This window comes from Arvicanthis niloticus, chromosome X (assembly GCF_011762505.2).
Source record: "Arvicanthis niloticus isolate mArvNil1 chromosome X, mArvNil1.pat.X, whole genome shotgun sequence".
NCBI classification, from domain to species: Eukaryota; Metazoa; Chordata; class Mammalia; order Rodentia; family Muridae; genus Arvicanthis; species Arvicanthis niloticus.
Window position 1 is genome coordinate 93,061,496 of NC_047679.1, and position 72,089 is coordinate 93,133,584.

General features: G+C 39.1%; 2 pseudogenes; both read left to right on the plus strand.

Annotated features, from left to right (window-relative positions):
- The first annotated feature begins 7,616 nt into the window (after positions 1–7,616).
- Positions 7,617–10,043, plus strand: LOC117694542 (28S rRNA (cytosine-C(5))-methyltransferase pseudogene; annotated as a pseudogene).
- Positions 10,044–33,582: 23,539 nt separating this feature from the next.
- Positions 33,583–33,708, plus strand: LOC117695681 (U4 spliceosomal RNA; annotated as a pseudogene).
- The last annotated feature ends 38,381 nt before the right edge of the window (positions 33,709–72,089 follow it).

A 72,089-nucleotide genomic window follows, 5' to 3' on the forward strand; every position in this document is an offset into this window, starting at 1 on the left:
ATTTAAATATCAAAACCATAACCAAAATTCTCTTTCCAAATTACAGATGTGATCACATTTCCTGTCTGCACAGAAACTGTTATTTACCTTCCATCACTTATCGGGTTTAAAAAAAGAATCTTGACTTCTTGACAGTGCTCAAAGCACTTGGCAATCGGATACTGAAAATGCACTTTTTTATTGTTGTAGAGTGAAAAATTATAAAGGCCATTTTATGAAATATGTGTAGATTTTTTGCCTTAGACCTGAGCAGGAAAAGTGCAGGTTCCAGAACGAGGAACTGAAAATAAGATTTCAGGCCTTCACTTCCCCGGAGCACATTCCGGATGGGAGGACATTATTCCCTGAATCAAGCCTCAAACAATAGGCCCACCTATGGGTGAGAGAGGCCCAAGGCAGGAAGACACATTCCTGACTACAGATAAAGATGCTGCCACCTAGGTGGGGCTATAGCTGGAAAAAGTAAAGATAGTTAATCTGAAATGGCAGGATAGGACACAATGACATAGTAAAAACCACATTTTTGAGAAGAATGAGTATGCAGAGTGATTTTCACATGACTATAGATCATTTGGGCTGGATTTCTCTGAAATGTTCCACTGTTCTTGGTTACCCCTCCCTCCCTTCGTATTCCCAGTGCTATGTTAAAATTTGTAGAACAACCAATCATGTGTAGCTGAGCGAAAGTGCAACCAATCATATGTAACTGGGCCAAATTTTCCCGCTCTCCCCAACCCCTACCCATAAATATCCCAAGTTTCCTGGGTTCTGGGTCGGAACCTCTATCTCCTGCGTGAGATATGTTCCGGCCCAAGGGCCCTCGTCATTAAACCTCCTCTGCAATTGCATCGAGAAGGTCTCTAGTGTGTTCTTGGGTTTGTGCAGGTCTAGACTTGGGTGAGGGTCCCCTTTTGGGGGTCTTTCATTTGTGTCCCCATATTTTATGATGCATAACACTCTGGGTATACAGACTCTTCATCCTGTAATTTAACACATTCACTTGAAATTCACTTTTCCTTCCTCCCCAGCTACTAAATATTGATTGTCATTTAAAATCAGTTCAAATTTTACTCTTCTCATAAAGCTTTCTCTAAATCACTGTATGAACTATATCCCCATCGGTTTACTTTTTATCCCCTGCAGAACTTATCAGAGGCCACTGAGTGTTTCTTCCCCCTTCCCCCATCATACTCTAATTCCATGAATATGCATTAGGCTACAGACGAAATATGTTCTGAGTTTGGAGTAAAATCATATTTGAGTCACAGTTCCATCTCTACAAGTGTGACTTTGCGTTTTGCTTCTCTGAGTCTGTTCATTCATTTACAATTCTGCAACTCAAACAGCCACTAGCACCATGCCTGGCAAAACTGCTCAATAACTATTTGCTGCTCTTTTAAAGGTTTGTGGCTCTGCAGCTTTCTATGTCTTCAATGTGTCCCCCAGCTTTCTGATGCTACATTGACACGCCCCTGCTTCTGCATGCCTATTCCAAGGCTTAGCCTTATACAGAGTACAAAGTCACCAAATTCTCCTTGAATGAATGCTCAAACATCACATGTTTTTTTATATGAAACGATTAATTCAGTTGGGGTAAAAACAGCTCTTGTTTTGTATGAAACACCAACAGACGGATGCTTCTGGGCTGGCCCAAGGATGTATCAATGGAACATCCTGTCTGAGCACCAAAGAGCAAGGCTTTTCAGTATTGTCTGGACATGCTGGCATTACTAGAAATGGTGAAAGAGAAAGAGGAGGGTTCATATTCTAAGAAAGTGTTTGGAGCTAAATGAGAAGTGTAGGCTGAGAAAATAGCCCTTCTCTTTGAAAACCAAAGGCTGCTAGTGAATGTGAGGTTTGTGCAGAGCCAGGGCCATACGTGTGTAGTGGGAGCCAGGGTTTTGGGAAATCCTTTTGCTGGACTGTGGTGAATTTTGAATCGAACCCTCTCAGCATTTTGCTCTCCATAGACACAGCAATTTTTTTTTTGTCGAAATCCTTATTTCTTGGCATGCTCACAACCCTACATTCCTGATGTAAAAAAAAAAAAAAAAAGTGAAACCAAGTGGATTATTTGAGGGGTAAGATATGAATTTGGTCAGCCTCACATTTCATTGGGTAGCACAAAAAATGCTTATTTTCACTCTCTACATACTATTTTATATTTCTTTAAACTGCCTGTATTCCAAAGTTATCACTGCTACAAGAAGAACATAAATTCTTTGGTGCTGTTTTTGAAGAGAAACACTATATTTTGTAGTGTACCTGTTCTGATATTATCACCAAGGTTTCCCTTAGAGTGAAAGAGCCATGTTGAACAGTCATTTTGAGTTATGCAAATCTGTTACAATGCTTAAGCAACTCTGTATGTACTCGTGTGTTACTGCTTCTGTGAATTTGAAGAAGAATCCGAATGTTGGGCTTTACCACTAAGTGATGATAAAATGAAGTATTGCTTTAGTCTCATACTACAAGCTACTCAGTACTATTCTTGAGATACAGTTGTGTCTGTGTTGAGATACAAAGTCATCCTAATACATGATGCATGCTACACGATCATCTCCAGCACCACTGCTTATACAAGAAATTCAATTGAAAGAGGAGAGGAAAGGGGAGGGGGAGGGGGAGGGGGAGGGGGAGGGGGAGGGGGAGGGGGAGGGGGAGGGGGAGGGGGAGGGGGAGGGGGAGGGAGAGGGAGAGGGAGAGGGAGAGGGAGAGGGAGAGGGAGAGGGAGAGGGAGAGGGAGAGGGAGAGGGAGAGGGAGAGGGAGAGGGAGAGGGAGAGGGAGAAGGAGAAGGAAAAGAGAGGAGAGGGAAAAAGCTTCTTGAAACCAAAGGTTTCATGATTGCCTGGCTGATCTTTATTTCCATGTGTAACCTATGATTTTTTAAAGCTGTCCCTTCAATTAGACAAATCAATAGACCATGATATAGTCAACATTATGTGTTGACATATCTATTCATTGACAGATGTTCTTTCATGGTGTCTGGTCCCCTTCTCCAAAATCCATCTTGTTCTTGGCTAGCAGTCAAGTAAAATAGAGAATTCAGAAAATAATAGAATGTGAAAAAAATACCACTGGAAAGTAAAAGAGGCTTTCTATAGTTTTCTATGGGTAAGAATTCCTAGATTGTGATGTTGCCTGTCTGGTTTTTTTTTTGTTTTTTTTTTTTTTTTTTTTTTTTAAAAGAAGAACCTTTCGTAAAAACTAGTTTTTAGTACTTGAAGAGATGTTTAGGTGTGTGTGTTTCTGGGTTTTTTTTTTTTTTTTGGTTTTTTTTTTTGTGGCAGAACTTCAGGGAAATAGTCTGTGAATGGCTCTGTAAGTTGAAAGGGTCATCTCATTTGGTCTCATGCACAGGCAGAACCTCTGGCTTTTGTCCCTTCTTAGACCTTACTGAATTTATCAGGCTAAGAATGGGAGACTTTGTTTCTTGCCATATGTTATTGAAGAGGCTGGAAGAGACCCTCTCCTGTCTCCTACTGTGTTATTGTTTACCAACTGTGGTGTGGGCAAACAGAGAGGAATATCCAAATGGGAAGTATTTTATTATCAACTGCGGTAACACCTGAAGTGGGTTATATGACTTTAAATATATTGCCACACAGGATTGGACAATTCCAATAGACAGATTGAGCTTTTGGTAGCAGCCAGATGCTAGCCAAGAGCTTGGAGGTGTTGCAGCTCTGGGCAAGTGTGATGTAAGTTAGTGAATAAGCAACAGAAGTGGCAGGTCTCCCATCTTTAGCAGAGCTAGAAGAAGCTGGAATGACAAATCCCCATCTATAAACCATGGGTAAAATCTTGGAGGCTGAGGCAGGAACGGTTGCTGCTTCTTGCTATCATTCCTGGAATCCTGGAAACCTGGAGGATGGCTTGAGGAAACTCATTACCCTGAGACAGAAACCTCTGGAAAGAGGATTGGAGCCCTAGGGAGCTTCTCAAGATTTCTACCTCCAGCCATCTTCCTTCTTTCTCCTCTACGGAGCTTGCTCTGTGTTTGCTGAAGCCAAGTAACGTATGGATTTATGGAGTGCCAACTGGGACCAGAATGCTGAATATGATTATGCAAATAAATGAAGGATTAGGACCAATCAGGGAAGAGCTGTCAAAAGCTTCTCTGATGCAATCACTATGGCAGTCTTGGAGGTCTGGCTTGTTGCTTTCTCAGCTTGATCGAACTCTAGCTGGCAAAAGCCAAGGTTTTCATGCAGCCAGGGGTTGTCGTTCCTTTTGTAGAACCATTGCCTTCAGGACTTGAGTTCTGTGTTCAATAAAAAGTCCCTCCGGGGCAGCAAACTCTGTAGAAAGAGAGCAGGGAAAGAGTGGAGGCTTTTACCTCTATAATTATGAACTGAACAAAAGCAGTATGCTCTTTCTCTTTTCTCTTTTTTTCTTTTCTTTTTCTTTCTTTTCTTTCTTTTTCTGTTTTGAAAGGATGGAGTTTTTGCAGCCTTCCTTTTCTTTGAGTCATTTCCTCTTGACTGTCATTGAAGAGGTAGGATGTGAGGTCTGTACAAAACTAACCTCCTACTGTCAAGTAGACTACTTAGGAATAATGGGCTAGAAAAACTCATCTTGAAGGAGGCTGCAAGTTTTGTGAAGCCAGATGGCAGACCTAATTTCTATTTTGACCCGAAATAACCCTTTTGAAGTTGGTAAGAATTTTGTGTGTGCATGTACATATATATGTACACCACACACACACACACACACACACTTCTTATGCAGTTCCTATCCATTTCTTGATACTCCCAACCCCAACAACATACTCTACTTGAAACCTTGGTTTGAAACTGCTAAACCTAAGAACACCTTTACTCTAGGCATTAGATCTGCCCATAGTAATGATCTGGTATGAAAATGTTTTTAGTGGCAGGTACGGTGTTGCAAGACTATAATCTTAGCACTCAAAGATAGGAAGATCAAAAGTTTGAGGGCAGCCTGTGCTACATCCTGAAGCCTGTCTCAGAAAAAAAATGCAGGCAAGATAATGTTCTCCCATAGGTAGCCTTTCATTTTGTGGATCAGACACAAATGTAGAGAGAAGTGAGTGTTTCCAACAGCTGAATTATGGTAGCTTGACAGAAGAAAATCCTTCAAAAATGTCAGAGGTGCTGTTTTCTGCTCTTTCATTCTTTTACTCTTCCTCTTAAGGAATAGTGTCAGTCTTCAATGGTGCCTGTTGGGTAGTATAACATGATAGGGTGATACAAAAAAGACTTTGTAGGGAGTGGAGAAGTCCTAAGTATGTGAGGTCCCAAGTAAATGTGTGTTGTTGAAGGGGCAGGTAGGGGGAGGAAACGTCATAGACCCTAGACTCTCACCCTGAGGAAAACATCAAAGCCTTCTCTTCTGGTCCATGTGAGATGTAGATTTCATGTGCAGAATATGTCTACCATAGCTTTCTCTCTCATTCTTCAGATATGTATACCCTAATGGTTGATTGCTTATAGAGAGTGTTCCTACCTAGATTAGCTAAACTTGTCTCCTTGATCCAGCTGAATAACATTAAACACTGCCTCCTTGGTTCTCTTTCTTTCATGTATGAGTGCTCTATCTATATGTACCCCTTTCTGCTAGAAGAGGGCATCAGATCCTATTACAGATGGTTGTGAGCCATCCCGTGGTTGCTGGGGATTGAACTCCGAACCTCTGGAAGAGCAGCCAGTGCTCTTAACCGCTGAGCCATGTTTCCAGCCCCAGTTATTTGATTATAATAACTCCACCTCTTTGTTCTATATAAGTACTTGGAGGTTCTGGGGTACTGCAGTTTCTCCAGCAGACAATTCAGACTACTCCATCTTATCATTCTGTCCATATCTATCTGGTGGTCATTTTTCCTTGCTGGCCATCCAAATCAGTCAGGTCTGTCTCTGGAGCCATGCGGGACATGGCAAGACCCTCCATCTCCTTAGAAGTCCACCTGTATTTGCAATGGGCTTATGGAAAAGTGGTAAGTGACAACTCAGGAAAGCTATATATTCCTGTACCAGGCAGTTCTAATGAGGGACAGTTTCCTCTTGCCAGCAATTGTTCAATATTTTTACAAGTTAACTTTCAGAGTTTGAAAGTCTCCTTACTGTCTCAAGCCTTCTAAGTTTCATTAACTCCCTGAGACTTATGAGCCTCTCCCTGCCTCCAGGAGGGAATGTTTCAATTAGGAGGAAATAGCTACACAATAGCATGTCTGACATTGCTTGCGTCATGTCTGCTTTCTACTATACAGTACTGCTCTGTTCTTTTCAGGTGGTAAAGGATGCGGTGATGGGTGATGAGCTCTCTGTATACTTGTCTAGGAGAAATGCATGCTTCAATGTGGTACCAAGCTCATTTTTAGAAAAAAAAATGAATCATTAAGAAATATACAAATTTTGAAGTGGCTTAATGCTTCTGATTTTAAGAGCTATAAGGTACCCAGTGTCTTTCATACTATCTAGAGAGTAGGTAAAATAAAATAGAACCAGACAGATGGTGTGAAGATCTGTTTTGCTTCTTAGAACTCAGTGATGTGGTCTTAGGAATTGTCTCTGTGTTCTTAAGAATATTTGAGAGAGAACTGCAACGCTGTTGCTGAATTATCATGATGATTCCAAGGACACAAAGCAAGATTACTCAACTTCATTGGTGCTGACATTTGCAAACTCACTGTTTTGTGTGGGGACCTGTTGTGTGGTGGTGGTGGTGATGATGGTGATGATGATGATGATGATGATGATGATGATGATGACGATAAAATAAGCATCCCTATGTTGAGCTCAAACTTACTTTTTAAGATGTAAAAAAAATGAGGCTCAGCCAATTAACATGCAGGAGGTTCAATTCCCATCAAAAAAAAGAAGTGGAAAGGTGGGGTGGAAAGATGGCTCCATAGGTAATATGACTTCATTTTGTCAGCATTTGTGTAAAACAACTGAGCTCAGTGACATCCACAAGCCCATTGCCAGAGAACAGAAAAGAAAGGTCCCAGGTTCATGCTGGCCAATCTAGCTAGCCATGATAACATGTATATTTAGTGGGAGACCCTTTCTCAAAAAAATAAGTTGGAGAACAAAAGAGGAAGATAGATGAAGTCAACCTCTGACCTCCACATGTTGAAGCACAGGGTATGTCACACACAAATAAATATATAAATAAGTGAATATCACTTTAAAAAGATATGACAACCAAAAATGTCTCCAGACACTGCCCAAATTCCTTTGGGGAGAATGGGCCCTGTTAAGAACTACTAAATAAAAAAAAAGTAACTGGTGTGGTAAATTGAAAACAGTAGGTAGCCATTAAGCAATGGTTATTATTTTGATTAATATATAAGCAATCCTGAAACTGTTTTACAGATGCCAAACATTAAGATGTACATTTAATTTTAATTATAATTTAATTTTGAATTTTTAGCATATTCTTTCAGACATCTTTCAAGTTTCTTATGCTAAGAAAAGTATTAAAAATTAACATTTTCCTGCTTGCCCCCTACATTAGTGTGTCCGGCATTAAAATTAACATGTACTGGGTGTGCTACCACTGAGTTCTTCCCCAAGTGCACGTGGAGCGGGCCGTGGCTGGTGGCGCTGCGTCTGCTGGAACCAGGTCTAGGCTAGCCGAGCATTCAGTTATCATGGGGTGCAAGTTGGATCCCACGAAGAAGGAGAAACGTGGCCACAGCGGAAAGGCCCGAAAACAGAAAGGTGCAGAGACCGAAGTGGTCAGATTTCCGCCTGCAGCTGACGATGGGAATTTCAAGAGGCTGTCAAGCCGTGCCCGGAAGAGGGCAGCCAAGAGGAGGGCAGGGTCTGTTGACGTCCCTAAGCCAAATAAGTCTCCTGGGATCAAAACATTGCCTGGAGAGTTATCCAAAGGAGCAGTTCAGGCTCGAGGTAAAAAACGCCCAGCACCAATTCCAAACAGTGATGGGGACGAAGAGGAAGACTCCGAGGAAGATGGTGTGGTGATCCAGGGGGACCTTTGGGGCTCTGAGGACAGTAGTGAAGATATGGTGGACGACTATGGAGCTGATTCTAACTCAGAGGATGAGGAGGGAAAGTTGTTGCCTATTGAAAGAACTGCTCTGAAGCAGAAGGCCCAGGACGCCGCAGCTGGGGCCCAGTGGAGTGAAGAGGACACTGATGAAGATGCTGGTGTTTCCCCTCAGTCCCACCCTAGAAAGGATGACAAAGCAGAGGGGGATTTGCAGGTTAATGTGGAAGATGAGGAAGCCTCTGTGCTGCCCCCTGCTGGGGATACTGACCAGGATGCCCAGGCTCCAGACCTGCAGCGCGTTCACAAGCGGATCCAGGATATAGTAGGAGTGCTTCGGGACTTTGGGACTCAGCGAGAAGAAGGCCGCTCTCGAACTGAGTATCTGAGTCTGCTTCAGAAGGATCTGGCCACTTACTATTCATATGGAGACTTTCTGCTGGGCAAGCTCATGGAGCTGTTTCTTCTGTCTGAGTTGATAGAGTTCTTAGAAGCTAATGAGGTGCCCCGGCCAATCACCCTTCGGACCAACACCTTGAAAACCTGTCGCCGAGACCTTGCTCAGGCTCTGGTCAATCGTGGGGTTAATCTGGATCCACTGGGAAAGTGGTGAAAGTCTGGACTTGTGGTATATGATTCTTCAGTGCCTATTGGTGCTACTCCCGAGTACCTAGCTGGACACTATATGCTGCAGTGAGCTTCGAGTATGCTACCTATCATGGCCCTGGCACCTCAGGAGCATGAGCGGATCTTAGACATGTGTTGTGCTCCTGGAGGGAAGACCAGCTACATAGCTCAGCTGATGAAGAACACAGGTGTGATCCTTGCCAATGATGCCAATGCAGAGAGGCTCAAGAGTGTCGTGGGCAACCTGCACCGGCTGGGAGTCACCAATACCATTATCAGCCACTATGACGGGCGCCAGATCCCCAAGGTGGTGGTGGTGGTGGGGCTTTAATCGAGTGCTACTGGATGCTCCTTGTAGTGGCACAGGAGTCATCTCCAAAGACCCTGCTGTGAAGACGAACAAGGATGAGAAGGACATCCAGCGCTGTGCCCACCTTCAGAAGGAACTGCTGCTCAGTGCTATTGACTCAGTCAACGCTGCTTCCAAGACTGGGGGCTACCTGGTCTACTGCACCTGTTCCATTACGGTGGAAGAGAACGAGTGGGTGGTAGACTACGCCTTGAAGAAGAGGAATGTACGGCTGGTGCCCACCGGCCTGGACTTCGGCCAGGAAGGTTTTACCCGCTTCCGAGAAAGGCGCTTCCACCCCTCTCTGCACTCCACCCGAGGCTTCTACCCTCACACTCACAATATGGATGGTTTCTTTAACGCCAAGTTCAAGAAATTTTCCAAATCTGTTCCCCAGCCCCACACAGGAAACTCAGCAGCAGCTGCCCCCGCAGAACCTGACCTGAAGGATCAGGTCACCCTAAAGTCTGAGAACAGTAGCCAGCCCTCCAAGAAAGCCGGCGGGGCTGCAGAGGCAAAGCGGCAGGTGGTGAGACGGCAACATTCCAAGAAGCCCTTCCAGAAGATGAACGGCATCTCCAAAGGGCCAGGCTTGTCCACTGAACCCTCCGTCCCAGATGCCCAAGAGTCTGCTAGGCCCCTGGAAAGCACTCAGTCTGATGTGAAAGCTGAAGTGATTGGGAACCGGAAGAGGGATGGGAAGCTGAAACAACGGGGACCTAAATGGAAGTCCTCCAAGGACGCTGCTGTCCCCAAGCAGAGCGTCCCTCCCAAGGGAAGGGCGAGGACTCGGGAACACCTGCTGTGCCAACTCCCTCTGAAATCTGTGCCACCCCAAGGCCTAAGGACTGTGCTCAGTCCCTTGGGAAAGCCAAAATGATACAGAAAATAAAGCAGCAGTTATCAGAGCAGCCTGTCAAGAGAGCTGCTTCCCTGAAAGAAGATGCTGTCCCCAAGGGACCCTCAGCCCCCACTGTGTCTCCCCACAGTTCCACCAGGCTCCCCACCAGCAAAAAGGAGGAGATCTATGACAAAGGGCAGCAGCCAGGCTCCGTTGTCTTAAATGGACTTGGAAACTCACTGACATTTTCTCTGGGTTGGAACTCTTAGACCTGCAAGGATGGCCTCCCCCCTCCCCCGTGTATACATATGAAATTTAATATACATATTACCACCCTAAAAATATTAACATGTACTAACTGATCTCATTATTTTCATACTCAAAAATAGAAAAAAAAAATTCTTTGCTTGGCACCATGGCTTGTACCTATAATCTCAGAATTCAAGATGCTCAGACAGGAAGGTTGTCGCAAGTTTGAGGTCAGCCTGGACGACACAATGAAACCCAGCCTCACCGCCACCCCCCAAAGTCCAGTATATTCCTTGAACAAGGTTTCCTGGATTCATATCTATTTAGTTATCCAAGCCAAACTACCTCCCACTTCAACTAATTAGCAAGAACTGTCCCTTCTCCCTCCTACACATTTACAAAGTGCACCCAAACCCATCTGTCTCTGGGGACACCGTCATCTAGCTCCTAAACTACTACACAGGCCTCATAACTCATCAACCCAAAACTTGCTTTGATCATGCAGTTAGAAGGAGCATTCTGAAGCACAGACATAATTAGATCATTCTCCTACTTAAAGATCGATAGCTTTGGATTAAATTCAGCTTTGTTAAGTTCTTCACTAGCTACCCCCTACTAACCTGTTTACAATAGCTATACAAAGTGTTTCAGTGAAATAGCCGATTACATCAATCCCTCTTCTGTGATGTTTCCTGAGCGTGACTGAGGTGTAGGGGTTGTGTTGTAGCTGTATCTATTGGGGATGGGCATCCCCAGTCAGTTGTTCTCTGTGTTTGGACTTTGACTTGTGTGGCTTTCTCTAATTGTCTCTGTCTACAGCAAAAAGAAGTTGTATTGATGAGGTATGTGAGCTGCAGTTATCTGTGGACATAAGGGAAATATTTGGAATGCAGTTAGAATGTATACTTATGTAAGAAAATGGCATCAGTAGGTTCTTTTCTAGGGTCCATGACATCATCAGCTTGGAAAATACCAACAGAATATTTTAAATAACAGATTTAAATGTCAGTTCTCTTACCAAAATGCCACAACTTTTCTTTCTAGATAAATTGTTCTTTAAAAAAAATATTGTTGGTATCCTAGCAATGTATATATCAAGCTGAATAAAGTCAAGGAGCCCAACTTGCTCATTCTTACAATTCTGAATCATCTAATCCAATGCCTCTCATACACATGCTAGACACTTGGCAATTATTCCTGAAATGACAGGACAACATCTGCAAGTTTCTTACCCAATCACTCGTCCTTATTCCCACTTGTGGTCTGTACAGTTTTATTAGTGAGTCAGGCATCTGTCTTTGAATAAAATCCAGCTAGACACACCCAGGTCTGGGGAGACACTCCCAGTTTCAATAGAAACAGCTCCTGGATGTCTGCCTAACTTCCTAAAGCCACCAGAACTTTCTTGGTTCAACATACACAGCCTTGCCTTTCATTTGTTTCAAAGAATGTATCCTTCACAACACATTATGTAAAAAGTTTCAGCTCAGGATTTGTTTTCACTATTTTCTATGCCAGAAGTATTCTTGCTTTATTCTGATCAAATCCACTCCGAATCCAATTCTGATCTCAATTCTTACTTTATCCATGATGTCATCTTTATTTGAACCTACGTTTATCTCTTCCATGTCTGAGTTCTTTTGCCAGAGATAATGTAATATGCTATGGCATTTCAAATTCTTCCAAGTGTATGTCTTCCTTTCCTTAGCAAGATCATTGACTGGTTTGGCCAGGGATTATTTCTTAATCTTCTGTTGTACAGGGCTGCTCACTGTTAGACTGTGAAATCAACAAAGCTTCTGTATTCCTTATAAGTAGTTTCTTCCAGCTTAGGAAAAGATCCCCAGAACTTACGCTTACCTATAGAAAAACTCTGTAGGGTTAGCTGACAAGCTGAGAATTGGCCAATTCTATTAAAAATGAGAATTTCTTAAAGTCAAACTTTTATAATAATTAAATCAGTTTGGTTACAGGTAATCTAGTTGGATATCTCGGGCTGAGTTAAAGAAGTCAAAAGAAAACCAAATGGCTGATTTTTCTTATTGACTAAACAACACTGGAATACGTCAAATTCATTTTCATATTTAATTTGCCTTGTGTTTCAGATAAAATCATGTATCCCAGGCTGGCCTTGAACTTTTCCCATTGCCAATGATGAACCTGAGTTGTTGATCATGCTTCTATCTCCCTAGTACTGAAATTCAAGACCTGAACTGCAACCCCTGGTTTATATGGTGCTGAAAATCAAACCCAGACTTTCATGAATGCAAGCAACTGAACTACAGACTCGGGCTCTATCAAAATATCTTTTTTTGTTAATTGATGAAAATGCAAAGCCTATATTTCTAGGGATTAAATCATTCTGGAACTGAAATCAATGTGAATTGTGTTTGGTCTCATATAACTTTCAGTAGATTCATCAGTAATTTATAAGATTATTCAGTAACTACATGTGGCTTGGCCCAAAGAAGTATGCTTAAATTCCACATATTACCCAAGGTGGACTGGAAGGGCAAAGTTGAACAGAAACAGTGTAGCTTAGGCTTTTTGAGAATTGCATACTGTATTTTCAAGTTGTGCAAGGAGAAAAAAAACATTAAACATTTTCTTTTGATGCTGTTCTAAAGAATCACTTTCCACTAAAGCATACTGACAAATTTCTGGTACAATAAAACTCATTTTAATTTTTCAACCATTGGTTAAGCTCAATAGAATAAACCATACTATTGGCCAAGTTAGAAGGCAGATAAGACCCAACAATAGAAGATCTAGTTTGCTTTTCTTTAGCAGGATGTTTCTATACTTTATGCTAATGAAAAGTTGTGTTAGTTCTTGGTTCTTGTTTTTTGTCTTTTCTAGCTCCCTGCTTCCCAAACTGCTAAGTTTCTATAAGCAGGGCTGTCCTGAAAGCCTTTAACCCAGACTGCTCACTAACCAGACTTGTGGACCATTCTACTTATTGTACACTTACAGTCCAGAAATAGCTGCTATAGCCTTCTAACTTGGCCAATAGTGTAGCTTAGGCTTTTTGAGAATTGCATACTGTGTTTTCAAGTTTTGAAAGAGGGAAAAAGATTAAACATTTTTTGTTCTAAAGAATCACTTTCCACTAAAGCATATTGAAAATTTTTCATCCTTGTGACTTAAAAAAAAATCCAGTTTAAAAAAAGGATACTTAGAAACAATGCCCACACAAATTTGAGCACACATGTGCATAACATCATCATTCACAATAGTTATTAAAAAAAAGTCTAGGCCTAGACAGATGAATAGATGACTATAACTGTTTCAAGTTCAAGCTTAGGGACCTGAGTTCAAATCCCCAGAACCCATGTTTAAAAATTCATCATAGTCAAGTGTATACCACCCTTGCTGCCATGTGGAGATAGATGATAGATAGATAGATAGATAGATAGATAGAAAGATAGAAAGATAGAAAGATAGATAAATAGATTAGTAGGATTAATACTTGCCAGGCTAGATCCAATTTCATGAGAGACCCTGTTTCAAATGAATAAGGTAGAGAGTGACATCAAAACAGGACACCCAATATTCTTTTTTGGCTCTCAGGTGTGTGCAAGCACACAAACATTCACATCTGTACATACACATATGCATTCACTGCACACACACATGTATACACACTCATAAAATGAGAAAAAGAAGTAGAAACAACACAGCTACCCATCAAATGCTGAATGGATGGTTACAACATGGTACATCCTTATGATGGAATATAAATTTCTTGCAGAAAGGAGTGAAATACCAATAATCCTAAAACATGAATGAATGATACTTGAATGAATGGTAGAGTGAAAAAAGATTCCCCAAAGTCACATATTGCATGATCTCTGTGAGGTAAAATGGAAGGCTCCAAAGGGAAATGGAGAATAGTGTTTTTCAGGGCATGTGTGTATATGCGTGTGCATTTATATGTGTGTGTTTATGTGAATGTGTGTGTGCATATATCTGTGTATATGTGTGTACATCTATGTGTTTGCATGTGTGTGTGCATACATACACATATACATATCTGTATATGCATGTTTGTGTGTGTGTTTGCATAGGAGGTTAAAAAGTGATTCAAAAAATATGAATTTTTCTATTTGTTTAATTATGTTGAAAATATACATAATCAGATTGTGGTAAAATTTGTCCAACTCTGCAAATACACTAAAATGTTAAGAACATTTATTTATTCATTCATTTACTTTGGCAGTAGCAGAGATAGAAACTACTGTCTTGACAAGGCTAGAGAAGTACTCTACCACTGAGCTGCAAATTACAATTTAAATGGACAAATTTGAACAGCATATGAATTATATTGTAATAAATAAACCTTTTCCAAAACACCTTTGTTAGGAGCTGACTTTTAGCAGAAAGCAGCTATCAACTTTGCAGCCATCTCGAACCATATACCCTGACAAGAGACTTGTTTTTCAACAGCCTACAACAGCTGAGCACACTCTGATAAACATCTTGTTTATCCCACATACCTTGTTTTGCTGTTTAGTGACCTCAGCTGCAAGGTGCACGTGGTAAAGTGTCTTCAGCTGTGTTCCCCTGCTTGTGCATATAAATACCCAGGATTTCCTTGCACTGGGAGGGGACAATAAGAGAGAGACAATAAAGGAGACAATAAGAGAGAGACAGTAAAGGAGGCTTGACTACACACCCTGCCTTGTCTACATTCTTCCCATCTCTACCTCTTCTCCCCCCAATCTCTCTCTTGCTAGGCCCTGACCCGAGGACTGGAGAAGCAAAGCAGTCTGGGACAACCTTTTGTGGAAAGACCAGGTTCCCAACTTAAAATACTATTTCTGCATCAGAGTCTCAAAGGGTAGGGAGCCAGAGTTAATGTTCTAGCACATCCCTGTGTGCTTATTACCCATGACTGAAGTTTGAGAATCACTGAATTAAAGGATACAGAGGCTTCACTGTCTCCATGAGGTATAACTGCAAATGGCTTCATAGAAAGTAGTAATCATTCTAAAATGAATAATATTCATGCTCATTGTTGCTGTCACTTGGGATGTAAGGGAAACACTATTTGTACATCTCTCAATTTCAGATCAAGTTTCTTCTCTTGTTCAGAGACAAATGCTGAAAATTTAGAACCTACTAGTAGTTTGTTCCCTAAAAATTTATCAGTGAGTTGTTGGTATAACCTTGTCTGAAGGCATTAACAGAAAAAAAAAAATACTGATTTTTTTTTCGTTTACACTTAAGGAATTAAAAGTAAGATCCAGGATCATATAATATGTAGGGAACATGCATAAAGGTAGAACTTAGAATTGTTTTGCAGGTCTATCTCTTGGCTGCCATTGAGATTGTAAATTGTGCACCAGGTTCTGATGCTGATTTTTCTAAAAGACAGGGAATTATACATGTATAGTGCATTTTAGCCTTATAAACAAAAAGCTTTTCATTGTCTAAAATGTTATGAATGAAAGCTCTGCATTTCCATTTTCAAACAGTACAAGAAAGAAAATTCTCTGCAGTATTCAAAGTAGCAGGCCAGGCAGTAGTATTGCAGATTTTTAGACCCATGATTTGAATGTCACTATGGAAATTTATTTCATATACAGCGTTTGCAGTTAATCTTGGTGATCTTATAAAGAAAGTAACCGAGCAGGGCTGACGATGGGACTCAGCTGGCAAAATGCTTGCCTGACATCCGTGAAGCTCTGGATTCTATCTCCAGCACTGCAGAAATCAAGCAAGGACATGTGGCTATAATCATCTCAGGACTGGGGAGGTAGAAGTAGGGAGATTATACTCACCACCATCAAACATCAGGGTTTGAGGCCAGCCTGAGCTACACGAGAGTCTGTTTCACAAATTAAGTTAGATTAAACTTAGATAAATAAAAAGAACAGAATAATCTGGACTGAAACATAATACTGACTAGGTAAAAATTTAATCTTGATATTTATATTTTATGAATTTCAGAAGGTGTATGGTAAATATGAGTTTTTACAAAGCTCATATAAATTTTGCATTAAAGGAGTCACTGTTTTGTAGACTATCTGATAGGTGAAGTGTTAGGTTACCCAATCATAATTTCTTTTGAAATAAAAAAATGACTTGTATAAGCCATAAATGAGAATGTTTTACCCCTATATGTATGGAAAGTGTATATTTTCTTTTCTAAAAATCTAAAACCATGGAGTGAAAAATGAAATTTAATTTAGTATAATTACCTGAAAGTTAGTGTTAAGACATGGGTAATTAGAACCACCTAATATTCCTATAGTCCATAAATGGTAATACTGAATATTCATCAACACCTATGTTGCCAGGAGGTGCACTACGAATTGTGAAATTAAATGACTCTTGAAATATTGACAGCTCTTAGCAATAAGGAATTTGTCACCAAAACTATATAGCTTTCTTTATTCAAAGCTACAACTGTAATAATCAATTGTGGTTGTGACCACATTAAAAAAAAATGTCTGCAGATGAAATAATAAGCTAAGCATCTGAACCTGACAAAATGAAAAAAAATTTATTTTTATTATTTATTAGAATCAAAATGGTGTATCAAGGATGACTACAGCATTACATTCTAGATGTGGTGTGCTAAGGGTAGATGATCCTTTATATGCTAGTTAATGGGTTAAGTGTAAAGCTTGGGCCATGTCTTGTCACTCTTAGTCCCTGCACATATTGCATATTCATGAGTTTACATTTAAAATTTTGGCACTTTGTTGGTAAACTGCTTAATATTTTTTTTTTAACTGAAGGCCAAATAAAATAAGAAAAATACTTGAAAATGAAAAAAGTCTTTAATAACATTCATATTTAAGTAATTCAAGAATGTATACTGATGAGAGCCCTGCCCGGTCTGCTCCTGTGTGGTCACAGGATTCCTTCCGAGACACCCTGGAGGGTCCACTCAATCCAGAGCAGGAGGTAGGAAGATCCACACACTGCCCTACGCCCATAGCTGGGTGCCAAGTGCACTCAGATTCCAGCAGATACCCAAACCCCCACCCCTGCGGAATAGCACTCCCCTTCCACCCCTCTCCCTGATATGAGGCCTGGCGCAGAGCCCTGCCCAGTCTGCTCCTGTGTGGTCACCAGATTCCTCCAGAGACATCCTGGAAGGTCCACTCAACACATTGAAGCAGAGGTACCACTGAACCCAGAGCGGCAGAGGAACAACTGAACTCAGATTGACAAACAACATATCCCTAGACATCCTAGAGGAGCCACTGCACTCAGAACAGTGGACACCTTATCCTGAGACATCCTAGAGGAGAAACTGCACCCAGAACAGCAGACACATAGCTGGACTACTACCTTGGAGACATCATATCCTGAGTCATCCTAGAGGTACCACTGTACTCAGAGCTGCTGGAGAATATCACAGAGACATCTGGACCCCGAGGAGATCAGACACAATCAAGATGACTGGAAAGGCAGGCTTCAGTCAGAGACAGCAAGTACAGGTACAACTAGAGTTAACCAGATGGCAAAAGGCAAGCGCAAGAACGTAAGCAACAGAATCCAAAGTTACATGGCATCATCAAAACCCAGTTCCCCCATCATAGCAAGCCCTGAACACCCCCATCACACCAGAAAAGCAGGATTCAGAATTAAAATCACTTCTCATGATGATGATAGAGGACTTTAAGAAGGACATAAATAACACTCTCAAAGAATTTAAGGACAACACAGGTAGACAGATAGAAGCCCTTAAAGAGGAAACACAAAAATCCTTTAATGAATTGCAAGAAAGCACAACCAAACAGGTGAAGGAATCAAACAAAACCATCCAAGATCTAAAAATGGATGTAGAAACAATAAAGAAATCACAAAGGGACAATACCCTGGAGATAGAAAACCTAGGAAAAAGATCAGGGGTCATAGACACAAGTATCACCAACAGAATACAAGAAATAGAAGAGAGAATCTCATGTGCAGAAGATACCATGGAAAACATTGACACAACTGTCAAAGAAAATGCAAAATACAAAAAGCTACTAACCCAAAACATACAGGAAATCCAAGATACAATGAGAAGGACAAACCTAAGGATAATAGGTATAGATGAGGGGGAAGACTCCCAACTTAAAGGACCAGTAAATATCTTCAACAAAATTATAGAGGAAAACTTCCCTAACCTACAGAAAGAGATGTCCATAAATATACAAGAAGCCTACAGAACTCAGAATAGTTTAGACCATAAAAGAAATACCTCCTGCCACATAATAATCAAAACATCAAATGTACAAAACAAAGAAAAAATACTAAAAGCAGTAAGGGGAAAAGGTAAAGTAACATGTAAAGGCAGACCTATAAGAATTACACCAGACTTCTCACCAGAGACTATAAAAGCCAGAAGATCCTGGGCTGATATCATACCCTAAGAGAACACAAATGCCAGCCCAGACCACTATACCCAGCAAAACTCTCAATCAATATTGATGGAGAAACCAAAATATTCCATGCCAAAACCAAATTTACCCAATATCTTCCAAAAAATCCAGTACTTCAAAGGATAATTGGTGGAAAACTCCAACATAAGGAGGGAAATTACAACCTAGAAAAAGCAAGAAAGTAATCTTCCAACAAACCTAAAAGAAGATAGCTACACAAACATAACTCCACCGCCAATAACAAAAAAATAACAGGAAACAACACTCATTTTTCCTTAATATCAATGGACTCAGTTCTCTAATAAAAAGACATAGACTATCAGACTGGATACATAAACATGACCCAGCATTTTGCTGCATACAGGAAACGAACCTCTATGAAAAAGACAGACACTACCTCAGAAAAAAGGATGGAAAACAATCTTCCAAGCAAATGGTCCCAAGAAACAAGCTGAAGTAGTGATTCTAATATCAACTAAAAGTAATCAAAAAAGATAAAGAAGGACACTTCATATTCATCAAAGGAAAAATGTACCAAGTGGAACTCACAATTCTCAACATCTATGCCCCAAATGTAAGGGCACCCACATACATAAAAGAAACTTTACTGAAGCTTAAACCATGCATTGCACCTCACACAATAATAGTGGGAGATTTCAATACCCCACTCTCAGAAATGGACAGATCATGGAAACAAAAACTAAACCAAGACACAATGAAACTAACAGAAGTTATGCACCAACTGGACTTAACTGACAACTATAGATTTCATCCTAAAGCAAAAGTATATGCCTTTTTCTCAGCACCTCATGGTACCTTCTCCAAAATAGACCATATAATTGGTCACAAAACAGGCCTCAACAGATACAAAAAGATTGAAATTATCCCTTGTATCCTATCAGACCACCATGGACTAAGACTCGTCTTTAATATGGACAAAAACAATAGAAAGCCCACATACACTTGGCAACTGAACAATGCTCTACTCAATGATGACTTGGTCAAGGAAGAAATAAGAAAGAAATGAAAGACTTTAGAATTTAATGAAATGAGGACACATCATACCAAAACTTGTGGGACTCAATGAAAGCAGTACTAAGAGGAAAACTCATAGCTCTAAGTGCCCACAAAAAGAAACTGGAAAGAGCATACACTAACAACTTGACAGAACACCTGAAAGATCTAGAATGAAAAGAAGCTAATATACCCAAGAAAAGTAGACGGCAGGAAATAATCAAACTCAGGGCTGAAATCAACCAAGTAGAAACAGAAAGAACTATTCAAAATATCAACAAAACCAGGAGCTGGTTCTTTGAGAAAATCAACAAGATAGATAAATCCTTAGCCAGACTAAATAAAGGGCACAGAGACAGTATCCAAATTAATAAAATCAGAACTGAAAAGGGAGACATAACAACAGAAATTGAGGAAATTAAAAAAAAATCATCAGATCCTACTACAAAGGCTTATACTCAACAAAATTGGAAAATCTGGATGAAATGGACAATTTTCTAGACAGGTACCAGATACCAAAATTGAATCAGGAGCAGATAAACCATCTAAACATTCCTATAAACCCTAAAGAAATAGAAGTCATTAACAGTCTCCCCACCAAAAAAAGTCTGGTACCAGATGGTTTTAGTACAGAATTCTATCAGACCTTCAAGGAAGACCTAATACCAATTCTCTTCAAGCTATTCCATCGAATAGAAACAGAAGGAACACTACCCAATTGGTTCTATGAAGCTACCATTACACTCATACCTAAACTACAGAAAGACCCAACAGACCAATATCTCTTAGGAATATTGATGCAAAAATATTCAATATAATTCTTGCAAACTGAATCCAACAACACATCAAAACAATTATCCATCATGATCAAGTAGGCTTTATCCCAGGAATGCAGGGATGGCTCAATATTTGGAAATCCATCAATGTAATCTACTACATAAATAAACTCAAAGAAAAAACCACATGGTCATCTCACTAGATGCTGAGAGAGCATTTGACAAAATTCAACACTCTTCATGTTAAAAGTCTTGGAAAGATCAGGAATTCAAGGCCCATACCTAAACACAGTAAAAGCAATATGCAGCAAGCCAGTAGCCAACATCAAACTAAATGGAGAGAAACTTGAAGCAATCCCACTAAGATCAGGGACTAGACAAGGCTGCCCACTCTCAACATACCTATTTAATATAGTACTGGAAGTCCTAGATAGAGCAATTAGACAACAAAAGTAAGTAAAAGGGATACAAATAGGAAAAGAAGAAGTCACAATTTCACTATTTGCAGATGATATGATAGTATACTTAAGTGACCCCAAAACTTCCATCATAGAACTCCTAAACCTGATAAACAACTTTAGCAAAGTGGCTGGATATAAAATCAACTCAAACAAATCAGTAGCCTTCCTATACTCAAAAGATAAACAGGCTGAGAAAGAAATTAGGGAAATTACACCCTTCACAATAGTTACAAATAATATAAAATATCTTGGAGTGAATCTTACCAAGCAAGTGAAAGATCTATATGACAAGAACTTCAAGTCTCTGAAGAAAGAAATCAAAGAAGATCTCAGAAGATGGAAAGATCTCCCATGCTCCTGGATTGGCAGGATTAACTTAGTAAATGTGGCCATCTTGCCAAAAGCAATCTACAGATTCAATGCAATCCCCATCAAAATTCCAAATCAATTCTTCATAGAGATAGAAAGAGCAATTTGCAAATTCATTTGGAATAACAAAAAACCTAGGATAGCGAGAACTATTCTCAACAATAAAAGAACTTCTGTGGGAATCACCATCCCTGACCTCAAACTGTACTACAGAGCAGTAGTGATAAAAACTGCATGGCATTGGTACAGAGACAGGCAGGAAGATCAATGGAATAGAATTGAAGATCCAGAAATGAACCCACACACCTATGGTCACTTGATCTTTGACAAAGGAGCTAAAACCATCCAGTGGAAAAACATCAGCATTTTCAACAAATGGTGCTGGTTCAACTGGAAGACAGCCTGTAGAAGAATGCAAATTAATCCATTCATATCTCCTTGTAGAAAGCTCAAGTCCAAGTGAATAAAGGACCTTCACATAAAACCAGATACACTGAAACTAATAGAAGAGAAGGTGGGAAAGATCCTCTAATACTTAGGCACAGGGAGAAAGTTCTTACAGATCTTAGAGCTTATGCTCTAAGATCAAGAATTGACAAATGGGACCTCATAAAATTGCAGAGCTTCTGTAAGGCAAAGGACACTGTCAATAAAACAAAATGGCAACCAACAGTTTGGGAAACGATCATTACCAATCTTACATCCGATAGAGGGCTCATATCCAATATATACAAAGAACTCAAGAAATTTGACGCCAGACAACAAAATAACCCTATTAAAAATGGGGTACAGAGCTAAACAAAGAATTCTCAACTGAGGAAAGTCGAATGGCCAAGAATCACTTTAAGAAATGCTCAACATCCTTAGTGCATTTTAAGAAATGCACATCAAAACAACACTGAGATACCACCTCACACCAGTCAGAATGGCTAAGATCAAAAACTCAGGTGATAGTAGATGGTGGCGAGGATGTGGAAAAAGAGGAACACTCCTCCACTGTTGGTCAGGTTGCAAGCTGGTACAACCACTCTGTAAATCCGTCTGGTGGCTCCTCAGAAAATTGGACATAGTACTACCTGAGGATCCAGCTATATCACTCCTGGGCATATACTCAGAAAATGCTCCCACATATAACAAGGATGTATGTTCCACTATGATCATAGCAGCCTTATTTATAATAGCCAGAAGCTGGAAAGAATCCAGATGTCCTTCAACAAAGGAATGGATACAAAAAAATGCGGTACATTTACACAATGGAATATTACTCAGCTATTAAAAACAATGAATTCGAGAAATTCTTAGGTAAATGGATGAAACTAGAAAATATCATCCTGAGTGAGGTAACCCAATCACAAAAGAACACACATGGTATTTACTCACTGATAAGCAGATATTAGCCCCAAAATTTGAAACAACAAAAATTCAACTAAAAGACCACATGAAGCTCATGAAGAAGGAAGAACAAGTATGGATGCCTAGGTCTTTCTTAGAAGGAGTAACAAAATACCCAAGGGAGCAAATATGGAGACAAAGTGTGGGTCAGAAACTGAAGGGGAGCTCTCTGGAGACCATTCCACCTGGGTATTCATCCCATGTGCAGTCACCAAAAATAGAAGCTGATATGGATGACAGGAAGTGCATGCTGACAGGAGCCCAATAGGGCTGTCTCCTTAGAGGTGCTCCAGAGTCTGACATGCTCAGAAGCAGATACTCACACCTAACCATTGATCTGATCAAGGGTTCCCAATGGAGAAGTTAGAAGACTGAAGGAGCTGGAAGGGTTGGTGGCCCCATGAGGAGAGCGACAATACCAACCAGCCAAGCTCCCCAGGGTCTAAACCATCAGCCTAGGAGCACATATGGAGGGACACATGACTCCAGCTGTATATGTAGGGGAGGATGGCCTTGTTGGGCATAGGTGGGAGAGGAGATCTTTGGTCCCATGAAGGCTGAACACTGAGTGTGTGTGTGTGTAGGGGGATTGAAGGGTGGGGAGGGGGATTGGGGGGTAGGTGGGGCACACCCTCATAGAAACAGGAGGAGGGGGATGAGATAAGGAGCTCCTGGGTGGTAGGGGGAATGGGGTAAGGGGATACAATTTGAAATGTAAATATAATATCCAATTAAAAAAGAAGGAAAAAAAAGAGAAAAGTTGTTAGAACCAACATGTTTAATTAAATGCCAGCCCTCTAAAAAATGTATGTATACTGAAAATAAGATTGGCTAAGATATTTCATATTATTGAGAAGAATCGAATAGATTATACCATGCTCTGTTTAAATGAGTGGAATTTTGGTGAGGGGACTATTCTTCCTGGTACATCCAGAGGCTGCAGACTAAAGGACCTTAGTACAGCACTATTCTTCTCTTCCCATATCACAGAAAATCCTAGAATCTAATACTATAGTTAATCCAATTTATAATTGCATTTATTATCATCATAAACAGTCTATTTGCAGTTTTATTTCAGCTTTGTCTTGCTAGTGGTGAAAGCTTCCTAGGTATGCTTAGATATTCACTGTCAAACACTTGTCATGAGAACAAGCTATGCAGGGGAATAATACATTTGAGAGTACCACAAGTGAAGTTTGATATTATTCTTAATTAAAGGAGTTATTGTAATTATGGATAATATCCCATTAAAACTCCATGGAGAGGGGTTTAACTAAAGAAAATATGTCACTTGGCAATGTTTCCTAATTTGAAACACGAAGTAAAACTTACAGTATTGTCTTAGTTATGTTTCTATTCCTGTGACAAAACACCATGACCAAAGAAAATTATTTTTAAAATGTTTGTTAGGCTTCTGGTTTCAGAGCTTTAATTCCATGACAGTGTAGCAAAATCATGATGGCAGGAGTGGCAGAGAAGTCATATCTTGATCCAAAAATACAAAGGGCACACTGGGATTAGTACCTTTTGAAATAGCGATGCCTACAGGCAGTGACTCATCTGCACCAACAAGCCACACCCCCTGACCCTTCTCAAAAAGTTCTACCATATGGGGATCAAATATGTAAACATGTGGTCATATGAGGAGCATTCTCACTGTAATAGCCACATTTTAATCCATGTTCCTCATAGGCTCATGGACATATCATAATGCAAATTGCAGTTTGTCCAACTTCAAAATTTTCAAATTCTGAAGGTTCATGTCAAATATCAACTGCCAAAGTTTTGTTCCAGCTTTGCTAGTTGCAGCACATTTCTTGGTCTTGTGCTGTCTCTACTCCTTGTATACAGCTCTCATTGACAGATACCCCATGACTCTGGCACCTGTAACATCTTCAGATCTCAAACAGAATCCAAGTATCACTTCCATAGCCTTACACTTTGGCCTCTCTGGGACTCCATGCATAGCCCATGTCATGCTCCTGGTCTCAATGGCTCTCTTTAACTTGGAGGAAGATTCCATGTTTGTTGGGCCTTGGATGAGGTAACTCCATTTAACCTACCACCTTCAGTCATGTAGGACACAGGTAGAGGGTGTGATTAACAAGTCTCCACCTCCAGAGATTTAAATATTAATGAATTATCAAAAGGCCAGGGGCGTAGCTAATTAAGTTATTCCCTTCCCTTTTCCCCTCCCTATAAAAAGCCAGGGCCTCTGACTTTTGGTGGGGGAAGCGCATACCATCTATATCCACTCAACATGCCATGAACAATAAAGCTTTGGAAAACTGGACTCCACGTGTCGCCCGGTCTCTCTGCCAGATTCCCAGCCTTTGGAATCCTGGAACCTTGTCGATGCAGCCGCTGGCCCGCCCACCGACAGATGTGTGAATGTGGGACCCTCCGCGGTGTGGGAAGCCCGCCACCGAGACCCTGCCACCGGCCGCCCTCCCCTCCCCCCCCCCCCCGCGAGATTTTTTTCCCCACACGTTCCCTTCGCTTCTGCATCCTTCATGTCTCTATAGCCAAAACCACATGTCCACAGTTGAACTTTCTAATTTGGATAGATCTTGTTCTTTTTGAATCACATTTACTGCAGCTTTCATTTACTGTTGCCTTTTAAGAACAGAAAAATCCTTAAGCCTTTTCTTTAAATAAGTTGGAAGCATGTATGGTTGAGAACTTTCCCTTAAGGCAGTGGTAATCAACCTTCCTAATGCTTCAACCTGTTTTAAACAGTTCCTCATGTTGTGGTGATCCCCAGCCATAAAATTATTTTATTGCAACTTCATAACTCTAATTTTGCTACTATTATAAATCATAATGGAAATATCTGGTATGTGAGATAATTGATATGTGATCACTAAAGGGGCCATGATGCACAGGTTGAGAGCCACTGTCCTAGGGCATTCCTTTATTTGTTCTATTTCAGATTAAGCCCACTGTATCTCTTTCAGCACAAGCCAAGGCCCCAACATTACATTTTTCACATGCTCTTTTTCTCTACAAACTGTAAATTTTCTATTTGGTTTTGTCTAACTTGCTCATTTTCAATGTAGATCTGCATAAGAGTGACTACTAACAACCACAAGACTCAATCAATATTAGGCTGCCTTGAAACCTTCTCTATCAAAGAAATTAGTCCATTCCTTTTTAATTTAGCTGAAGCAAATACTTAAAACAAAGGCATGAAGCAGACACATTTTTTGCCAAGATATCCTAAAAATGGTCTCTGGCCCATTTGTGAAGACTCTTCAGATCTGAAAACCTGTTGATTCAGGTCTCCACAATCCATAGGGCTCTCAGTACTTCTATCTCCTCATCCCTAATCAATTGAGACTAGAATCACCATACCACTTCTGGTACCACAATACCACAATCTGTATCTGTCAGGGTTCTCTCTCTCTCTCTCTCTCTCTCTCTCTCTCTCTCTCTCTCTCTCTCCCTCTCTCTCGTTCTCTCTCTCTCTCCCTCTCTCTCTCTCATTCTCTCTCTCTCTCTCTCTCTCTCTCTCTCTCTCTCTCTCTCTCTCTGCAGTCTCCCTCTGTGAAGTTGAGGTGTATGTGCACATGCATTTATACATATACATGTCTGTGTGCAAATGAAGAAACTAGAGGGGAAATCAAATGTACTTATTTTATCAATGTCCACTTTAGTCACTTCAGATAGAATCTATCATCAAATCTGGATCTAGAACATATACCTGGATTTTTACATGGGGTCTGCATAGTTAAACTCATATCCTCATGCTTGAGTATCAAGTGCTCTTGTGCACCAAGCCATCTCCCGGTTGAAATGTTCATGATACAGACATTACAATAGTCACAGAATCTATAGAAATGGGAAAGTGGAATGGCAGGCCATGAAACATGTTACTAAAACTAATCCTGCCTGTATATGACCTCAAAATGTTGGGTTTACTTTCCTTTTTTTCTGTCTTCTTTTATAGGGAGATATTTTCTCTCACTTTGTCTTATTGGCTTTTTAACCACAGGTGAAATGAAATAAAAACATACTTGAATCATTGAAGAGACAAGTTATTAATTTAGTTCAATTTTTATTTCCAAGGAATCATGTAAAGATTTGTGGGCCTGCTTATTCCTTAGCAGTTATAATGAATAGATACAACTATTCTTCCTTGTGGACATTTGAAATAACCTGTAATGTGGGTGCAAGATTCCTTCCAGCACTAACTGTCTATGATCTATTTGCTATCTTGATTAATATGTACTGGACCACAGTGAATTTTTGGACCCGAGCAGGAAGAAGATGAGATTAGAGAAACTCATGGAAAAATTTTGATTGAATTTCTGAAGACTAATGTTGCTATCAGAGTGTACCCTCAAAATGCTTCATGTTTCAAATCAGAATTGAAAAGATGAGGCAAAATTTGGCTTGACTGAATGTGCTATCTGCTTCTAGGATGCTGGGGGTGAGTAGGGACAACAGTAGGCTGAAACATTTGGGCACATGACCTTGTATTGAATGCTCCATTTGTATTAGAGCAAAGAGACTGCTGAACTAACCACAAAAGTAGACAAAGCAAGGTCCAGATTCCACAGGCCATCAGAAGAGAAAGAGTTTCTCAGAGGATTAAGGTCCTCTCCACTCAGGCTGCAATTCAGAGTAAGACCTAGCCTCAGGGTGTGAATTCTAACCCTAATCATAAAGCCAAAGAAAAAGACCAATAGCAAAGCGAAGTCAGCAAGTTAGAGAAGAAGAGGCAGTTTACTGAACACAAAACAGACATAGAAGAATTTAGGCAGTGATCAGTTGGCGTCAGGACAGAAAAGAATACTGTTATCTTGGATTTCCAGAGTTTAGCTCACTAGATGTATTGTCAGTACTTAGGCACACACACACACACACACACACACACACACACAAATACCATGCTTTTTCATTGCAGACTGCTCTCTGCTGTGGTGTTTACATCTACTAGAGCTACAAAATTAAATATTAAATGTGATCAAGCCCTATAGGCATAAAATTTTTACAACTTACTTTTAATAAGGGTTCAACCTCTCCTCTAGCCCACCACCCAGAAGAGGTGGTGCAAGGGAAAAGTTATTAGGATATGGGGGAAGTGGACCTGTTCAGCAAAATTCTTCCAGGACAAGCTTGATCTTCTTGGCAGCAGTTCAGTCTTGTAGCAAACACCAAATATGATTCAGCAGCTGCAGACCAGTCGTCTAGGCAGTCAGACACCAGGCAAGAACCAGCAGCTACAGTCCAGTCCTTTCAGCAAGCAGACAGCAGGCAGCTGCAGTTCAATCTTGAAGAACCTGCCAGGCTCACCAACGAGCCTGAGGCAAGGTGGCAGCAGCAAGCTGCTACAGGAACTTCAAGAGCAGTTCTTGGGCAAGTTTCTCCCAATGGCAGCATTATCCTAAATTGAGCTCAACAAAGCTATGTAAGGCAAAAAAAAAAAAAAAAAAAAAAAAAAAAAACATGCCTGTCGTAAGCAAAGAACAGCAAGGTGGAACAAACCAAACCAAGGCTCAGTTCTCATCTCCCGCTGTCTGTGAGGTCATATTTATACCCCTTCATTAAGCATCCTTTCGTGTGTCTGCTGTATCCAAACATCCTTTCACCTGTGTCTGCTTCAGGGAAACAGTCTTTCATGTGTTTGCTTTCACCTGTGTGGCCCAGCAAAATGTAACTTTCAGAAGAACTAGAAGTTTCCACTTCAAAGCCCTGGATAGTGTTATAAGATTAAGGTATAGCAACAGATGTTACACTCTAAAATAAGTCTGGCTAACTTCAGCCAGTAGACCTTGCAGTAAATATTTTAAATTTTAAAGGCCATGTGGTTTCTGTCACAAGTACTCAACTATACCATTGAAATATGTACCAGTCATAATCAATATGTAAATAAGTAAACACCCATCTTTTCCAATAAGCCTTTATTTTATGAATGCTGAAATGTGAATTTAATACATGTTCCATGCATAATGAAATGTCCCTTTCCTATTGTATTTTTCCAATGATTTTTTAAAAAATTATCTTTAATCTTTTCTTACAGTCCAGTCATTATCCCCCTCCCGTCTGCTGTCTGAAAGTTACTAATCACATTCCTCCTCCCCAGTCTCTAAGAAGATGTCCCCACCTCCCCACCTCATCCTCCTACCCTACCCAAACCAGACAGGCTTCCCCACTCCCTGGGGCCTCAAATCTCTTGAGGGTTAGGGGTGTCTTTGATCACTGGAGGCCAGACTAGGCAGTATTCTGCAGATTTCAACACATAGAAAGCATATCTATAGCCTGAGGGTCATAAAAAATAGCCAGTAGTCAATATTGAAAGTCCTATACTAAAATTAAACAAACGTTGATTTACTTAGTATTTAAGAATCAAGTTCTGCTTACTAAGTCTCCAATAGCACAATCAGGGCCACATAACCTGCCTAGCAGGATTAGACCTACTCTAAACTCTGATAAAAATCAGACAACAGACAGTGAAGAGAATGTAAAAAACTGTGTGTTGTCTATTCTCCATGAATGCTCATACAGTTGGTGTCCCATCCCACTTATGTACATTGTTCTGATAAATACTAAAACATGGCTGTTGTCATTAAGTACCATGTGGATTTGCACTCTGCTCTTATATTCTTTCTGGTGTGATCAAAGTTCAACTAACATGCAGCTCCTAAAGAACTAGCCTTACCAGGACTCCCGATTCGAAATGTTTCTGAAAGCAAGACTGTAGTATACGAAATGCATGCTTACAGCTGGAACCCACAGATTTGCTGCCTAATCCTTATGACTTGATTCCACCTTCCTAGATTAACTCATTTTTCTAAGTAATCTGACTGTGGTACATTAAGGCTTAGGCCTTGCTTTACATCTCTTACTCAGGTAGTTAGTGTCATTTGATCAGAAATGCATTTGAAAAAAGAAGCTAGGGAAAAAAATGAACATCCAAAGACTAACTGAATGGCACGATTCTATTCATCCATCGATCTGTCTATCTGTGTGTCTATCTACCTCCTCCTCCTTCTTCCTCTTCTTCATCATCATCAATCTAATCATTCATCCATCTAGTTACCTATCTATATCTATCTTGGTGCTTTTGTTCAAACACGGGGCCTCATACATGCTAGAAAAATGCATTAACTCTGAAATCCCCACCCCCAACGGTCCATGAATAGCTTTTATTTTAACTAGAAAACAAAACTATACATTTTCTTTGTCTCATTCTACCTTTAAAGAAATGTAAGTGTTGGAAGTGAATTTCATCCTGCCTGAAACTGAAGGGAAAATTACTTAGCAAAAGTTTTAGCAGCTGCATCATGACTCAATCCCAATTATTTACTATTAGTCTTGGCAGATGTTTCAAGGGGTGACATTCACTCTTCATAGCTATGCAACATTCTTAATTAGTCAACACTGTTCTAGTTTTTAAAGGAATATAGGAAATAATTTGGCCACATACCTTTACCATTTTACTATATTTCAAATAAAATGTATCTTTTCCTATGACACATAGCTATGTCATTTAACAATACTCTCCAAGATGACACTATACTTTTTAATACAAATGATGCAACGGTTCAGCTTTCCACTAGTATATCATATAACTATTGGAAGATAACGAGAAACAATGTAAGAGCACCATGCAAGACATGAAATGGGAATCCCTTCATTCTGAGTTTATGAATTTCCTCAAATATAATCTGAAAGAGAGAGAGAGACAGAGACAGAAACAGAGAGACAGAGATAGACAGACAAACAGACAGAGAAAGTTTTTTGTATGTTTGGTTGGCTGGTTGGTTGGTATGGATTTTTAATTCTCTTTTACTGTAGATTAAGCCCATGGATTCACAAACAATTGCACTCCATCACTTACCAACATACTAAGGGCCATCATTTGTTATTTCAGACCAGTGTCATAGCTGATAAAGAAGAAAATAGATCACTCACTTTGCTAAATGGTTCCAGTGTGGTTAGTTATAAAAAATATTCATTGTCTGTAAATTGGTAACACTTGAGTATAGAGCTAAGAAGACTCAAGGAAATAGAATAGTCATTAATAAAGACCTAAATGAGACATAATATTAAGCCAGATGTGGTGATAAATACCTGTAATATTATCAGTCAGGAAGATGGGGCATGGAGTTTACAAGGTCAAGACTGGCCTAGGCTACATATTAAGATCCTTTCTCAAAAAGCAAAAAAAGAAGAGGAGGAGGAAGAAAAATCAACAGAAGTGGAGAGGAGAATAGAGGAAGGAAGGAAGGAAGGAAGGAAGGAAGGAAGGAAGGAAGAAAGCAAGGAAGGAAGGAAACACAAGAATATAATTCTGAAATACAAATACTTAGACATATTTTGGAGAATCTGAACATAATAACCTAAACACACACATACACACAAGCACACACGTACATGCACACATATGTATATATATAATGAAATATACACACACTTTTTATTTCCAAGTTAGAGAATGAATTTACAGTTAGTACCCATAGCACTTCATAACATTATAGCTGTTATTCTTCACAATCTGGCTCTGTGTTCCCATTACATGGATTTTTATGACTTAATTATATTTATTCAGCTATCTAACATACTGACACTTTAAAAAAACACACCAAGTTTGTGGTTGAACAAGTATCATATCAGAACTAAACACATGACCTCCTCAGTGACAGCATGTAGGGAAATGGGACTTACAATTCTATATTCTCAAGAATTACACAACCATCGAGAAAAGCAAATGAACCTTAACTAACCATTGTAAAAATACAAAAGAAATCAAGAATAGCAGTGATCTAAACAGATCCATCTCCCAACTTTGAAATTCCTTTCATTGGTTTAAAGCCTCTTTGTTCTTTGCTTGATGCTTAGAAATATAATTGAAGAAAAGTATTTCTTCTGTTTAGATGGTGAGAATTTTTGTTCTCATATTCAAATTTAGGATTATAAAGGTTTTCACTAGCCCACTTTAACATAAATTCATCTAAATTAAACACTTTCTTTTGCCTATGCTCAAAAGTCCACTGACATGGAAGAGGTTACGGGAAACAGGCAAGGGTTTTAAAGTAGAAGAACTGAGAGTTGAGGAAAGAGTTTAGTGCCAAACATGTGAAAGGCTCTGAGTTCCATTTATAGTACCAGAAAGAGAGAAGGGAAAGGTGGGGAGATGAGAGGAAAGAAAAAAGAGAGAAAAGAATTCCTTTAAACAGCAATGAGAGTTAGCCAGCAGACAGGAGGGTAACAAAGCTGAGGGTAAAGTTCCATGATACAGTATTTGCATAGCATATTTCTAGAGACTAGAGACACCTGGGAAAAGGGAATCATCTACCTTAGACTGAGCTGTCACCCCATTGGTGGCTCATTCTACTGATTGCTGGCCCATTCCTCTGTGGTTGGTAAAAGCCCATGGCTAAGTGATGCAGCGTTGTATGAGAAAGCTGGCTGAGCACAAGACAGAGAGATCTTTGAGTTCCTGTTTGGTTTCCCTTAATGACCAAATTGTAACCTGTAATAAGCCCCTCCTTCCCCACACTCATTTGGTCATTGTGGTCATCACAACAGAAAGCAAACTCAGATAAATTAATGCTGAAACAAAGATACTTCACACATAATTTTACAAGGCAATCAGGATAAAAATTCAGGAATAAGATAAAGACTATAATTTGAGCAGTGCCCATCTTGGGATTTGTGGAAATGTAGATTTTTTTCCTCCACTCCTATCTTGCTGTTATATAGGCTTATAAGGGGGATCATATACACTTCTCTGATGTTCCTGGCAGCAGCAGACTTAAAAATAGAATTGGCTTGACTCTCCAAGCCAATGTTCTTTCTCTACAGCATACAGCTGGTCCTGAGCACAGTGTTGATTCTAAAAATCACTTCCATTATTTGTTGATTGCTGATTAACCATTTTCTCTGTACTTCAGGACATTCTGTACAACTAATTTGGAGCTGGTCTCTGCATATGAAATTCATCCACGAGACAGTATATTCTCTACCTAGATTTCTAAAGGAATTGGAGGCAGAGGGGAGGAGGTATGGAATGTGGAACATTCAGAGGGCGGACTGGCAAGGGGATAAAGTCTGGACTGTAAAAACTGATTAAAGAATAAATAAATAAATAAATAAATAAATAAATAAATATTCTGTTTTATATCTATGTATCTGCATATCTATATGAATGTATGTGTACATGAATGCAGCTCCACAGAGGCCAAGAAAGGCCATCATTGCAGGTAGTTTTGAGCCACTACATAAATGTGGGCTTTGGAAGCCAAAAGTAGGTCCTCTCTTAACTTTGGGGTCATCTTTACAGCTCCTCTTCAGTCACTCTTGCCACTAAGAGTCCCATTGTTTGTGACTCCTGTGAATAGTTACACTAGGGAATCACTGCATAAAATAAGAAAACTCTAGGGACAACCAGATGGCTTAGTCTGGAAAAACACCTGAATCCAAGCATGACAACCTAAGTGCTGTCTTTATGGACAACTGGATAGAAGAAAGATTTCTCCAACTTGTCCTCTAACCTTCATATGCATGTCCTGGCTGAGGAGTGTACATTTGCATGTATACACACACACACACACACATACACACACACACACATACCTAGTACCTATAAGCTCAGTCATGGAAAAACAAAATTTCCAACCATAAACGAACAGCAGCTATTTCAGTAACTCACCTCTAAGTATCTCTCTGAGGGTGTTTCTTCTAGAGAGAATTAACTATGTACCTAACTCATCCTGAACCGTAGCAGCAGCATCCCAGGGTAGGGTCTCAAGTGAAAGAAAAACGGGAAAGTTATCAACTAGCATAGTCATCCTCTCTGTGTGCTTCCTGGCTGTGTGATGTAAGCTGCTCCGCTCTACCTCACACTTCTCACCATGACGAGCTGAAGCCTCTGTGAGCCATGTAAATCCTTCCACCTTTCAAAGTGTCCTCGTAGGTATTCTGTCACAGTTGTGAAAAGTCTAAGGCACAAACTAGGTATCATTTGTTTTATGGAAGATCCTGTTCATAGTGTTAAGCAGCAGCTTTATATTCATAAGGCAGGTAAGAGAAGAGTGTGACTCCTCTGGAAGAATACTATCAGACTGTGAGCTTAAATAGTCCAAAGAATGATCTTGAAGAGTGGTAGAAAGAAGATCTACCATATGAGAATCCCTAAGCTTTGTGCAGTGGCAGTATCGTAGCCAATGAGGTTTATCCGAGGCGTGATTATCGCTAATTGAGAATACCTAAAAGAGAATCAGTGTCCAGTAAACACTGATGTTCTCCGTCAGCCTCATGAGCCATACATAAAAGGTGCTTTCAATGTTCTCCAAGTCCCCTCCCCTCGTTTTCCATATCTATACTTCCTTCATGTCAATATTTAGTTATGTGGTTCTTGACCACTACATTTAAAAGAGCTGCCAGTATTCCTTACATCCTCTTGTCGATGCTATTTTCCCTGTATTTCTTCCCTCTGTCTAGCACATTGTTAAAGATCTGCTGTACAAGGGCAAGATTTTTTTTCTTTTAATGAAAGTATATTTTTTACTTACATAGTATATCTGAATTATGGTTTCCACTCCTTCTGCTCCTCCCAGTTCCTCCCCACTTCCCTTTCCATTCAGATCTGCTACTTCTTTGTTTCTCAATAGAAAACAGACAGGTTTTGAAGATTTCTAATAATAATAATAATAACATACTACAGTAAGATGAAACAAAAACTAACTCTAGTTAGACAAGCTAAGCCAACAGAGGCACAAAAACCCTTAAGAGAAAGCACGAGAATAGGAGACCCTCTCATTCACACACCCAGGAATCCCTTAAAAAACACTCTACTGAAAGCCATAGTATATAAACTAAGGACCTGAAGCAGACCCATGCAGGCCCTGTGCATGCTGTGTCAGTCTCATTTGTGAGTTCATATGAGTTTTGCTCATGTCAATTTAGAGGCCCATGTTCTTCTGATGTCCTCTATGCCCACCCTCAGGCTCTTACACCTTTTCTGTTTCCATTTCTGCTCTGGGAGAAGAGATTTGATGGAGGAGGCATCCTTTTAGAGCTGAGTGTTCCAAGGTTGCCACTCTGCATAATATCTCGCTTTGGGTCTCTGTATTTGTTCCCATCTGCTATAGAAGGCGAATTCTCTGATGATGGGTGTGGTGGTTTGAATATGCTTGGCCCTTGGAGTGGCACTATTATGAAGAGTGGCCTTATTGGAGTAGGCATGGTCTTGTTGGAGGAAGTGTGTCACTGTGTGGGTGGGCTTTGAGAGCCTCCTCCTAACCAGGTGAGAGACAGTCTGCTCCTGGCTTCCTTTGAATGAAGATGCAGAACTCACAGCTCCTCCAGCACTATGCCTGCCTGGATGCTGCTATGTTACCTGCTATGATGATAATGGACTGAACCTCAGAACCTGTAAACCAGTCCCAATTAAATATTGTTCTTATAAGAGCTGCCTTGGCCAATTGTGTCTCCTCACAGCAATGGAAACCCTAACTAAAACAATGGGAAAGCCAGGCGTTGATCTGTGAGTATAGCAATATGTCATTAGGAGTTATGTTTTTGCTACTATTTTTTTTATTAGAACAGTATTATTTGTTTCCACAACAGGTCCAGGGGCTGTCTAGACTCTGGTTATTAGTTCCCACAAGCTTTGTGGCACCATTGCCCTAGCATATACTGCAGGCAGAACATTATTGTAGATCAAAGTGTTTATGACTGGCTTTGTGATTGTTTCTCTTTTAGTAGCTTGCAGACTACCTTCTTGTACCAACTATGCTAGTACATAGAGTTTAAGGCTTTATGTAGATAGACACCAGTTCAACTTCACTTCTTCATGTTCAATGAGTTACATAGATGTTGTTTCAGCAAAAGGGCCTTGTAGTCTGTTTTGGAGATCAGCCTATAGTTATAATCTTGGCAATAGCCTGGGTGGTTTGGGATTCCCATGGTACTGGTTTGGCCAAAAAGTCAGTTAGATGTAACCCAATCCTGGTACTGGAAGCTTTCTTTGGTGACAATAGATTGGCAGTTGGGGCTCTGTCTCCATGGTTATTTAGCAATATCATATGGATCACATTCATATAAATATAAATTTTAGGTAGATTCCACTGTATTAGGTTTTCATATTCCCTCTCAAGTAACCTTTAAGTTTAATTGTTTCCCCCAGTATTACCTCCTGTGTCCTCCTTTCACTTCCCACACTCCTCTTGACCTTCTCATTCCAATGCCCTCAATTCATCCATAACTTTTTATTCTATTTCCTTCTCATTATGAGATCTACCTGCCCTCCACCCATTCCTAATACTTTACCTAACCTCTGCAGTTCTATGGATTATATCTTAGTTGTCGTTTGACAGGAACAGCAAATATTTTTGAGAGAGTTTTTCAAGTATGGCTTCAAATTTGACATCTAGAAAAGGATGACCTTGAACTCCTGGACTTTCTGCTTCTACCCACTAAGAGCAAGGATTATAAAAAATTCACTACATAAGCTGTTTATGTGGTCATGGGTATTGAACCCAGGGCTTAGTATGTGCACAGCCAGCACTCTCCTAATTTAGCTACACCCCCAACCTAGAAAGGGAGTTATTTGATACGACTCCCCCCCCCTAACACAAGCAAATTACATCTTTTATGTCATCTGAGAGCAGTGTTGACATCAGAGGTTTCCAAAGTCCTTTTATAGTTCTTTTATGTCACACCCATCAGAATGTCTATAATCAAAAAGACATATGATAACATGTGTTGGTAAAAATCTGCAGGAATTGGAATCATCATATTCTAGTGGTAGGACTAAACTTGCGTAGGCGTTATGAAAAGTAGTTTGGTGGTTCCTTAAAAATTTAAACATATACTGACCATATGAGTCAGCAGTTCCATTCCTAGCTATACACAAAAAAGTTCAATAGTTTCAAGCAAGAATTTGCCAGTGAATGTAGAAAGCAGTGCTATTTCCAAAAGCAGAGAGGTCAAACAACACAAATAACCATCACAGATGAAGAACCATTAATAAAATGTGCTTCACCGTGTGGCTCATCACTATTTGAGGATATGATTCTATGTAAAAAAGTACCAAGTGCTGATAGAGTAAATAAATATTAAAATCTTGCTAACAAAAAGCAGTCAGACACAAACTAGTACATTTGATTCTAGAGTTATGAAATGCCCAGAATTTAGCAAATCCATAGTGATGTAAAGTAGATTAGTGGGTACCTGGTGATAGAGGGCAGCCAATGGCAATGTTCTAAACCTGCATATGGGTTGACGTTATACAACTCTAGGAATTTATTTAAAAGTCATTAAATTGTACATTTAAAGTGAGTGAATTTTATAGTAAATACATTAACCTGTGATGAAGGAAAGAAGGGAAGGAGGAGGGACAGAATTATTGGAGAAAGGGGAAGTGTAATGAAACTATTTTCTCAAGGTTTGTGTAGCTTGAAAGGACTAATGATATGACACTATCCATAAGCTGTCATGGAGCATTTGGAGAGATAGAAAAGAGAAAAAGGGATAAGAGACCAGGAAGAAGGGAAAAGGCTGTAGATTCTACTGTTGCCATCCCCAACCCACTCCACTCTCACATGAGTAGAAGCCAGGAAGGTGTGCAATAAAGTTTAGTGAGGAAAGTGAAGACAGGATACACATGTCTAATTTGCTATCTGGGCCTTCTGAGGTACCATCTTTCTGAGCTTCCTTTCACTAACAAGGGATGATTCCTAATCCACGATACATCTATTCATAAGGCAAAACCTATATTAGCTACCACCTGGCATACATAGATGGTCCCAGATGCTTTCAACATGCACAGAGTATTAACAATGAAAGGAATCTGGCTGTAAAGAGCCAGATCGCCTGCTATGAGTGTGCCACCATGAGAAAATAGCCCCAGTGCAAAGGGTAATGGTAGGCAATGTAATCAAGTGATGGTTGGAGAATGTGGCTGAAATTCAGTGACCAGTAAAGGCAGATAGAGTATGATAGGATGTTCAAGTCTGGTGGGGGATGGAGAACCAGGGAACAAACTTGGGATGTGATTGTGATGAGAGAATAAATCCACGTTTCAAGCCATGGACTTCTTAATGGAAGCCATCACAGTACATAGTAATTGGGGATGGGGAGAGGCTTCATGAGGATATCTCTATAGAGATTAAGGAGGACTCACACAATGGATACATTTGTCAATGGGCTGCCCCACTTTGTTTCAATTTTAAGAAAATTGGATGTGGGAATAAGGGGCTGGAACTCCGAAAGCACAGGAAATTATCCTCATGAAAGGATTGCATTAGCCCCGAAGAGACTGGTTTTACTTAAAAGAGAATACCTTTCCCTCTTGGTTAAATGCCATAATAGAAGAACTTGACATGGTCCCAAGTTGAGCATGGGGGGGTGGAAGGCCTTCACCTGGCTGCTCCTTCAGAGTACCCTAAAACTTGTAGGAACGCCAGGAATGGTCAATTGCGTACTGCAGAATAAGTAAACCATTAATATTTTCAGTGCTGGGGAATGTGATAGTGAGCACTATAACAAAACTAGAAGCCAGGAAAGTATGAGACTGGATTCCATACCTCTTAACAAAACTCAAACCTTGATTCTCTTAAAATGAAACAAATTTAAGACCCAAAGAAAATATCAACTGCCCGAATTCACTTAATATATAGAGATGCAAATCTCTCTAGGCAGAAATATCTTACTATGCATTCTAGTGTGGACTTCCAATAGACTCCCAAGGGGCATCATTGACTCTCCAAAGCATGCACTTTGTATTCTGGCAATGATGGTAAGGTAGGTTCCTTCTTGTGCCCAGTTCCCATTTTTTTTCACCTTTCCATAATCTTCTCACTGTCCTCCTTCTTTTTCCCTCCTGCTTCCCCCATCTTCGATCTTTCTCCTTTCTTCTTTCCCTTATATGCTCGACTGCTTGGCTCATTCTTAAAGTCTACCTTCCAGTGGAAAATGTTTTTCAGTGTGATAGGGATATGAGAGCTCAGAGGAGTGATTCAGAAGGCTCGAAGAACCCTTCTCGAAAAAAAATTAATGCTCTCTAGTGTTCTTTCATTGGAAATGGGTTTTTTAAAACAATATATTTTGATTATTGTATCCCACCCTTTCATTCAGTGCACATCCTCACCCCCCCCCCTTTTTCCACCCACCCACTGTTTTGGAGACAGTCTTAGCTGGCTTCAAAGTATTTTGGAGCACAAGCTGGCAATAAACCCCTGGTCCTCCTGCTTCTGCCTCCTGAGTGCTAGAATTACATTCAGGTGCTACCGTAATCCAGCTTAGGTAGTACTGTGTAGCAAACCCAAGACCTTGTGCCTGTTGAGCACGCGTTCCAGTGAGCCACGGCTACTGCCTCTGAGGAATTACTGGATGAGCAATCTGGCAGGACTGAACAAAGCTTGAATCCTGAACTGGTATGTAGGAAAAAGACTGCTCCAGCAAAGAAGCCATAGATGGGGAGATTTGAGATTCTACTGTCATAGTTAGGGTTATACTGCTATGAACAGACACCATGACCATGTCAATTGTTATAAGGACATCATTTAATACGGGCTGACTTACAGGTCAGAGTCCATTATCATCAAGGTGGGAGCATGGCAGTGTCCAGGCAGGCATGGTGCAGGAAAAGCTGAGAGTTCTACATCTTGTTCTCAAGACAAACAGAAGACTGGCTTCCAGGCAGTTAGGATGAGGGTCTTAAAACCCACACCCACAGTGACACACTTACTACAACAAGGCCACACCTCCTAATACTGTCACCCCTGGGCCAATCTTATTCAAACCATCATTATCACTATAACATTCCTATGCAAGATGAAGTACTTCCTGCTTGATTGTGTAACACTCTGTAATTGAGAAAAGCACTGACAGAAGACATACTGTATAGGCTATTATTAAAAAGCAGTCAGATGGACCTGGTGAGTAATCAGAATTCTAGGCAAGGACCTCATTACATGGTAACTCGCTAAACAAGATGTAGGCAGCATCTGTCTTCATTAGGAATAGAAGTTTTTAATGCTATGAACTTCAATATGGAAGAAAGGTGATTAATTTTCTTCACTTACTGACTACAAGTGATTGACTGGTTCCTACTTACATAGAAGGCTGTCGGGATTCATCATTCTCAAAAAAAAAAAAAAAAAAAAAAAAACATTCACATGTCATGAGTTATCACAAGCCACTTTTCATCTTTGGTGAAGACAGCTGTCCTTGTCATGAGTGGGAAATATCCAGAGACAGAAAGATACCCCCAAAGACTGCCTGCAAAGAATCGGATATCTAAGTGATGCACACTTATCATTTGTTTCATTTCACAAAGTGTCTATGATGTAAGTGGTATCATGGAGTGCTCTATGTTACATATTTAGGTGGAAGGTTAAAATTGAAAATTGAAGTGAAAAAACTGACAAAACCATTAGAGTTCAATAATGTGACTGAACTCATTTATGAACACAACAATCTTTCAAAGGGAACACCTTGCAATAATTTACTATTATTATTTCCCAGTTTCTATGATTTCCCTTCAAAAATGTCTTCACAGTCGAAAAATCAGTTTTAAATCTTTTTCATGATGGGAACCTGTTATTCTAAAAGACATGATTAATATTTTGGAACCTGTCAAAAGTCATTTTCTTGATTGAAATGTGATTGCACTGGGTAATATAATCAGGGCAAAATAAATTGTATTTATACTGCAAGGCATTTATTTTCTTATGAGGTTCCTATGCTAGTTTAGGACCTAAAGATTCCATAAATTAATTAGCAGATGGGTATCTTAGACCATCTGGACTTTTATTTGAAGCCTGGGTGGCTTTAAAGGACAGAAATTTTATTTATTTATTTATTTTTACCATGCAGTGGGGTTGGGAAGTCCAAGATCCAGGAACCCAGGTGGTCCTCTCAAGGGTAAGTTTCAGTTTTAAACCTCAAAACTCTCAGTCTCAGTCTGGATTCCTCCAAAGAGATTTAAAAAATTAGAAACATACAAACTAACAACAGAAATGTCTGTGACAGCATTGTACAGAGCAAATACATAAGAATAAATACAATGTAAGAGTTGATCCTCATTTTATCACAAGAAGATAAAAACCTATGACTGTTTACCCATTTTATACTCTAAATCTCCTTTTATAAAAGAACTTTCAAATGCATCTGTTAGGCAATAAATTTATTTTATCGCTTTTCTTTTTTAATTAATTATTTTATTTATTTACATTTCAAATGTTATCCCCTTTCTGGTCTCCCCTCCACAACCCCCCCACACCATCCCCTCCTCTTTGCCCCTAACAGGGTGCTCCCCCACCCACCCACCCACTCCCACCTCACCCCTCTAACATCCTTCTCTGGGGTGTCAAACCTCCACAGGAACAAGAGCCTGCCCTCCCACTAATGCCAGATGAGGCAGTCCTCTGCTACATATGTAGCTGGAGCCAGGGACCAGCCCATTATACTCTTTGGTTGTTGGCTTAGTCCCTGGGAGCTCTGGGGGGTCCAGTTAGTTGTTACTGTTGTTCTTCCTTATAGGGTTGGAATCCCCTTCAGCTCCTCTAGTCCCTCCCATAAGTCTTCCATTGGGCACCCCCAGCTCATTCCAATAGTTGGTTGTGAGTATCTACATCTGTCTTAGTCAAGTGCTGGCAGAGCCTCTCAGGGAACAGCTATACCAGGCTATTATCAGCAAGCTCTTCTTGGCATCAGCAATAGTGTCAGGCTTTGGTATCTGCAGGTGGGATGGATCCCTAGGTGGAGTGGTCTCTGGATGGCCTTTCCTTCAGTCTCTGCCCCATTTGTTGTCCCTACATTTTATTTAGACAGGAACAATTCTGAGTTAAAATTTTTGAGATGGGTGGGTGGCCCCATCCCTCAGCTGGGGGCCATGTCTATGTACTGGAGGTGGTCTCTTCAGGTTCTATCTCCCCACTGTTGGGTATATTTTATCACTTTTCAACCAAATGCTTGACCTATTCATATACAACTTCTTAATATTAAATTAGTCTAATTTTAGAGGCATGAAGAATCTAGAGTAAAGCTATTAAATATTCACTAAAAATAATTTTTAAGCAGCAATATGTACAGCATAAAACATTGAATAGGCTGCTACATAAAACCAAGCATTTATGTAAGCTTCTATGAGAAAGAATCTACCAACAATTCAATTCAGAATTGATACCTATGAACCACAAAGATGCCAGCAAGACACAATCACCCTAAGCCAGCAGTAGTGGTACACATATCTTGGTAGTAACTAACAGCTCTCTAATTAGACTTAAGAGTCACTCAACAACAAGGATATCATACCTGGTACTGGAAGCCTAGCTAATTACTTTGTACTAGTTAAATCATTTTTATCAAAAGAGAATACATCTCCCACTTTAATGAACTAGAAACATTCCTAACTAAATGCTAAATATTTGCCCTTATAAATTGTCCTTGTTAGAGTTTCTATTGCCTCAATGAAACACCATGACCAAAGTAAATTGCAAGGGAAGGGTTTATTTTGCTTACAGTTTCATAGCTCTGTTCATCTTCAAAGGAAGTCAGGACAGAAACTCAAACAGGGCAAGAACCTGAGGGCAGGAGCTGATGCAGAGGTTACAGGGGGACACTGCTTACTTGCTTGATCCTGATAGATTGTTCAACCTGCTTTCTTATAGAACCAGGACCACCTGCCCAGGGTTGGCCCAACCACAATCAACCAGGCCGTCCCATATGAATCATCTAGAAAATGCCCTTCAGCCCAATCTTTTAAAGGTATCTTCTCAATTGAGGCTCCTTTTTTTCCCAGTGACTCTAGTTTGTCTCAATTTGACATAAAACTAGCCAGAATACAAATATAGTTATATGAAATCCTGAACCCTCATTAAAAACTTCTTTTTTGGAATACATAGAGACATTTACAAAAAAAAATCACAACAGATCAAAGTGCAAAATCAGGAAGCCAAGACACAACTGGTCCATTCTACCACTCCTGCACCTAAGCCTCAGGGACCATTGAAGAACTGATAACCCTTGACCACTGGGGGGATTAAAGTATTGTAAGGGTGTGAAGAACAAGGAGTCTGCTGTGAGACTCTCTTCCAGAACTTTCAGAGGCTATACCCATAGAGTCTCAAAGAGGCTGCCAAAATATGACCTGAACAAGGAAGGCTCCAATAAATGTGTTCCAATATGAACAGGGGAAAGAGCATGAGGCTTCATCCATATACAAAGAACTTTAGGCAACTAAAGGATGCTGGAAATGGGAGAAATGAGCACACCAACTGGTTATCCAATACCAAAAGGTCAGTCCTGAAAACACACAAGTAATCTCATGCAAGCTGAACAGTTCTATTTATATACTTTGGTTTTGTTTGTTTGTTTGTTTGTTTGTTTTTCGAGACAGGGTTTCTCTGTATAGCCCTGGCTGTCCTGGAACTCACTCTGTAAACCAGGCTGGCGTTGAACTCAGAAATCCGCCTGCCTCTGCCTCCCAAGTGCTGGGACTAAAGGTGTGCGCCACCACCGCCCGGCTATATACTTTGTAATATATATATATATATATATATATATATATATATATGATATATATATATAATTTTATGTATATGTACTGGAGGTACATATATAAAATATATAATTTTAATATATAATTAATATATAATATATTAACATGTAATATATAATATTATAATACATACTATTAATACATGTTAATATATTAATATGTATTATTATATTAATTACATTATTATATTATTATATATTATATTATATTATATATTAATTATATTATATTAATTATATTATTATATTAATTATATTAATATATTGATATGTATTAATATATTAATATGTATTAATAATATATAATATATAACATATAATATATAATAATATATAATATAGAACATAGAACATATAAAACATAGAACATATAAAACATAGAACATATAACGTATAATACATAATATATAATATATAATTAATTTTAATATATAATATATAATTTATGAAAAAAGGACTCATGGATTTGAGTGAAAACAAGCAAAATCACATTGGGCAGAGCGTAGAATAAGAAAAGTGGAGAGGGAATATTGTAATTATGCTATACTTTCAAAATATTTTTTAAAACAAGCATTTATTAAGTGAAATACAGACATATTGAAAGAATCACACTTTTGTTTTAAGACAGAATGTTACTGAATTTCCCAGGCTCTTCATAACCCCCAAGCTTAAGCATTCTTTATACCAAAGAGCAGAGAATGCAGACATGTTCCTCGAGACCTTGCAGAATCATACACTTGATTCCAGCTAAGTATTTGATTCTCTTCACAGTATGTACCTCTTTCTCAAAATGCAGTCTGTACACATTATTCCCCTCCAGCTCCAAGTCAACTTAGCAGGCTTCCTTGGGCATCCACTTTTCCAAATGCTAAATTCATATGCAACTTTCTTTCAGACCTTTCTATGGAGTTGTCCAAGTCAACCATTGTATGCCGCTGTCGAGACCATGTAAGTACACAATTCATGGTGTATTGGATAGGCATTTACGTAGAAATAGAGCCCTTCAAAATTGTGCAACACAGTTGTCCAGTCCAAAAACATACATACATTCAAAATTAACAAGACCTTCCACCAAAATCAGCTTCTCTTGCTGAGCTCTCCTTCCATTTACACGATACCATTGATGCCTCCCTGCCATCAAATTTGGGGTATTGAAAGTTTCTCTGACGGCTCTTGTGAACAACAATGAATTCATGGAGAAACAAGTGAAATTTCTGCCGGATCCTTCTTGTGAATTTTTTTTTACTGAAAAACAAAAAACCCAAAAGTCAGAGCTATTCTCTCATGAGTTGAAAACACAAAATTGTTCATTTCAAAGTGATAAAGGATGTTTTAGATTCAAGCCAGATTGCTTATTTTAAAGTGAGGTGATTGAAGCCAAGATGAGATGAAGGGCTGGGCAAAGGTTGTGTATTTAGCAAGCTTAGTGACAGGCATAGAATTAGAATAGAGATCACCTAAGTCTTTTGATCTGGAGTTATTTCACTACTAAGCAATTACTATTTTGTTCACCTAGCTTCAGCATTGGTACTCTATCTCTGCCTGCTTAAATCCACTTTACCTCTTTAGCCAAATGAATCTATATAAATAGTTCTTTCCTTGTAAACGCTTAATGGCTTCATGGTGCTTTATAAAGCAGAAATTCCTTATGCATGGATAGTGCTTATTTTAATAGTCCTTTAAAAAAAACTAAAAACCTATATCAACATGCTTTTCTACATTAACGGACTAAATGGCATAATTCTTTCAATCAATTATTAGTTATTAATATTATATATTTATATAATGAATTTTATTCTCTTTAGACTGCATTCATGACCCTCCCTTCCACAGAAACCCAGCATCTACTCCAATTATTTCAAGTCTCGTTTTTTAATTGGGATCTGATCTACTGGGCATGAGTTCCTTGGTTCAATACCCAGTACCATGAAAAATACTAATAATGGTGCTATACCAATATTACAGAGTGACAGTAATAAAAAAGTAGGACCTATAGCTGTTCCTTCAATGAGCTATATTACCCTCTAGGAAATTATGATGAATGAAAAGATCTATTAAATTTTCATGGACTGTAATAGTACATTTACATGAAAATAACATAGTGAAACCTATTTCTTCATATGATTACAAAAAAATCAATAAAAATATTTTAAAATCCCCAAAGAACCCATATTGTATTATTCTATCTTAACAACACTGAAATAATAAAATTAGAAACAGAGAACAGATTAGAAACTGGCATTGTTTAATAAAGAATTAGAATAGTAAATATGGATATAAACTAGTATCATGAAGGGGCCATGCAAACAGTTCTGAGGTATTGTTCCAGTCATCCTCAAAATTTAAATGTAATTAAAAACTACATAGGAAAATGCACATGCAGACACACAGATGCATGGAAAAGTGACCACTTGATAACCAGTTATATTGATGCTAGTTTCTTAGCTTGAATCTATAATAATTTGAGATCTTCCCATTGTGGAATAGCTGGAATACATAGGACTTCCTTGAATATTTTTCAACCTTCTGTTCATGTATATTTATTTTAAAATCAAATACTTTAAAAATATTGAAATGTGTGGATCTCTTGAACATGTTGACTGCCATTAGGACCTGAATGTTGTTTGAAGGTTAATGAATTGCAGGTTTGCTCCTCAGTGTGGCAGTGTTGAGGTGAAAAAACTTTTTCTTTATTGAATAATTTATTTATTTACATTTCAGATATCATCTCCTTTCCTCATTTCCCCCTCCCATTAAACCCCCTATCCCATCCCCCTCCTCCTTTTTGCTTTTATACCATTTTAATTACATGCATGTATTAAGGTCAGTTCTAGGTTGAGGGACTAGCAATACAATAGATGCAAATAGTCAAGGAACAAGCAAGACAGTAAACACAAATAGTCAAAGAACAAACAAGGCAATAAATAAAGTTCCATGATCACTCTGTGATCACTACTTCTAAGGGCTTATCAGGATGATCAAAATATCTGAGCCTACTTCCCTATCCTAGCCCAAAGTCATTTTCATGTCTGAAGCCTACTTCTTTCTAAGAGGCAAGGCCCAGTGGGCAGTATTAGCTGGTGGAAATTCTGCCCTCAGAAGCTTTAAGATACTTCTTATGGCCTTGTGCTTAGTTCCCATGAGAAACAATTGTTAGCCTAGCAAGAATGCTCAAGCTTAAAATCATATTTCCAAAGGGTAAGGGCAAGATGATTGTTAAAATTTTTCAGGCTAGACTGAGACAGACATTGAGAGTAGGAGAAGAGGAGATGGAGAAGTAGAATGAGAGGGGAGATACTGTTTGTTTGTTTGTTTTAAATAAGCTTACATCCCATCTTCTTTTTTGGATGTTACAGTATACCTTCAAGTCATTTTCTAGCCACTTATTTTATAATCTTCCCCTTTTCCTTATTTTCTCATCATCATGAATTTATCCATCATGAAACTGTAACAGGTCAAAGACATGAGGCCAACAAATCTCCAAAATTGTAAGCAAAAGATTCTTCCTTTATAAGTACAGAACTTTGTGATTTGGTTACCCAATAGAAAGTGGACAGAGTTTTCTTTCAATTTAGACTTACCATGTCTAGTGTGAGAATGAGAAAGACATGTAATTCCTGTATTCAAAGCAATGTGAAGCGGTTTGGGATTCTTCTGTGGCAAGAACAATAGAGGTTGACAGGAGATTTTGGTCCACATGTAAATCAAAGATGATCAAATGAAGTAGAATTCATGGTTATTCCTAAGAGGATGCTGACTCATACTTAAAAGAAGTAGAAAGATGCCAGGAATAACAACAGAGAAAAAGCAAATATTAAAGCTTTGTAAAGAAATATTCAATAATGCTTTGACATTTGCACTTCACTAAAATTCCACCTTTGAAGTCAAACTGAAGAAGGTTTGAATAACAGTTTCCCAATGGTCATAGAATAAGATTCACCAGGAGTTATTTCCACATTGGGTAATTGGGGGTAATAATAGTGTTTTTAGGGGTGGGTGGGAGAATTAAATGCATGGAAAATACATAAAACAGATCATGGTACATTAAATATATAATAACGATAGGTACTAACTGTTCTGTCCCCTAATTAAAGACAGCAAGAAATAAAGGAAGAAGATACATCTAAGCCAACTAGACATGAAAGTCATATAGTCTGAAGTTCTAAGAATAGAACCCAGGCCTATCCTTGCATGAGGTAGATAAAGACCCTACTACTAGAGAACAGCAGAGTCCCTAATTTAATGAAGGCTATGTTTTTTCAAAACTTTAACAAACATTCTAAGGAATGGCAAAGCATTTAACACATTCTCTCCATCATCAAAAACAAAACACAAATTTTCATCTATTATTGCCAGCCATGGAGAAGTTACAGTTATTTCAGAAAAGGACATAAATGTAATTATTTAAAAAGAAAAACCATAGCCTACCTTAAAATGACAGCAGAAATATCAGTAAGTGGAGAGTTCAGCATGGTTTCCACACAAACTACCAAACAATAAAAGTTGTCTCCAAAAAATTGTACTAGGACTAATACACTAGAAAAGATGACTAACCGTAAGATTCATTTTAGTTAAAAAAAGAGAGAGATTATAAATATTATAAAGATAAAACTTATGAATGCCTTTATGAAAGTAAAAACTTTCAAAAAAGAGAGACATTGCTGGACATGGTGGCACATGCCTTTAATCTCAACAGTTGGGAGGCAGAGGCAGGTGGATCTCTGTGAATTCAAGGCAAGCCCAATCTACAAATTGAGTCCCGAACAGTCAGGGCTGATTACAATGATAAACTCTGTGTTGAAAAACAAAAGACAAAAGACAAACAAACAAAAAGTAAACATCAACAAATAAATGTCTATGAATAATATGTCGAGATTGCAAACAAAATTATTGGGTGATCTCAAAACCAATAAAATAGATTTTGAAGGTAAGAGAAGTGCTAAGTGCTGACCCAAAATGATGGAGAAGAAGTAGAAAACCAGAAGAAACTGATAATCATTTATTTAAATGGAATACATGCCCGGTCTTCTCTTTTAGCCAAACCGAAAACCAAGAGTCAACAGTAGACTAAGGATTTATGCGCAAGTGTTACTAAGACTTTTGAGAGATGGCAATTATTATTTATATAAACTATTTGGAAAACTACGAGAATCATGATGTTCTTAGGACGTTACATGCCTTGTAAACAAAACTAAACAACTTGAATAATAAGAAATATAGACAGGAGGAACACACCTCTAACAGGAGCGTGAATGCAAAATATTCTACGTAGGATGCAAGAAGTGAGAAGTCTGATTATTTAAATGAATATATTAACAAAGGAAAACTACACATTATTTATATAGATTCCTAAAAGGCCATATATAAATTCGACACTGTAAAAACTGTAAAGGAATAAATCAGCAATAGACATGAACATCTGAATTTTACCTTTAAAATCTATTGAAACATTGTAGGTATTTCCAAAAAACACTGACAAGTCCAATAACAGAAACAAATGTTCAACAAAATCTCTTTTCACCTCCTTGGGGCATATACCTACACTTGATTTCCAAGCTTATGAGAGAATTGGTTGGAACTGCTCTATGTGACTGGGTAAAAGCCAGTGGAGTGTGAAGGGATATTTATTTGCCACATCTAAGTCTCTCATACTGTGAACTTTTCCATGCTCTATTCTCCAGCTGGGAATATATATCTTCAAAGAGACTTTGAAACACACATGTAAAGAAACCATAAAAATGACTTCCTTCAGGTTTCAAGAGTAATTCCATAAAGCACAGATTCATACTATTTCATAAACACAGTAATCTCATGGAATGATGAGGATATATATTTCCTATCTTGAACTTTCACAGTTAAGCATATCTGTTATACTATTATTACAATCCTATGGAAATCAAAGGAATATTTGTTACCATTTTCTCCCAAAGTAAGGAAAATGACAAGATTCTGGTTTATTCACAGAAAACTTACCATAAATAGAGATGATAATAAAAAAATAATGGGGGACCCAGTTGAGAGAGCTTAGCAGGTAAAAACACTAAGGGACACCAAGGTTGATGAACTAAGCTCATCTCTAGAACCAAACTCCACAGGCTTGTCCAGTGGCATTCACACATACAGACATAATATAAAAACACATTGAAGTATTTTGATTTTATTTTTAGATTATGCTTGCTAATTTCCCTTTCTTCTTTCCAAACCCTCCCATTCACCCTTCTTTACTCTTTCAAATTCATGGCCTCTTTTTCTTAGTTGTTATTATACACATATATAATAGGTATATACATATTAATAAATATTACCTGTTTGGTCTGCATAATATTACTTTTGTATATGTTTTCAGAGCTAACTATTTGGTGGTATTAGACAACCAATCAGCCTGTTCTTCCCTGAAGCAGACTATTTCTTCCACTCTCAGCATTCCTAAGTTAAAAATAAAACAAAGTAATGGGAATGTATACTATTAAAGTCTTAGAAAAGAAAGAAATTTGTCAGGTTGGGAGGATTGTGCCTTTGATCCCAGCAACTAGGATGATGAGGCAAGAGAACTAAGATTTTAAAGACTAGCTAAGATTAATAACAAGTGGGAGGCACTTTTGAGACATGACACAGTCTCAAAAAAAGTCAGAGGGAAGAGTGTCAGGATAAACATCTTATTCATGGTAATGGATGCATAATTGTGTACACTGAACAAAACTTACTAAGTACTATAACAAAAATTGAATTTTACATTAATAAATGTTAAAGTCAATGATATTTAAAAAGGAAAGCTAAGCCCCCTGGCCCGGATACTGGTGGCTAGAGCAGTCTCCCAGCTGATCTGCTCCCCTCTGGAAACTGAGTCTGGAGGCACCCTAGGGAGGTCATGGACCACAGAGCAGCAGGTAGGAGAACCCACACACCACCTTGGGCCTTAAAAGCACAACTAGCAGTAGGGAGTCCCCCAGAGGGCACCTGCCATCCAGACCCTGCCCATGCGGAGAGCCACTCCCCTTCCGCCACTGGCCCGGATACCAGTGGCTGGAGCAGCCTCCCAGCCTATCTGCTCCCCTCTGGAAACTGAGTCTGGAGGCACCCTAGGGAGGTCACAGACTGCAGAGCTACAGTCATCCTAGAGAGGACAGGGCCCACAGAGCTGCAGAGCAGGGGACACCATATCCTGAAGCATCATAGAGGAGCAACTACATTCAGAGCAGCAAACACCTAGCTGGTCTACTACCGTGGAGACACCATATCCTGAAATATCCTAGAGGAGCCACTGTACCCAGAGCAGCTGGAGCTCAGGATCATAGAATCATCTGGACCCCGAAAAGTTCTGACACAACCAAAATAACTCGAAAGGCAGACCCCAGTCAGAACCAGTGAGTGCAAGTAGCACTACAGCTAATCAAATGGTGAAAGGCAAGCATAAGAATGTAAACAACAGAAACCAAAGTTACTTGGCATCACCAGAACCCAGTTCCCCCGCCATAGCAAGTCCTGAACACCAAATCACACCAGAAAAGCAGGACTCAGAATTAAAATCACTTCTCATGATGATGATAGAGGACTTTAAAAAGGACATAAACAACACTCTCAAAGAGTTTGAGGAGAGTACAGGTAAACAGGTAGAAGCCTTTAAAGAAATGCAAGAAAACACAACCAAACAGGTGAAGGAATTACACAAAACCATCCAGGATCTAAAAATTGAAGTAGAAACAATAAAGAAATCTCAAAGGGAGACTACCCTGGAGATAGAAAGCCTAGGAAAAAGATCAGGAGTCATAGAAGCAAGCATCACCAACAGAATACAAGAGATAGAAGAAAGAATTTCATGCCCAGAAGATACCATGGAAAACATAGACACAATGGTCAAAGAAAATGTGCAATGTAAAAGGCTCCTAACACAAAACATCCAGGAAATCCAGGACACAATGAGAAGACCAAACCTAAGGATACTAGGTATAGATAAGGGTGAAGACTCCCAACTTAAAGGGCCAGTAAATATCTTCAACAAAATCATAGAGGAAAACTTCCCTAACCTAAAGAAAGAGATGTCCTTAAATATACAAGAAGCCTATAGAACCCCAAATAGACTAGACCAAAAAGGAAATACCTCCCGTCACATAATAATCAAAACATCAAATATACAAAACAAAGAGAAGATACTAAAAGCAGTACGGGAAAAAGGCAAAGTAACATATAAAGGCAGACCTATAAGAATTGCACCAGATTTCTAACCAGAGACTATAAAAGCCAGAAGATCCTGGACTGATATCATACAGGCCCTAAGAGAACACAAACGCCAGCCCAGACTACTATACCCAGCAAAACTCTCAATCAATACTGATGGAGAAACCAAAATATTCCATGACAAATCCAAATTTACACAATATCTTACCACAAATCCAGCACTTCAAAGGATAATTGGTGGAAAACTCCAATACAAGGAGGGAAACTACAACCTAGAAAAAGCAAGAAAGTAATCTTCCAACAACCCTAAAAGAATGTAGCTATACAAACATAACTGCACTAATCCCACTAAGATCAGGGACCAGACAAGGCTGCCCACTCTCAAACTACCTATTCAATATAGTACTGGAAGTCCTAGCTAGAGCAATTAGACAACAAAAGGAAGTCAAAGGGATACAAATAGGAAAGGAAGAAGTCGAAGTTTCACTATTTGCAGATGATATGAGAACTCCTAAACCTGATAAACAACTTCAGTAAAGTGGCTGGATATAAAGTCAACTCAAACAAATCAGTAGCCTTCCTATACTCAAAAGATAAACAGGCTGAGAAAGAAATTAGGGAAATGACACCCTTCACAATAGCCACGAATAATATAAAATATCTTGGTGTGAATCTAACCAAGCAAGTGAAAGATCTATATGACAAGAACTTCAAGTCTCTGAAGAAAGAAATCGAAGATCTCAGGAAATGGAAAGATCTCCCATGCTCCTGGATTGGCAGGATTAATTTAGTATAAATGGCCATCTTGCCAAAAGCAATCTACAGGTTCAATGCAATCCCCATCAAAATTTCAAATAAATTCTTCATAGCGATAGAAAGAGCAATTTGCAATTTATTTGGAACAACAAAAAACCCAGGGGAGCGAGAACTATTCTCAACAAAAAAAGAACTTCTGGGGGAATCATCATCCCTGACCTCAACCTATACTACAGGGCAATAGTAATAAAAACTGCATGGTATTGGTACAGACACAGGCATGAAGATCAATGGAATAGAACTGAAGATCCAGAAATGAGCCCACATATCTATGGTCACTTGATCTTTGACAAAGGAGCTAAAACCATCCAGTGGAAATCGGACAGCATTTTCAGCAAATGGTTCTGGTTGAACTGGAGGTCAACATGTAGAAGGATGAAAATCAATCCATTCATATCTCCTTGTACAAAGCTCAAATCCAAGTGGATAAAAGATATTAACTTAAAAGCAGATACACTGAAACTAATAGAAGAGAAGGTGGGAAAGACACTGGAATACCTAGGCACAGGGGAAAAGTTCCTGAACAGAACACCAATGGCTTATGCTCTAAGATCAAGAATTGACAAATGGGATCTCATAAAATTGCAAAGCTTCTGTAAGGCAAAGGATATTGTCAATAAGACAAAACGGCAACCAACAGATTGGGAAAAGATCTTAACCAATCCTATATCCGATAGAGGGGTAATATCCAAGATATACAAAGAACTCAAGAAATTATACTCCAGACAACCATATAACCCTATTGAAAAATGGGGTACAGAGCTAAGCAAAGAATTCTCAACAGAGGAAACTCAAATGGCTGAGAAGCACTTTAAGAAATGCTCAACATCCTTAGTCGTCAGGGAAATGCAAATCAAAACAACCCTGAGATACCACCTCACACTAGTCAGAATGGCCAAGATCAAAAACTCAGGTGATAGTAGATGCTGGCGAGGATGTGGAGAAAGAGGAACACTCCTCCATTGTTGGTGGGATTGCAAGCTGGAACAACCACTCTGGAAATCAGTCTGGCATTTCCTCAGAAAACTGGACATAGTATTACTTGAGGATCCAGTTATGCCACTCCTGGGCATATACCCAGAAGATGCTCCAACATATAACAAGGACATATGCTCTACTATGTTCATAGCAGCTTTATTTATAATAGCCAGAAGCTGGAAAGAACCAAGATGTCCCTCAACAGAGGAATGGATTAAAAAAATGTGGTACATTTACACAGTGGAGTATTACTCAGCTATTAAAAATAATGAATTTGAGAAATTTTTATGTAAATGGATGGATCTAGAAATTATCATTTTGAGGGAGTTACAAAAGAACACACATGGTATTTACTCACTGTTAAGCAGATGTTAGCCCAAAAGCTTGAAATAGCGAAGACTCAACCCGCAGATCACATGAAGCTCATGAAGAAGGAAGACCAAGAGGGGATGCCTCAGTTCTACTTAGAACGAGTAACAAAAATACTCAAGGGAGCAAATATGGAAACAAAACATGGGACAGAAACTGAAGGAGGGGCCATCAGGAAACCATTCCACCTGGGTATTCATCCCATGTACAGTCACCTAAGCTAGACACCGATGTGGATGACTGGAAGTGCATGCTATCAAGAATATGATATAGCTGTCACCTTAGAGGTCTGCCAAAGACTAACACATTCAGAGGATGATGCTCACAGCTAACCACTGATATGATCAAGGGTTTCCCAATGGAGAACTTAGAGAGAAGACTGAAAGAGCAGAAAGGGTTTGTGACCCCAAGAGGAAAGCAACAATACCAAACAACCAGAGCCCCCCAGGGTCTGGACCACCAGCCTGGGAGCACATAGGGAAGGACCCATGACTCCAGCAGTATATGTAGGGGAGGATGGCCTTGTCAGGCATAGGTGGGAGAGGAGTTTCTTGGTCCCATAAAAAACAAACACAGAGTGGGGGGGGAGGGAATGTGAAGGTGGGGAGGGGGTAGTGGGGGGTAAGTTCGGGCACTGCCTCATAGAGGCATGAGGAGGGGGGATGGGAGAGGAGGTGTCTGGGTGGTGGGAGGAAGTGGAGTAAGGGGATAAAATCTGAAAGGTAAATATAATACCCATTTTTAAAAAAAAAAAAGATGAAAAAAGGGAGAAAAAAGAAAAAAGAAAGAAAAGAAAGAAAAATAGGAGATTTAATAACACAAAGGGAAGGATTTAGAAATTTAGGAGGCAATTTATGTTAATGGAAACAGCATCATATAAACTGGAAAATCACACCCTCATAGAAGCACAAGGAGGGGGGATGGGATAAGGGGTTCCTGGGTGGTGGGGGGAATGGGATAAGGGGATAAAATGATAAAATTTAAAATGTAAATATTACAACCAATTTTAAAAAGGGGGGAAAAGAAAAGTTGTTAGAACCACTATCTTTTAAAAAATGTCAGCCCTCTAGAAAAAAATTTTTTTCTTGATACTAAAACTTGTTCTGAGAATTGTATATTGCAGAATACACAGCCTTGGTGATTCTACTCATCAAGCATACTGAGCAGACCTGCCCAAACCTCAGATGTCCTGGAATTCCATCTGGATGCAGTGAAGACACAGCGTCAGAGGCTTATCAACTTACTCTTCCCCCCACCCCTCTTCTAATATCCAATGCTTGTAATCAGCTTGAAGAAGTTAAAGAAGAGTCAGCGCCCCTATTCCCTGGGCTTGGGGACTAAGATGGTTAATATTGGTCTGTCTTTCTAGGGAAAAGTAGTGGTTTTGTTGGAACAGGCAGGATGAGCTAGGACTTATTGCATAGCCATAACCTATTGGTAGAAATCTGTATAATTAATATCAAGATGAAGTTATAATTTCTTAAATGGTACAAAATTTACTTTGATTTCAAATTTAAGGTTTTCATTGGTATGAGCTTCTTATTGATATAAAAGTGAGATGAATATTGATACTCTCATGGGCATTGTGCCTGTATAACACATTTAAGAATACAAGGCTTAGACCTAGTCCTTCTTTAACTTTTTTTAACTGATTTGAGATGGTTAGCCTATGAGTTAAGGGACTATAGCAAATTCAGGGCCTTGAGTTTTTTGTTAGGGTGTTTTCCATATTTTATTTAGAAATAGCTGAGAGGAGTTAACAGACAACAGTCCAGGTTACCTTACATGGATAGTTGGTTTTCAAAACGTCAGAAGTCCATAGAATTGATGTTACAAATATTTCTATATTAATGTTCATTTTGATTAGAGACCTGTCTGCTCCTGACAGCTTCCTGTCATGGATTCTAAGAAGAAATTGAGCAACTTTGGAGTTACTCCAGTTGTGGTGAGACAGCCACTAGGCAAGAATTGCCTCTTTCCATCTACAGACAAATTACTGTCCAGAAAAGGACACACTTGCAGAATAGTCTACTGATTATATCTGCCTAGACAGAGTAATCAGCCCTTAATAATTCTGCATCACTAAGGTCTGTCAGATGATTCTGGGCCAGAAGGCTGAAGATTTGATGCTCCAACGTTCGGTAGTATAGGGGCTTTTCAGGTGTTCAGCCGTCTCTATAAATTGGCTAAGTTTTAGAAGCTATGCTTTGTGCTTCCCATAATTTCAGTTAACTCAGTCATTCTGGATTTCTGACGGGGTTGAAGACCTATAGTGTCATAGCCAATCCTGGCTATTTACCTTGAGAGAAAAGATCTGAGTGGAGGGTTTTCAGCTGACATTTATTCTAAGACAAGAAAAAAGCCAGGTTCAAAACTAAGTGTTTTAGTTAGGAGAGACGACATAGGTTCTGGTTAGTCAACAAAAAGATGGACTGGGTATAAGGACTATCTTGTACCTCACTGGTACAATTAGGAATAATTATGCTCTAATTGCATTTTGAGAGAAAAAAAATTTATTTTAATAGGAAGGGTGAAGCTAGGTTATGAGAATGAGAAAGAGAGAGAAGGGGCGGGGGCATGGAGGCAGATGTTCAAGTGTCTCCACTAGTCAAAGATGGTTTATATATCTAGGTTGGGTATTGGGTTACACTTCTGATTGAGCATTACCAAACTTATAAAGCCTTTGATTAACATTTTAAAAAAATGTATAAAAGCAAAAACAAAAATGGGCATGGGATAGGAGTTTTCTAGTGAGGGGAAATGGGGAAAGGTGATGGCATCTGAAATGTAAATAAAATATAAAAATAAATTAAAAAATAAAAAAGGAAAGCTAAGGAATTTAGAAAAGGAGAAACCTGATTAGTTTTTCAACCTTACAACAATCAGGAAATGGAAACCAAAAAGTAAGAGTGGCAGGAGTTGTAAATAGAAAGGAACTATGAGAGAGGAGGAAGAGGTCCCAAGATGAGAGGAACAAAAGAGAGCAATAAAACTTCTGTGACATAAAAGGTAGAAGGAATGCTTACAAGGAGAAAAAGTACAAGTAACCAATACAGAAGAGAACATGGGACAGTGTATGGGGTCAAATGACAATAAGGTATACACATACGAAAATTCTATAGGAGCAGCTGGAGAGTTGACTCAATGCTTAAGAGCACTCATTACGACTGCCCAAGACCCAAGTTCAATTCTCAGCACCTACATCATACCTTATTACCTTCTGTAACTCCAGATTGAGGGAATGTAAGGTCAGCTTTATCTCCACTGGCACCAGGGAATCATGCAGTGCACATGCATGCATGCATTCATGCATGCATACATACATACATACATGCAAAACACTTGTGCATAAATTAAATTTTTAAAAAATAAATATCACAATAAAAATTTTGCCTTTGTAGTCTAAAAAAACACCTGAAAGCTCTAGAACAAAAAGAAGTAATTATACCCAAGAGGAGTAGACTGTAAGAAATAATCACACTGAGGGCTGAAATAAATGAACTAGAAACAAAAAGAACAACACAAAGATTCAAAGAAAAAAAAGAGTTGGTTCTTTGAGAAAAGCAACAAAATAGAAAAAAAGCTTTTCAGAGATAAAAAATCATAAAAGTGTTCTATGTGGATCACCAGGAGATGAGTTTTTCACATCAATGTGTATTTTTCACATCAATGTGACTGATAAAAGCTTATCAAAATCAGGGGGAAAGGGACATAATAACAGACACTGAGGAAATCCAAAAAACCATTGGATTATACTTTGAAAACTGTACTCCACAAAATTGGAAGAGAGAGGGAGAGAGAGAGAGGAGGCAAAATTATCTGGATATGTACAACTTACGACAGTTATCAAGATTGAATAAACAATTTAAATAGACCCATAGCACCCATAACCCCTAGTGAAAAACACTCAGTCAACAAAAGTCTTTTTTTTTCCCACGAGACGTGGGAGGAGGCGGGCGGGAGCGAGCGGGATTCAAACTCAGAGAGAGAGTGCAGAGGGACCCGCGCCCTCTGCAGGCCGATCCCTTATGGGCTGTGCCACCACACCGCTGGTTCACTGTCAATAAAAGTCTTGTAACAAAAAAAAAAAAAACTCAAGGCCAGATGGTTTTAGCACAGAATATTACCAGACTTTCAAAAAAGAGTTAACTTCAATACTCCTCGAATTATTCCATAAAATAGAAACAGAAGGGACACTGGCAAATTTCATTTTATAAGGCCACTGTTACCCTGAACCATATAAAGACTCAACAAAGAAAGAGAATTTCAAACCAATTTTCTTTATGAGCAGAGATGCAAAAATACTCAGTAAAATAATCACAAACTGAATCGAATAACAGATTAAAAGAGTCATCCACCATGATGAAGTAGGCTTCACCTCAGAGATGCTGGGATGATTAAATATACAAAAATCAGTCAACAAAATCCACCATAAAAAATAAAAGAAAAAAAAAACCATGTGATCGTCTCAATATAGTAATTAAAGCAGCATGATGTTGGCATAAAAACAGATATGTTGACAAAGGAATCATATTGAAGACCTAGACATATGTCCATACACCTATGTATACCTGATTTTTGTTAAAGAAACCAGAAATACATTATGCAAAAGAGAAAACATCTTCAACAAATGATACTGGTCAAATAGGTCTGCATATAAAAGAATGCAAATAAATCTGCACAAAATAAGTCCAAATCAAAAGCTTCTGTAAGGTAAAGGTCAGTATCAATAGGACAAAACAGCAGCCTGCGTAATAGTAAAACCTTTTTTACCAACTCCACATTTGATAGAGGACTAATATCCAAAATATATGAAGAACTCAAGAATTCATTTATTAAAAAAATAATCCAGTTTAAAAGCTGTATGCAGATCTAAACTAAGAATTCTTAATAGAAGAATCTCAAATAGCTAAAAAACAAAACAAAACCAAAAAACCCCACCTAATATGTATAACATCCTTAACCACCAGGGGAATATAAATAAAAACTGCTTTGAGATACTATCTTACACCTGTCAGAATGGCTGAGATCTCTAACAGAAGTGACAGCTCATGCTGATGAGGACGTGTGGCAAGGGGAACACTCATCCCTAGGTTTTTGGAATGCAAACTTGTACAGCCACTTTGGAAATCAATATGGTGGTTCCTCAGAAAATTGGGAATTGATCTACCTCATGATCCAGAGTCTATACTCTTGGGTATACATCCAAAGGATGCCCCATCATACCATTAGGACACTTTCAACTATGTCAACTGCAGCTTTATTCATAATAACCAGAAACTGGAAACAACCTAGTTATCCCTCGATCAAAGAAGGGGTAAGGGAAGTGTGGTACATTTATACCATGGAGTAACTAGAAAAACTCATCCTGAGTAAGGTAACCAAGTAGCAGACAGACAACCATGATATGTACTTACCTATAAGTGGATATTTGTCATTAAGTAAATAATAACCAAACTACAATCCATAGATCCAGAGATGTTCAGTAAAGAGAAGTCTAGGGAGGATGCAGAGAGAACTCCAGTGGTGGGAGTGGGTTGCATTCAATTGAGTTGTTGGCCAAGGAGGTCGCTTGGAAATCCCCCTCCTTCCAAACAAGCAAAACCAAAACCAACCAAACAAACAAACAAAAACAAAAATGAGGTTAGTCCTAAGAGAAAGAATTGCTCTTTGCAAACTGACAGAGTAGCTCGATGGTACCCACATAGAGTGTTCAACTTTATATTCTTGTCTCTTTAGTGTTGGAAGGCACTCTGCAGGCTACTGAAAAAGAAATGTGGATATCAACCTAGCCAGAAAACCTTTGACATTGCCATCTGTCTTGACTGTAAAATATGGAAGAGCCATGGTGGCATGAAACTTGTGAAAGTAACAAACCAGTGTCTGATTTGACTTTTACAGGAGATGAAATCCATACCCAACACTGATTGGGTAACCCTGAACCAAATACTAGATAGCCCAGAGACCTAGGGTAAAACCAAACACTATGAATCTTTAGAAAAAAAATGAAGATTCCTAATGATACTTGGCTATATTCATAGATTGGTGCCTTGTCCAGTCATCATCATAGGAAACATAGGGTGAAAAGAGTGTAAAAGCCAAAGGGGATGGAGGACATCAAGAGAACAGGGCCTCTAAATCAACTAAACAAGGCACATATGAACTCCCAGACTGAAGCAATAACACGGAGCCTGCAAGTGTCTCCAGCAGGTCCTCTGTGTATATAATATTGCTATTAGCTTAGTATTTTTATGAGTTTCCTAACAATGAGAATGACTGGGTCTCTAAATTTTAAGCCTATTCTTGGGACTTTTTTCTCCTGCTGTGTTGCTGTGTCCAACTTCAATATTATAGTTTTTGCTTCATCTTCTTATATTTTAACTTTGTTGTTTGGTTGTTACAGACTCTTAGAAGCCTGTTCTTTTCTAATGATAGACAGAAAGGGGTGGATTCTGAGTAGATTGGAGGTGGGGAGGGATACGGGGAGGAAAAATTATAATAAGGATATATTGTATGAGAATAGAATCTATTTTCAATAACAAAAAGTAAAAATACGAACACTTTCTACTTACAAAGATGGTGAAAATGAAGTAATCTTTTGAGAAATGTAAGGAAAAATAATCCTTTCTGGATTAATAGGTGGCTTAGTGGTTAAGAGTATGTACTGTGGCTGGGCGGTGGTGGCGCATGCCTTTAGTCCCAGCACTTGGGAGGCAGAGGCAGGCGGATTTCTGAGTTTGAGGCCAGCCTGGTCTACAGAGTGAGTTCCAGGACAGCCAAGGTTATACAGAGAAACCCTGTCTCAAAAAACCAAAAAAAAAAAAAAAAAAAAAAAAAAAAAAAGAACTGTTTTTCTAGAAGAACCAAGTTCAGTTCTCAGGACCTATATCAGGTAGCACACAACCACATGTAAGGTGAGTTCCAGAGGATCCATAACCCTCTTCTGGCTTCCTGAATATATTCATGTTCACATATGCAGGCATACATGTATACACATGATTTAAGTAAAATTAATTTATTAGTAAATCATGATAATTTTCATGAGTTTTGGTGAGGGAAAATTTATACAATTTGGAGAACAATTTGATACTGTTTTGTAAAGTTGAAGATCTATATAGTACCCAAGCTAGCTTGGTTTGTACCTAGAAAATGAATTGTAGCATATGTGACCCAGGAGACATTCCCAAGGATGCTAGGTGAAGCATTCTTTATCATATCAATCACAGAAAGTATTTTAGGTATGAGTGAAGGAGAGAATGAATAAACAAATCGGTAATGTACTGATATAATTGCGTGTACACAGAATTTAGTATGCATGAGCAAAGGCTAACTGAATCAAACACATAGTTATTAATATAAAACCTTGACTGAAAGAAACAAGTAGCAAAATAACATGTAATATGGCATTCATGTAAAGTATAAAGTCAAATAAAATAATACTATTGTATATTGCTAAATATGTACTTAGAAATATATTTAAAAATTGAGGTGTGACAGGCAAAATAGTTTAGCAGGTGAAGGGAGTTTCTCTCAAGCCTGATACCTTGAATTTGAGCTCCAGAATCCACAGAAGCAGCAGAAGAGGGAATGAAATTTGTTATTTTCTTATTTTTGGTATATTTCACAAATAAATGACTAGAAACCCATGCATCACCAAAAAGAAATCTAATATAGCAATAGAACATTTTTTTCTTTCTCATTTGTTGTTTGTTGGTAGGAACTAAACCGAGGTCCTTGTCCATAGTTCTAACACTGAGCTACATACACCCCAGCTCCAGAGCAGTGGTTTCTGTGTTGTTCTGTCCTTGAGAAACTAAACTGCAAAACACAGCCTCTAACCTTGCCAGTACCACATACCAGCTGCATAGTCTTAAAGTTATTTCCTTTTTATAAGTTGCTGTTTCCCTTTTTCGGATAATTTGGACATCTACCTCTTAGTGTAGCTGGGAAAATTGAGAAATAGTTTTTAGGGAAAGGCAGGAAGGACAATGACTTCAAAACTGCTCAGGAAGTTTTGTAAAATGGAATTTGTTACTGAATCATTTAATACTTATGAGAGAAAGCTGAAAAGAAAAGATAAATTACTGCAGAAGAGATGACTCTGTATCTGGATGTGTGGGTGTAAAAGGGCATTAAATAATTCAACATTTGTGTGAAAGATGCTTTAGGCAAAGTGGAGAAAATTACATGTAACAGAAGCATGAAAGTACACAATCAGAGCATCTCTAAACAGGCAAACAATTATATAGCCCTGTTTTCAGACATACAGTTTACTTCCATTCTTGAGTGTATCCTTCACGGAGCACAGCATAAATCAAAACACAGTGTCAACAGTGATGGATGGCTTTGAGATGAGTGGAAGGAATGATGACCTGTGGGAAGCAATAATTTACTCACACTTGAAGAGATTGTGTAGTCAATGCTAAAAACAGAACAGGAGGGAAATGTGGCGAATGCATCTAAAGATCATCCTCCCTTAGCTACTTTTATTTCTTTATTTTCCGTAGCATTTTCCAGACACACTCTGGAACGCCGGTCTGAAGGGGAGGAAAAAAGCTCAAATTATAAAGCTTTGGTCAAGATTGAGGTAACTGATGAAATTATCTGTGGGTGGATTTGAGTGACTGAACAGTGGGCTGGATCACTGCCTAGCTGGTTAAATGACGTTAGCAACCAGACCAGAGATACTTGTAGGCCTGGCAATAACATGTCATAAGGGACAAAATTATTTAAAGAAATTTGAATTCAGTAAAGTGTAGATTTTATGAATGTCAACAATTTAAACAGAGTAGAAAATGATTAATCTGGTAGAATTACAAAGCTATCACCTGTAACATCATTGTTTTGTTTTTGTTTTTGCATTTTTGTCACAAATGAACCAACAGTGTTGGACAGAGAAAGAAATAAAATAGCAAAATGGCTTGTGGAATGTACCAAAATTTTGCAAGCACATTGGTATGACATCACACCACTAGCTGATGAGCTAATCCTATCCAATTAGGAACTGACTATCAGATAGGTTAGGACCAGTTAGCTTGAGCCAATTTTCCTTTCAGTACCTGGGTCCCTGGGGAGAAAAGAAGAAAGAACACTCTATTTGCAACTATATTTTCAGTTTTGTGAAAGGGTTGACAGTGGAAACAATGCAAGAGTTTCCCCGTTTGACCCAAACATTTGAAAACTAGCCCAAATCATCATGGAGCCAGAAAGGAATATGGGCAGAGAACTGTGAACAGTTTGGTTTGGCATGTAGTACACACAACTCCCCCAAGTGATGTGGAGTATTATCTCATGGCTATGCTTGCTGTTTCCCAGGGGTCTTGCCAATTGAGTATTGTCAATTGGTCTTCGAAGTATTGTATTTTCTTAAGGAACCATGAGAATATTCATGGAATTGCCAGTTCCAAATGTAAAATGGAAATAGCTCATGTACTATCTGGTTTTAATCAACTCTGTATACATTTGTGTATGTGCATGTGTCTGTGGTGCCCAAGGATGCAAGAAGAGGACATCCTTGAACTGGGATTATGGGTGGTTATGAATCACATAATGTGGGTGCTGGAAGCTGAACTTGGGTCATTTGTAAGAGCAGTTTGTACAAGCTGTTAACTGAGTCATCGTTCTAGCCTGAACTGATAGTTCAGTTTTAGTGGGTGGAAAGTGACACAAACATGTATTTTTTTAAAGGTTGAGAAATGTGGCTGGAGAAACAGTTCAATTGGTTAAGTGCTTGCTGAGCAAGCTTGGGGCCCTAATTTCTATCCTGAACACCCACATATAAAAGCTGCACATAGTGGAGCACACTTGTGATCCAAGCATGGGGAAACCGAGACAAACAGATCCCTTGCTTGGGCTTGTTGAAAATTCGTCTTAGCCCAAGTAGTGAGCCCTAGGTCCCAGTAAGAGACAGTGTTACAAAACAAAAGGTAAATGGCTCCTGGGGAACAATAGCAAAGGTGATCTCTAGCATCCACATCGAAACAAACATAGGTGAATGTACATCCGGATTCAGTGCCCTGACACTCATGAAAACACACACACACACACACACACACACACACACACACACACACTTATTGAGAAAAATTTTAAAAGGTTGAAAGGCAACATTTACTCAACAAAATTCACTACAGATTTCTCTAGTTGTCTATTTTCTAGCATAACTCTTCTTTAATTCAAGACTTAAAACATTACTCCCAGCAAAAGTATGCAGTTTTTCATTTTACATGAAGAAAAGAGTAGCAAGATTCCTCTTTGACAGACATCACATTGAGAAAGGACCAGGCAGCCTTTGTACGGAGTCAGCATCTATCTCCAGTCAAGCCCTAATACACATTGATGTGAAAAACTCATCTCCCGGTGATCCACATAGAACACTTTTATGATTTTTTCCCCCATGAAACACACCGGAAGAGGGAGGAGAAACGGCGGGATTCGAACTCAGGAAGAAGGGCAGGGGGCTGCCCTCTGGAGGCGGCCACCTAAGCTGCTGTGCCACCGCTGGCTTGCTCTCAAGGTTATTTTTAAGGTCTAGAAGGCCACTACATTCATTTCAAAAGATGAATGTTGTCACTAGCCCAGTAGTGTGTGTGTGTGTGTGTGTATCTGTAAAGAGGCCGAGTCAGGATCGAGAAAGAGGTCAAGGACCAAGTATTCTATAGAGCCAGACCCTGTCTCAAAAACTTACAAAATAAAATTCAATTTAAAAGGGCTGATCTGCAGACCAGAGATAGAATGCTTGCTTAGTATATGTCAGGACATTTTTTAGAGGTTGAGTTTGTGGAGGAATGTATCAAACCTGAAGTTCCAAGCTATTCCCTACAAGTGCACTGGAAAGAGTCTGGACTGACTCTTTCTGGTAGCAGCTGTTATGCATTCTCAGGCAACAGGAAGGCCCAACCCTCCAGCAGGTTCAGGGTTTGTAGGTTGTGCTCAGTACCACCTGTTACCAGCTTTCATGAGTTCTAGCTTTACACAGATAACATGGTGACCTGTTGGGCTACAGAGTATAGACTGCTACCCAACAGTCCCCATAGCTGCAACACTGAAGTCCTCACTGACATAACAAACTGGTGAAAGTTCCATGCGTTAGCAGCAATGACTATGGCCCTGCTTTCCGGCATTCAGGCTCAGGAGGCATGAGCAGTGTGCCATGACCACAAAGTGGATGTGTGCTGATCCAGATGGCAGCCTCAAGGATGGAGGGCTTGGCCACGTGCCAGTGGTAAGTGGTAGTCATAGGAGATCAGGCACTCACTACTCCGTGGATTCTCTGAGACATTCACGGAACAAGTCTTCTGATAGCTCTATAGGACAAACGAATTTTCTGGCCGCTATTCTCCAAGTGGTAATTTTTTTCATTTATGTTATTAATCTAAAGGAAGCTATTTCAAGATCTTCTGGAACCCCAGTGCCTTCTAAACAATCTCTAAGAAAATATGCACGACTATTGGTTGAGCATGCATACATCCAAAAATCAAATGCTCCAAAATCTAAAATGCAATAGTTGCCAGCCAAATATTACAAGTAAAAAAAAATTCTACAGCTGAATTGGCATGAAAGGTTGCAGCAAAAGTGAAGATGCTAGTGATTTAGACCCTGGGGGCTTTGGTTGGTTGGTATTGTTGCTCTCCCCATGGGGCCACAAACCCCTTCAACTCCTGCAGTCTTCTCTCTCACTCTTCCATTGGGAACCCCATGATTAGATCAGTGGTTAACTGTGAGCATCCACCTCTGTATATGTCAGGCTCTGGCAGACCTCTAAGGAGACAGCTATATCAGGCTCCTGTCAGCATGCACTTCCTGACATCCACATCAGCGTCTGCCTTTGTTGACTGCACATGGGATGGATACCCAGGTGGAATGGTCTCCAGATAGCCTTTCCTTCAGTTTCTGTCCCACACTTTGTCTCCATATTTGTTCCTGTGAGTATTGTCGCGAACCCCCCACGCTTGGGCACCAAACTGTTGCGCTTACTGGAGCCTGATGTTGGACGCCAAACTGTTGCAAACCCCCCACGCTTGGGCACAAAACTGTTGCGCTTACTGGAGCCCGATGTTGGACGCCAAACTGTTGCAGCCCGTACTGCCCGTTCCGGTCCAAGGGTCAGGGTCTAGCGAGAGAGAGAGTGGGGATAAAGGGGAAGAGATGCGAAGAATGGAGACAAGACAGAGATTCTGATCAAGTCTCGTTTATTGAAGGGAATTCTGAGCTATTTATAGGCTTTTGCCACGTGCCTTTTAGGCGCGTGGATACCACGTGCCTTGCAGGTGTTGATATGACGTAAGCCTTACAGGCGTCTATAGCGTGGACAGCACGTGCACCGCAATGCCTTGCAGGCGTGGATAGCACGTGTGCCTTACAGGCATGTATGGCGTAGATAGCACGTGGACAGCACGTGAACTGCAATGCCTTGCAGGCGTGACTACCACGTGCACCTTGCAGCTGGGGGCAGTAAGCAGCAACACAAAATATGTGGGATATCAGAGTGTGCTTCAGCTGTTGTAGGCTATTGAAAACCAAATCTTTCGTCAGGGTATATGGTTCCAGATGGCTGCAAAGTTGATCTAGCCGCTTTCTGCTAAAGTCGGCTCCCAACAAGTATTGTGTTACTCCTTCTAAGAAGGACCGAAACACCCACACTTTGGTCTTCCTTTTTTCATGACCTTCATGTGGTATGTTAGGTACTGCAAGCTTTTGGGCACTTTAAGTATCCATTTATCAGTGAGTGCATACCATGTGTGTTCTTTTGTGATTGGGTTACCTCACTCAGGGTGATATTTCCTAGTTCCATCCATTTGCCTAAGAATTTCATGGATTCATTGTTTTTAATAGCTGAGTAATACTCCATTTTGTAAATGTACCACATTTTCTATATCCATTCCTCTGTTGAAGGACATCTGGGTTCTTTCCAGCTTCTGGGTATTATAAATAAGGCTGCTATGAACATAGTGGAGCATATGTCCTTGTTATATGTTGGAGCATCTTCTGGGTATATGCCCAGAAGTGGCATAACTGGGTCCTCAGGTAATGCTATGTCCAATTTTCTGAGGAACTGCCAGACTGATTTCCAGAGTGGTTGTATCAGCTTGCAATCCCACCAACAATGGAGGAGTGTTCCTCTTTCTCCACATCCTCAAAAGCATCTGCTATCCCCTGAGTTTTTGATCTTAGCCGTTCTGCCTGGTGTGAGGTAGAGTCTCAGTGTTGTTTTGTTTTTCATTTTCCTGATGACTAAGGATGTTGATGGCTCCAGCTGTATATGTAAGGGAGGATGGTTGTGTCCAGCATAGATAGAAGAGGAGGTCCTTGGTCCCATGAAGGCTGGATGCCCCAATGTGGGGGAATTTGAGGGAGGGGAGGTGGAAGTGAGTCGGGGCACACCCTCATAGAAGCAGGAGGGAGGAAGATGGAATAGGGATGTCTGGGGGGGATGGGGAAAAGGGATAACATCTGAAATGTAAATAAATAAAATATCCAATAAAAATGAAGATGCACTAAAATACTGTAGAAAATATCTTGGGTATAGTTGTATCAGGTACATATGAAATATTAATGAGTTTTTGTTGAGATTTGGATGCCAATATACTTTATTATGTTTTTGCAGATATCCACCCTCTAACTGAAAATATTTCTGATTAATAGGTTGCATAATGTTCTAACAATTGGTATTTAATTCCAAATAACTTAATAACTCGCCAAGAACATTACAAATATTATTATTAAATTTAGTACATAACTTTGGATTAGCCAGACAAAATGAATGCTCAAAGAGATAATTGAGTTCCCATTCTCATACAGTAGGTTAGCATGAATGAGAACAAGGTTGCAAGCAGGCAGGAAAATTCATGTGTCTTAAACAGTAGAATTTGGTGTGAGAAAGGACCTGAAGAGGACAGTTCTTTAAACCATTCAACAAACCACATAGCACAGAAGTAGAAATATAAAAGAGTGTGGATTGTTGGCTGTGTGTTCTACTTTGTGGTCTTCCTAAGGACAACAGTAATATAAATCAATAAAAAGTGGCTGATTTGATTGAAAGGCAAAAGGTCAGTGTTTATAGTCAAAAGTATTTTTTTCCTCCTAACAGTCACCCCTAATAATAGACTATATGACTAAAATGTCCTCTTACCTTCAAATATTTAAGCCAGAGTAGAAAAAAATATACAGTTGGTTATAAATATTATTCCATGCCATGTATGTTAGGACTGCAGTTGTTTCTAAAAGGCTGCCTCACTGGAGAAAGAGAAACATATCCATTGTGTTCCAAAGTGTCATTTGTCACTTGTGAAGAAACAATGATAGTGTGTCAAAGGCAATAAATTGCTTTGTGATGGTTTATACATGCTTGGCCTAGGGAGTGGCACTGTTAGGAGGTGTGGCCTTGTTGGAATAGGCTTGTCTTTAATACCCTTGTCCTAGCTCCCTGGAAGTCAGTGTTCTGCTAGTAGCCTTCAGATGAAGATATGGAACTCTCAGCTCCTCCTGCACCATGCCTGCCTAGATGCTGCCATTGTCCCACCTTGATTATAATGGACTGAACCTCTGAACCTATAAGCCAGCCTCAATTAAATGTTGTCCCTATAAGAGCTGCCTTGGTCATGGTGTCTGATCACAGCAGTAAACCATAAGATAAGCTTTTAGAAGAACAATATGCTTTTTTTAGAAGTCAGGAAGTAAGAGAAATATTCATGTAATTTCTAGGAACACCATGTATAAAGATCCCTAAAGCTTTTCTTGAGATGTTCCAGTTGGGATTGCCTCTTCAAATACAGACTACTACAGTTGGCACTACAGGATATATTTTCTTTTTTCCTTTCTTCTTCTTCTTCTTCTTCTTCTTCTTCTTCTTCTTCTTCTTCTTCTTCTTCTTCTTCTTCTTCTTCTTCTTCTTCTTCTTCCTCTTCTTCTTTTGGCTTTATTGGATATTTTATTTATTTAAATTTCAGATGTTATTTGCCTTCCCCATCCCCCCAGGAAGCCCTTAACCCATCCCCCTCCTGCTGCTTCTATGAGGGTGTGCCTCCACCCACCCACCCACTCCCACCTCTCCACCCTCGAATTCCTCCACACTGGGGCATCCAGCCTTCATAGGACCAAGGCCCTTCTCTCCCACCAATGCCTGACAATGCCATCCTCCACTATATGTACAGCTGTTTGTGAGAATTTTATTGATAATTTTTGCATCGATATTCATAAAAGAGATTGGTCTGAAGGTTTTTTTTTTTGTTGTGTCTTTGTGTGGTTTAGGTATGAGCACAATTGTAGCTTCATGGAAGGAATTGGATAGTGTTCCTTCTGTTTCCATTTTATGGAATAGTTCGAAGAGAATTGGTATTAGGTCTTCCTTGAAAGTCTGATAGAATTCTGCACTAAAACCATCTGGTCCTGAGCTTTTTTTGGTGGGTAGATTTTAATGACTGCTGCTATTTCTTTAGGGGTTATGGGACCGTTTAGATGGTTTATTTACTCCTGATTTAACTTTGGTGCCTGGTGTCTGTCTAGAAAATTGCCCATTTCATCCAGATTTTCCAGTTTTGTTGAGTACAGGCCTTTGTAGTAGAATCTGATGTGTTTTTTTAAATTTCCTGTTTCTGTTGCTATGTCTTCCTTTGAAGTTCTAATTTTATTAATTTGGATACTGGCTCTGTGCCCTCTGGTTAGTCTAGCTAAGGGTTTATCTATCTTGTTGATTTCCTCAAAGAACCAGCTCCTGGGTTTGTTGATATTTTGTATAGTTCTTTCAGTTTCTACTAGGTTGATTTCAGCCCTGAGTTTATTTCCTGCTGTCTACTCCTCTTGGGTATATTTGCTTCTTTTTGTTCTAACGCTTTCAGGTGTGCTGTCAAGTTGTTAATGTAGTTTCTTTTTGTAGGCACTTAGAGATATGAGTTTTCCTTTTAGCACTGCTTTCATGGAGTCCCACAAGTTTTGGTATGATGTGTCCTCGTTTTCATTAAATTCTAAAAAGTCTTTAATCTCTTTCTTTATTTCTTCCTTGACCAAGTCATCATTGAGTAGAGAGTTGTTCAGTTTCCAAGTGTATGTGTGCTTTCCATTGTTTTTGTTATTATTGAAGACCAGCCTTAATCCATGGTGATCTGATAGAATGCAAGGGATTATTTCAATCTTTTTGTATCTGTTGAGGCCTGTTTTGTGACCAATTATATGGTCTATTTTAGAGAAGGTACCATGAGGTGCTGAGAAAAAGGTATATTCTTTTGCTTTAGGATGAAATGTTCTATAGATATCAGTTAAGTCCAATTGGTTCACAACTATGAATTTCATTGTGTCTCGGTTTAGTTTTTGTTTCCATGATCTGTCCATTGCTGAGAGTGGGGTGTTGACATCTCCCACTATTATTGTGTGAAATGCAATGTATGCTTTGAGCTTTAGCAAAGTTTCATTTATGTATGTGCCCTTGCATATGGAGCATAGATGTTCAGAATTGAGAGTTCTTCTTGGTACATTTTTCCTTTGATGAATATGAAGTGTCTTTCCTTATCTTTTTGATTACTTTTGATTGAAAGTCAATTTTATTTGATATTAGAATGGCTACATCCAGCTTGTTTCTTGGGACCATTTGCTTGGAAAATTGTTTTTCATCCTTTTACTCTGAGATAGTGTCTGTCTTTGTCACTGAGGTGGGTTTCATGTATACAACAAAATTCTGGGTCCTGCTTATGTATTCAGTTTGATAGTCTATGTCTTTTTATTAAACAATTGAGCCCACTGATGTTAAGAGATATTAAGAAAAAATGATTATTGCTTTCTGTTATTTTTGTTATTAGAGGTGGAATTATGTTTGTGTAGCTATCTTCTTTTGAGATTATTGGAAGATTACTTCCTTGCTTTTTCTAGGTTGTAGTTTCCCTCCTTGTATTGGAGTTTTTCATGAATTATTCTTTGAAGTGCTGGATTTGTGGTAAGATATTGTGTAGATTTGGTTTTGTCATAGAATATCTTGGTTTCTCCATCTATAGTGATTGAGAGTTTTGCTGGGTATAGTGGTCTGGGCTGGCATTTGTGTTCTCTTAGTGTCTGTATGATATCAGTCCAGGATAGTCTGGCTTTTATACTCTCTGTTGAGAAGTCTGGTGTAATTCTTACAGGTCTGTCTTTATATGTTACTTTACCTTTTTCCCTTACTGCTTTTAGTATTTTTTTTGTTTTGTGCATTTGATGTTTTTATTATTATGTGACAGGAGGTATTTCTTTTCTTGTTTAGTCTATTTGGAGTTCTGTGGGCTTCTTGTATGTTCATGGACATCTCTTTCTTTAGGTTTAGGGAAGTTTTCCTCTATAATTTTGTTGAAGATATTTGCTGGCCCTTTAAGTTGGGAGTCTTACTCTCATCTATACCGATTATCCTTAGATTTGGTCTTCTCGTTGTGTCCTGGATTTCCTGGATGTTTGGGGTTAGGAGCTTTTTGCATTTTGCATTTTCTTTTACAGTTGTGTCAATGTTTTCCATGGTATCTTCTGCACATGAGATTCTCTCTTCTATTTCTTGTATTCTGTTGGTGATGCTTGCAGCTATGATTTCTGATATTTTTCCTAGGTTTTCTATCTCCAGGGTAGTCTCCCTTTGAGATTTCTTTATTGTTTCTACTTCAATTTTTAGATCCTGGTTGGTTTTGTTTAATTCCTTCACCTGTTTGGTTGTGTTTTCTTGCAATTCTTTAACAGATTTTTGTGTTTCCTCTTTAAGGGCTTCTACCTGTTTACCTGTCTTCTCCTGTACTTCTTTAAGGGAGTTATTTATGTTCTTCTTAAAGTCCTTTATCATCAACATGAGAAGTGATTTTAAATCTGAATCTTGCTTTTCTGGTGTCATGGGGTATCCAGGACTTGCTATGGTGGGAGAACTGGGTTCTGATGATGCCAGGTAACTTTGGTTTCTGTTGCCTATGTTCTTGAGCTTGCCTTTTGCCATCTGGTTAACTCTAGTGCTACCTTCACTCACTGTCTCCGACTGGAGCCTGTCTTTCCAATTATCTTGCTTGTGTCAGAACTCCTCAGAGTCCAGATGTCTTTGTGATCCTGTGATCCTGAGCTCCTGGGTGGAAGAACTCCTGGGACACAGGCTGCCTCTGTGATCCTGAAATCCTGCAGCTCTGAGTGCAGTGGTTCCTCTAGGATATCTCAGGGTATGGTATCTTCATGGGAGCAGATCAGCTACTTTCACTTAAATAAATAATGGAAAACATATGAGTAAATGTATATTTTTGAATCAGTATTCTTAAAACATATTTTTATGATTAAAATTTTGATGTCCAAAAGACAAACTGTTTTTTTTAATTTTAACTAATATTCTTTTCTTAGACATTTTCCCAAATGAGTTCTTCCACAATATAACCATGAATTTGACTGAAATTTCATAACATTGTCACCAGCATATAGAATATTTTTCTTGTCATTCACAAAGGGGTCTCAACCAGTTTAGAATATACATACATGTATCATACATTTACATTATGATTCATAATAGTAGCAAAATTACAGTTTTGAAGTAGCAATGAAATAATTATATTATTGGAAGCCCCCACAACCCAAGGAACTGTATTCACTGACAATAGGTGAATAATGTTTCATTGCTATTTTGACTTTTAGCCTTCAATTACTGAAGATATGGTGTATTGTGTGTCTCTCCATCAAATTATTATATTCTAAACACATTCTAAATATGATAAACATTTTCACATTCAGGTACATGAGACATGCTTATGGTCCCAGATCCTGTGGAGCCTGAGCTAAAATTTTGTGAGCCCAGAGGTTCAAGGTCAGCTTGGGCAATA